A 72,089-nucleotide genomic window follows, 5' to 3' on the forward strand; every position below is an offset into this window, starting at 1 on the left:
TGAACAAACACAAACAGTGTTGTACTTCCAAAATGCGAGCGAAGCGTTCCCTCATACTTTTCACCTTGGCCACAGCACTCGTGCTGAGAGAAAGGGAAAGGAGGACAGAGGTGCACCTGGAGGGTCTGGGCTTCCCTACCAGCCTCAGAAAGGAGTTGCCAGATATAAAGAGAATGGGATGAAGAGAAGCAGGTAAGGATGTGGTTCAGGGGCCAAGGCCATCATGACCACAGCCAAGAGCTGCTGAGAGCTTTTGGCTTTGGGAGACTGCATAAACTGGGTCATGTTTCAAAGACTTGAGTGTTTCTGCAGAGGAAGACAAAGTCCTTTACAGGTCTGACTGCCCTTCTGATCTTTCTTTGGAATGAAAACTTTTTCCTATTTCATCAGTCTGGTGCAGGGGAAGGTGTGACTTTGGCTAGTGATGATCTTACAGTGGCTGAATGATGAAGATGATCTCAACAACATTCTGAGATATATAGAGTTATAAATCATTTTATTATAAAACATTTATGCACAGCAGCATCTCCAGGCACAGGCAGCAGGCACCATACAAGCGTGCCATGAGGCATTCCCTGACCCAGGAGCTCCTGCTTTAAGTAGACCTGTAGAGATAAGAAGGAAAGTAGAGACAGGCAGGTGAAGGGCCTTATTTTTCCCTGGTCTGCAGTGACCTAAGGTTCAGTGCCCTACCAGCAGAGTCCCTCTTTTTAAATAGCAACTAACATGCAGGAAGATGCTTCTCATATGTTTTTTGCAAAGAGGAAAATGCAATAAATTAAGCTTGACATTTGCATGTGCATGCAAAGCCTCAATTAAACTCCCAAACACATTTTGTTTACAAAGCTCTTTACGTACAGCATTTTCTTGGGGTTTTGTTTTCTCTGTTAATAATCAGGCAAAATCTTTTTGTCTCCTTAATGGAAAAACGTGGAGTCCCAGCACTGTCTGAGGCTCAGCAAGGAAACCTCTCTAAGCTGTGGACAGAGGCTATGGGGCAGCAGGCTGAGCTGCTCTGCAGAGGTTTGTCTAAGAGAAAACATGCAACCACCTGTGTCAGTCCCTGGGAGCTCAGAGCAGGGGCAAAAACCCCTATTTTCCAGTTAGCTCTTCAACTTTACAGCCCTGGCTAGGCCGTTGTTACCACTGTTATTTGTCCACCAGTTCCTCACTACTACAGGGAGCCAAAGAAATTAGCAGCTGATAAAAGAAGTCCCGTGAATAAAAACGTCGTCTCAACAGACATCAAATATTGCAGTGCAGTATCTTAGAAAACTCACACACACAGGAGGAGCTATTTTACATCCATTGGGTTTATCCCTGCCCCAGTTTCCCTTTGTTTGGGGCTCCAATGAAGAAAGTATTCTTGTGGAGAATACTTTCCACTGTGAGCATTGCACACGTGGTGGACGTGCCCAATTTCAGCCTCATTGCAAAGTCGGGGGAGGCCAGTCCTGTTGGTCCTGGTGGGCCCGAGGTCCTTCGCTCTTTTTGGGGTTGGTACAGCTAGACAATACAATGGGGAACTGCACATGCTTTTCATTTTGGTGTGTCCTCCAGAGATGTTTGTGCGGTGCGCAGTGAACACACGCCACCACCAAGACACAGTTCTCTGCTGATCCAAAGGCAGCTGCTGAGCAGATGGGCACTGCAGTGCCGTTTGGGTAGGCTGCACCCAGGTGAACTCACAGAAAAAAAAAAGCCAGGAGGCTTTAGGCTTGACATTAGACAGATAGGACGGGGCTTTATAAACTTCCCAGAGCCATCCTGCGTTTGCAGAAGGATGAAGCAGCAGGTTGGTGATGACAGGACGTGAGCTGGATAAGCGAGAGGGGCCTGTTTCAAAGAAGCCCATCTACTGAACGGTGGCTGCTGCCCAGAAAGTGGACCACAGCCCACGGTCTGATGGGAGCTGGCCGCAGGCACAGAGCAGCCCTTCTGTTTTGCTACGGAAATCACATTCTAAATATCAGGAGGAATGTGAGGACAACAAGAAGACAAATTAATTTACTCTGCTCAAGGGTGGATTTTTTGTAATGAAATGAGCAGGGTGTTATAAAACAGAAATGATCTGATGATGTACAGCAATGATTCATCTGCTCAGCGGAGATTACAAACAAAAGAGACCTCTGGCTTTGCTGCTGCTGCTGGCCAGGGCCAGGATAAACGGTGCTGAACGTTCCCATTGACACAAGCAGAGAAACATTTGTGTGAAGAGGGGGATTTGCAGTGCAGGCCTCATGCCTCCCCTCTGCTGAACTCTCCTGCCAGCGGCTCCAAACCCAGTGCTGTGAGCTGAGGGCTCCCTCACAGCCCCTAGTACCCCAATCTTTGCTGTGCCCCTCAGGAAGCAGGGGAATGACACCTCTGAAGTGGCCACATTTAAGTCCTAAAGACAACTTCCCCCCTATGGGGACGGTTAAGGAAAACTACCGAGCCCCTTCCCATGGTGCAGGTGTCCATCACTTCTTGGACACCGGTGTCAAAGCAGGAGCCCTCTCCCACTAGTGGGGCTGTGGCATCCCCAGGGGGACACTGGGGACTCTGGAGGACTCAAAAGCCCTGCTGGGAGCAATAGCTCTGGTGCTTGGAGGAGAGACAGTGCTGCCCTAAAGGAGGGCCCGTGGTGTGACACCAGCCCTTGAGCAGTGACACTGTGGCACAGGCTGCTGCTTGGCACTGCATGATGTTTTGTGGAGCTGTGTTTTATTCAGAAGTGTTGTGTAGGTTTCCCTTCGAAACATGGACTCAAGGACAGATGTCATATCAAAGGTACAAGTTATGAGGAGTACATATTATGAAGCTTCAAAGACTTCTTTTGGAAAAGATAGCACCTGCGAATCTTAAAAAGTTTGAGGAATAAGAGAGGCTTCTGCTTGCATTTTTAGGTAAGTGAACAAGTCAGTCACTGAACAGCTTTTCTCTTTTTAAGCAACTTCAGATCCAGACATATTTCTACCAAGGTTTTCCATTTCCACAGCATTTCCTGTTCAGCTGCACCAGCCCCATGAAGGGTTGCAAAGGCAGCCTCTGCACCTCCCAGCTGAGCTCCTGCAAGGCTTTTCCCTGGTTTTAAAATGATTTTATTTATTTATTTATTTATTTATTTATTTCATGCAAAGCTGGAGGTTCATGTGGCTCAGAGCTATGGGGGATTTTTCCTGTCTACGGGCAGGTCCCTGTCCTCTGCTGGTGCCCAAGTGCTCCCTTAACCAACCCAAGCTGTGGCAATAAATCTTGCTAGGGCCCTGAGGAACTGTGAGCTCACCTGTCTCGGGATTACGTGGGCTTAACCAGGCACTGAGCAGGGTGGAAAACAAAACCTGCTCCCAGCAACAAGCCCTTTTCCTCGAGACACCTGGGTGCAGACCTTGTCCTCTGCCACCCCGGTGGTTCCTAGAAATCCTCCTCAGGCGGTGCACAGCAGTTAGACCATAAATGCCTCTGGCAGGCGTTACCAGGACAGCAGCACCCTGCAGGACTCCTTTAATTGCCAGCAACCAGCTCTTGTTCAAATACAACAACATTTGCTGGGCTTATGTAGAGCCTGCAGCTCCAGCCGGGGTCCTCAGGCTGTGAGATGTTTCCTGAAGGGAGAGGAGACACCAGGCCGTGAGGATGGGGTCCGTGTCCCCAGGAGGTGGTGGCTGCCCCAAAATCTGCAAGCACCAGATGGGGAAGGAGCTGGTGTGACAAGGCCCAGGGCATGCACAGCAATGAACAACCCCAAACGTGTTCTGCCTGATCCTCTTTCTGGCGAGTGGAGCGTTTTTGGCAGAGGACTGACAGATGGGGACTGGAAAAAGATATTGAGGAAAAAGAGAAGGGTGTGGGCGGCCACACAAGAGCCGGTCAAATTTTTTCCAGTGGAAGACGGCTTTTTGGTCAGACAAAGCCATTCATGTCAAAACTGAAACTTTCTGTGGAAAGATGGCTATGTCAAGAGTGTTTTATTTTGGAAAAGGAAAACCCCCAAAAGCCTTTTAAGGAGGATGGAATATTTCAGTCTGTTTTTTATTTTTATTTTTAAACAAGCAATTTCAACAGCCTGTTTTTAAAATGCAACACTTTTCTTTTAGCTCGGGAAAATCTTTTTCAAAATGCATATATATTTTTTTTCCTACTGGAAATGCAAAAAGTCACTGTGAAATATTCTTATGGACTGGAAACGTTGGGTCCTCACCAGAATCATTCACTTCATGAAAATTTCAAGGTTCTTGTTCCAATTTGGAATTAGAAAAAGAAATAAATATATTCTGGTCCCACATTAGTAACCAACGTATTATATCCTGATTCCCAAAGGATTATATCCTGGTTCCCTTGGACCAGCACATCTTGGATCACATCTTCAGTGTCTCTGAGGTGCCTGCTTAGCCCTGGGACACCAGGACTCTGGGTACCTTCTCCTGATGCTGTTATTTTCTTCTGAGCTGATGGAAAAGGCAAATGTAGAGGAGCAAGTAAATGAGAAAAATTTTATCCTATTTTTCTGTATGCTCCTAAGTGTATTTTAAGTTTAGCCCCTTCTTTGACCCGTTAGCACGCTACTTTTTAAAATTTCTTTATTTTTGCTCCTTCTTGTTTCTCTTCCTATTCTATTCCTCTGGGTGAGCTCATCACCTCAAAAAAATGACACCAGCTCCTCCTGTATTCACAAACCTTTGTACCTCTGCTTCCTCTGCTTTTTTCCCTTCTCCAGCTACTTTTTTTTCTCTGCATTTCGCTCTCCAAGCTTTCTCTGCCAGCTGCAATTTGCCTGCTTCCCCTCTTGCCCTACATTCTCTGCCACAGGCATTGATTTTCTTTTCTCTCTCTCTCTCTCTTTTTTTTTTTTTTTTTCTTCCCCTGTCCTGAGCCCAGTGAATCCCCAGCTGCTTGCATACTTGCAGTGAAGAAGAAATTCCCCCTAGCACCCAGTGTTGCAGTGAGAGCAGGGAGAAGGCAAAGCCCCATGGATACATCTCCCATGCAGTGGGTATGGGGCTGATGTGGAGAAGGGCAGTCCATGCTGCAGCCAGTTCCTGACACTGTTTCTCCAGGAAAGCCCAGAAAGGGCCTGGTTTTGTCTCAAAGTGAAGTGGAAGAGTTTTGGATTGTGAAGAATATCCATGGACAGGATCACAGCTCTCTGACCCCCCAGCAGAGCACCTGACTGTGGGGTCATTGAATTTATAACAAAATGCTGTGCACTTCATGAGGCTAACTCAGACCCTGAACACCTGACCCGTGACGTTTTGTGCTCTGAACAGGAGAGCAAACCCAGGCTTTTGGACGCATCCACTGCTGTGCAAGACGAGGGATTTACAGCCAACCCATTCCCCAGTTCCCATCCACATCTTTGCTTAAAAAGGCACAAACTCTAAGAGAGCTGAAATGTTAAGAGCAACAGTTACAGAGAAGGAGAGAAAAATGATTGCTTCCTGTGCAGATTAGCTCCATCCAAGCTGAGACTTCAAAAAGATTTTGTAACTTTTAAACAAAGCAGTTCTCCTAATCACGTCTGTGATGGAGTGATGGTAGCACTTAATCCGCTTCATGTTTTGTTTCATTTACTCACTAACCGTAGCCTGTATTTGTTATACTTCACCCACTGTACTACTGAAGACATGTCCTGCTACAAGCAAAATAGATAGCAAAACCTTGCAGCTTATAGCTTTATTATTTAATGTGTGGACTGTGGAAATCTGCTTTTGCTGCAACTTGAACAGAGATAACCTTCCACTGCAAGAAGTCGGTACTGGATAGTCCGTGAGGGGATACATGTTTCTGGCAGCCAAGAGTAATGGCAATTACTCCTGGTTGCCTCTTGAACACACAGGCTGCCCAGAGAAGCTGTGGATGCCCCATCCCTGGAGGTGCTCAAGGCCAGGCTGGATGGGGCTTTGGGCAACCTGGTCTGGTGGGAGGTGTCCCTGCCCATGGCAGGGGGTTGGGACTGGGTGGGCTTTAAGGTCCCTTCCAACCTGAGCCATTCTGTAATTTTATGATTCTGTAATTTTATGATTCTATGATAATTCAAGGACAAGGCAGAACCACAGAGCTCCACCAAAAGCAGGCTACCTGCTCGGACACAAGGACTGCGCAGGAACCAGGGCCTGGCACGCCACCAGAAGCAGGGACCTCCTGCCTCCTCCTACAGCAGGAGCCCATGGGAGCACCAAGTGCTGTCTCCTCCTGCTCAGGTGACCCTTGCAGGTGTAGTCCTTCACAGGGATCCTGCTGTACCTTGATACCAGGCAAATTTCCTGTTTCACTGCTTCTCCTGGAAGGCTGTGCTACAGTTTTGCTCTTCTGAGTCATAAAAACCGTATTCTATCTTCCACACGAATGCTTTTTGTAGCTAGTTTAGATTCCCATCTTATGCCACTTTCCCTTATATAGCTATTTTTCTTCCACTGGTGTTTACTTCTTCTTGAAGTATTTATAGAAACCCTTTGTATTCCTCCTCTCTCCCCTGCTAGGCAGGCTCAGCTCCCTCCTGCAGGGCAGTGCCCATTCTCCTCATCGCTGTCTCCATCTGCTCCCACTTTAATTAATTTTTCCTCTCAGAGAGTGACCAGGGATGTCCACAGTGTTTCAGGTGAGGTCTCACCGTGTCTTGGAGACCTGTGTTCACACTGTGCTGTCTGCAGTGAAAGTTGCTTCCTCTGACACACACCGGTCACATATTTGCTTTTCTCACGGCTGTGTTGCAACAGGCTCCTGCCCACCCAGCACCGTGGTGATATGCTGCACCTTTCCTCCCACTGCTCCCATCTACTGTATCAGAAACAGCAGATTTTTTTTGTTCCCCAAGTGACAGCACCCTTTGTATCATTAATTTTTAACCCACTTCTATTACTAATTTCTCAAGGTCACCTTTTATTCCTTCGTGATACTCTCCTTCTGCACTGTACTGCCCATTACTCACTATTTTGTGTCTCTAGCAAATATCATTGGTAAAAACTACACTTCTTGCTGAAGCCCCAGAGGAAAATATTTAATTAGAAGAAACCAAGACTGATCTTTGACAAACTCTGCTGACAGTGTATTTCAGCCCAGCAATTTCTCTTTCAGCATGGCCTGGTTTTGTCTCCCTTCTGAGAAACCCCGGTATGATTTTTAATCATTTCCTGTTTGACAGATTATCAAAATATTGGCTGACATTCGGTGGGATTAGATCTCTTCTATTTATTTTTCTGGGGAAATTCAGTCAGTCTGAGATAATTAAACTTTGTAAACCCATGTCATCTTTTATCCCATTCTGCATTTATCTACATGTCTTTAATTATTCTTTCTTTTAAATAGTGCTTTTTCTTTAAAGCCATGCCCACTCCTGAAGTGAGAGTACTGGTCCTGACCTGGAACACTATTTTTTTCTTCCTGAAACAGAGGCATCATATTTGCTGTTCTCCACTCACAATTGCACTTTTTCAATGTTTTGTTTTGTTTTGTTTTGTTTTGTTTTGTTTTGTTTTATTTTATTTTATTTTATTTTATTATTATTTTTTGGGAAACAAAGGCAAGGTATGAATCAGATCTGTTAACCATCTAGTCCTTGCTCTGTTGTGAGTCAATTTCTTCTTTCCATGTTATTTTCTTCTCTATCATATTGCTTATTATTATTATTAATAATAATAATTATTTATCATTTCCCTTGAAGCATCTAAAACTGTTCTGAATTCTGGCCTGTTCTTACTTTACCTCTGCACATCCTAATGTGCAAAATAGTTTTATTCTCTCATAAGAATGTGTTTTCATTCTTTAAGGATTCTGCTTATTCCTAATACCTGCTTTTAGAGGATACTCACCTAATTAAGTGCAAAGTGCTTCTCCATAAGTTATTCTCTGTCTACAAATAGATTTTGCATCTTTGAAATAAAGAATTTCCAAGATTATTCCTCATTCAGTTCTCTGAGTTCTTCAGTTTGGTTATTTGGCTTCACTATTTTTGTTTTTGTATTTCAAAGAAGTTTGTGCTTTAGGACTTGAAAGCTTTGTTTATAGGCCTATCTTTGACAGTCTTTCCAGAAAACTTAAATTTTGAATATAATTTCTAAAATTATTTTTTATAATAATGCATTCTATAGTTTCTTCCCACTTACTGATGTCTAAAACAGTACTGCAGTACTGTTTAGTAACTTTTTGAAGGCATCTTCCAGCTAGCACATCTAGGAACATCTAGGCTCTAGCAGAGTTTGTTCTCCAAGCTGAACCGGGAGAATAAGAGTATGTTCACATGATTACACCCGTCTGAGTCTCCTTGTATCCTAAACCTTTATGTTCTGCTGCAGTCCGACGACTAAGATTGTACATGTTGTCTGCTACCAGATCTCAGCTTAACTTCTTGAGATCCTAACAAACACACAGCATTCCTCCCATGTTTGTATCATCATCGATTTGCATCATTGCTGACGGTATTTCACTCATTAACAAGAGATCATTATCCAAATCTAAACTTCATTCTGGAGACCTAAGACATGTTCCCAGCTGTAACCATGTCGTGTTTTTTTTTTTTTTTTAACCTTTCCTGAATGGCTTTCACATTAATAGATTGCTTTATCCCTTCTATCTTGTTTCAGTAGTTTCAAACTTCACTAGTGCACAATGACATACCTCTGTGTCAGTAATATGCCTTTATTTATACCTTTATTATAGGTGCGTGCCCCCCGATATCCATGATACATTGCTGTTTCACCATGCTTCTGCTTGATTCCTTACCTGGGTGGGTCAAATTCCTCCATGCTGTTGTTTGGCTCCTGAGGATCTTATACTGTCCCCATATTTTCTTGGTCAGATTAGCCAACCCTTTAGTTTTGTTTTATTTTTCTGATTTCTTTTTTTTTTAAGGCAATCCTTTTACTTTTCTTTACTGTTTGTCCACTGGTACTTCTAATTTTATCATCTATTCTCAAACCTGTCATGAAGTGTACACTTTCTCCCAAAACCTGTAGCTGCTTTTTTAGCTGAAACACTTCTATTTCAGATGCTAGTACTACTTGATACTAGCTACTGAGACAGCATCTGTAACCTTTCCACAAATGTCCGTGATTCAGAATGTCAAAACCTTTCTCATAAGCATTCATTTGTCAACGACCTGTTACCTTCTTTATCTTCTTGTATCTTTTTATCTTCCTTTATTTTTGGTGGAAATAGGTGCTCTTCTGGTAAGTGCAATGATACCCTCTTTATTACTTTATTACTCTTTATTACTTTCCTCTCTGTACTCCTGAATAATTTTGCTCTTTTTCTCTTTCTTCCTCACTGACAGTATTTCTCTCATTAGCCAAATCCAAGCTGTTATTTTCTTCTACTGCTAATGCACTTTTCTGGCTCCTTTTCTCACACCGGTGTCTGCCCTTTTGCATGTCCTGTCCACCTCCAGTGTCACCACTTGCCATCTGCACTCTGTGCCATCAACTACATCAGGAGGGGTTTCACAAGCAAGGTAACCTCAGGTATTGTCATCCTTATTGTCTCATCCATTCCTGGAGTTATCTTCACCCCTGCCCTAAAAGTGATAAGGGTATTCTCTTTAAATTGCTAACATTAAATATTTAAGGCAACAGAAGTCTTTAACTTAAAGCTCGCTTTTGGGGAACATACTATCATCTATCAAGGCAGTGAATGGGAGACCATATTCCACATTTTGGTATCTTGAAATACCCAAATGTCTTTAATGTCCAGTAATATTCCAGGATTTTATCCATAAAATTTTAGCATTAGATCTATGTATAGTGACACAATAATCAATTATTTTGCTAGAAATCTTCATGTTTCCTGAGCTCTGGGACATTTTTGTCAAGATATTCTGTCTACCTAATCAGAAGGAAGTGACAGACGTGGTATTTCTGAGCTGCATAACATCTTCCAAGGGACCACAGACATTCCTCTTCTGGATCACAGTTACGAAACTGTGCTCTTGGCTACTGCTCCAAATAGTTAAAAAATAATTAAATTCCTTGTTGACTTACATTACGGGTTCATCAAAGGCCTTTCAAGTGAGTGACCCCTCTAACTGCACGCTCCAAAGTGTGTCTGATTCAGTGTTCCAGGGAAACCTGTTTTGCTTTGGAGCAGCTGAAGCAGATGGTCACCTCCTCCCTCTGTGGCCACACAGAAACCCAGCAGAGCTCTTCTTTGTGGGGGGCAGACGCCTCTAACCACAGTTAAGGCTGTGCTATCAGAGCAGTGGGCGGCATGGTCCTTGTTCTCCTCGCTGTTTAGATTCCTGTAGCTTGCTTATCAGCCAAGTAATCAAAACAGCAAAGCAAACACCCTGTGAAGGGAAAATGCGAGTTGTGCTGTTCTGAGACCTCCCAGTTACCACGCTGAAAAAAATGTACAATTTATAGAAGTCGTTCCACTGGAATTATCCGAGTAAGACAGTTCTAGTAAAAATCCTTGCACAGATCTGTCTTACCTTGACAGACAAAAACAGCTGTCTTGGATTTAAATTAAGACTGCTTTATCATTAAAAAAGGGGAGATTTCCTTCTGCAGGTACAATTTAGGTTGGAAATACTGGAACAGTGTCAACTTCTGGCAGCCAGACATACAAACCTAAGATCTGAATATCTACTGACTCATGTTGTACCTAAGCTCACATTTGCTCCATGGAGGCCCACAGCCCTTGTTTTCTCCCAGACTGCGATGCCTTTGGCTTCAAAAACCTTCTCTGAAACACCTTGCTCACAAGACTGTACCTGGAGAACACTGTCATAACAACAGGGTGGCTCCATGCAAAGATCCTCCACTGCCCACTGCTCTTTAGAGCATCTGGTTCCCTGTGGTGTCAGTCAGAAAAACTTCAGGTTGACACATTCATTTAAGTAAATCCTTAGTCTTCTAAATATGATCTTCAATTTCATCTACACAGCTCTGTCAATTAGCCCCCTGCAATGGAAATCAGGTAACACCACTCCCCTCTCGAACTTTCACTGAAGTGATGTGGTGGGCACCTAGCCCCTGGCCACACTTGCTCTGGACGATGCCCTCCGTGCCTTCACTTTCTGGGGTGTTTCTTCATCAGCTGGGGGTTTCCTCCCTACCTGCACCCTACTCTCAGTGGACCTGGTGTACCTGTTTGAATCCCTAGGGTAGCAAAGCTGCCACCATGCCAAGACAGTTTGGCAAGAACCTCTGAACTGCTCCTCCTTGAAAGCTCCTAATTTCCCAGAGAACAGGTAAGTGTTAGACGTCCCCAAAGCACAGATGCACTCACCCATGTTACCTGAGCCCGTTTTCAGCTAAAGCAACGAGGCTCATTGTGTTTTCTTAACCAACTCCAGTCACTTCCCTTCAGTCCAGGAAGGACTGTCCTGTTTCACTGCTTATCCCTTTCTCTTTGCTCACACCTCCTCATTTCCCTCCCCCATTAGTCCATAGTCATGAAGGGTTAATAATTAAACACATCCTGATCCTCAGAAGGTCCTGTCACAAGCTCCCATTTATATGGACTCAGAAGATTTATGGCATTGTGGGCCATTTCTGGACATGAGCAGAAGACACTCCCTTCCCTGATATGATGCATGCCTCTCCCAGGAGCAAAGGGACAAGAGTGGACAGGGGGTACCTAATGCAGCTATCTCACTGCAGGGTTGAGTGCCAGAAAGTCTGGGCTCTTGAGGTTCAGCTGCCTGGATGTGACTGTGATTCTATTTCATGCACCATGCTCAAGGCTCATTGATTTTTTGAATCACGACCAGGCCCTCGACCATAGGCCTCTCCATTAGACAGACACTTCCACCCTGGTGTTGAACCCAGCCTCTTTCAATACAAACCCAAATTTCCACTTCCTTTTAATTCTGCTTTCCTCCAGTTTTAGCTGCTCCACCCTACATCCTTGGTAATGCACATCTGTTTTAACACATTTGCCTGTCTTTTCATGCCACCACCCTCTGAAGACATGGTGGTACACCCTGAGAAACAGCAATGCCCCTGGCATGTTAGTTATAGGAATTTTGCTGTGGGCATCATATAAAGACAAACAAGGGCACAAGCACAGGTGGCACAGGGAACTGCATGATGCCTGAGAATGGCTTCTTCTCCCATGCATGTCATCTGTTCTTGCAAAAGTGTTTTATGGGAACACTTTTTTAAGGCTAAGTCCAGCTAACCTTGCCACATACAAATATGTGCGGCTTAAGAGCATCTTCAGAATATATTTGTGTTGTGCTTACACCTCATTTTATTCCTCCTTACTGTGCTTTGGTGGCACACTTTTGGAGATAGATGCCCTGTTTTATACTACAGTGTGAGAAAGCAGGACTCCACGGTGGGTGTTGCCAAGGACACGATTTTCAGGCGGATATTTTGGATGGTTGCAGCGGTGAGGGTGGGTAATTTCTGAAGAGAAGCCGTAGCTCGCACTGTGGGAATTTAAAATTCTCTGACCGTGGTAAAAGGCTGGTATGCAGAGCAGGAGAAAACTAGCAGAGTTTGTTTAAGACTCTCAGTGATAGGAAAACTACTGACACTGTTTGAATAGCCACAGGCCCATCTGAGAGGCCTAGAGGCTTTCTAGCAGCAAAGCAAAACACTGCAAAAGGAAATGAATGTGCTTCGTGCGTGTGCAGGAATGCACATCAAAGGCCGGCTGGGTCTGGGTTATAGGCCCATGCGAATTAAACAAGCTCTGGGGGCTGCTGGTATCAATATCAATAATATTTAAATGTCCAGGGTATCTCGCACTCCAAATACTCTGCGAAAGTGGCTATCGTCACAGCTCTGCTGTGATAACACCTCCCTGGCCCGCGGGAAAGCAGCTTTCCCCAGCTCCCTGAACACCAAACGCCTTCTGTGTGGTCACGGAGCTGCTCAGCACCTCGTGGCTCCGGCCAAGCTCCCTCCCCAGCAGCATCGCCTCTCTGGGCAGAGCTCTTGGGTGCTCCAGGTCCTCTGCTGTGGGTTGGCCACCCCTCAGGCCACCCTCCCACCACTTCAGCTCGTTGCTGGCTGCGTATGGAGTTTGTTTGGGCCACACAGAGTTTGCATGGTTGTCAGAGCTGGGTATATCATCACGCAAACAGCGTGAGAGGAGCCTCTTGGGGGCTTCAGCCCAGAAGGTGAGGAGGAATCGGGGCCTGCAGGTGATGAAACTCCACAGATTGACTTAAAAAGCATTTCCCTTCTGGTGTTGCTCTTGTAGGTTGGGTAAAGACACCTGCCTTTGCAACTACAGCTTGCAGCTTTCAGGATGTAGGCCTTAAAAAAACACTAAGCAAGCACATGGACCAATGTGTAAGAGACCTGAGAAGGGGCATTGTGACTTGCTCCAACACGGGGGTGTGCAGAGCTCCTCTGCCCAGGGGTCACCATCGCCCACAATATCACAGACCTCAGGAAATGTAAGAGAGATGAGGCTGCCTCTGCAGGCAGCCAGGGTGCTCCTAAAACACATGGTATTTTTAACTAAATGACTTGTGGGTACAAAATGTTTTACTAGTACTTGATCCCACGTACCCATAAGCATGAGCTGTCACTGCCTAGTGTTTCCTGTGTGTCCCCTTCTCATTTCTATCTTATCGCAACTAATTAAGCATCATTCAGCTTTCTCCTGGCCTCAGCCCCTCTGATGTAAGCACGTAGGAAGTTGCCCTATCTGTTGCTCATTCACCCTGCTAGACCACACTGCCAGCCTGGATTACACAGAAATCACAAGCTGCTCCCAGCCAAGCCTCGTTTGAAAGCAGTGCGCTGTGCATCGTGGAAAAAAAAATAAAAAAAATAAAAAATAAAAAAATAAAAGAGCCCAGCAAAACACTTCATGACTGGGGCCTAAGACAATAAACGTAAGGCTCTAAAAATCAGACTTGGCAAAATGCGCAGCAGATAAAGTCAATAAGAATATATTAACACAAAATATTTCCTGGGGAAATGGAAAAAGTTTCATAAGAGTAGATTTTAACATCAACAGAGTTATCCAAAGGGCAAGAGAGAAAAAAATCCATAGCCTTTCAGACGTTGGCCAAATGTGAAAGAAAACCAGGTCCCTTCCCAGTCAGGTCTGGCAGCAGAAGGCACCAGCGAAAGGAGCTTCAGAGGGGTGGCACCTGGAAATGCCCCAGCTCCCGAAGCCACCGCACTTGCTGCCTCTAGCTCTCTGGCAGCCAGCAGACCCCGAAGGCTGTATCTGTGTCCTGAAGTTCAGCAACCTCCTGCCAGATAGGAGAGACAGTGGTGGGTCAGGAATGATGCCTTCAGGTGCTGTTACACCAGTCTGCAGCTGGGGCTCTGAGCACACCTCTGCTCTTATTTTTCAGTATACTTTTCTTGGTGCCACCTTCCTGTTTCCTCTTTTACTTGATGTTCTCCCACCATCACCTGTTCTCGTAATCCTTGGCTAGATTGAACAGAGTGGCACAACCCAGCCTCAGCTATACCAGTGCCTAGCACTTGTTGTTCTGCTCAGCTGGCTGGGAGAAGAAGGTTTTCTGCTCTTACAAACTCACTGGGAAGTTTTCTTGAGTCATAACTCAGGTTATGTGCCAGGCCTATGCTCCCCTAAAGTACTTGCCAGTTAGATGTTAGTCCCAAGGACCAATGTGTTGGAATAGGAAGTTGTGGAAATGCATTTGTTGGTCGTATTCCCTTTTCAGCATTGACATGGGTCTTATGGAATGGCTTAGGAATGGTGAGAGGAGTCCACTTAGGATACTCAGACCATAACTGAATGAGCTGGATGTACGCATACAAGCAGCTCATAGCAGTAATAGCTGTCATCTCCCCAGCTGCAAACGCATGAGATTTCATCTCCTTGCGTTCAACTATGGCATGATTTTCTTCTGCAACTGTACTCGTGGCCTATCTCTGGCCCCCAAGCTGTAAACAGAGCAGGCTCAGCTAGTTCATCTCCCTGCGCTGCACGATCTTCTGCTATCAGTGGAGGAACGTACTGTTCAGCAGGGAGTTCAAAGTTCTGCTGCTGTTCTCCTTTTAATCTTCTGTTTAGCTTTTGGAATATGTAATTAAAGATCTGGAAGTGTTTTTCCTGGCTTTGGGTCCTTGACACTATACTGTTGTCCATTTCTTTTCGGAATGTTTCTCTGTTTTTTACTGCACTGATGGATGCTCATGTACATCATTGTAACCCTTTGGGCAAAAACTGTGGTGCCTCCCTTTTCTGAGCTCTCAGAGGATGTTCCCCTGATGTGGCAGTGACCTGTACCTCTGGGACATTGTCTTGCAGTTTAAGCTGCACATTTCCTCTGTTCAAAGCACCAAGTCAACCAACAGGAAAGGAAGACATGTCTGGGAGGTGAATGGGTGAACGCCATTGGAATAATGTTTAGAGACTGTACAAGATCTCTGGTGTTTAAAAGGAGCAGTGACTGTGAATTTTGTGGTTCCTTGTTCTCACTTGCACAAGCAATTCCCTAATTTCAGCTCCCAGTTCTGGTAAATCTGGATGAAACAACACCAGGAATAAAGGCATGTTTTTTCTGTTCATGTAAAGCCTTCTCCAACTCCTAGCGAGGTGCATATCTCAGCCTACCTGCTCCACAGAGGGCATGGGAGAGCCTCCATCCTCTTTCAGCCAAAGCCAGTTCCCTTTACAGGTCAGCTTCTTAGTCCCACCCAAATGTCCTCCATGCTATCCACATGACAATTGCCTTTCTAACAGTCCAGCTCACTACAGAGCTGTTTTACAAGCCAAAATACACACTTCTCCCTGCACCTCTCATATCCTGATGCACCAGTCTCTCCACTAGCGCCAGTGGCTCACTGGGGCTGCCCTATCTTTAGCCCCACTGATAGGCACCACAGTAGCTACTTGGGGTGGATTCACCCCGGTTTGATCGTGTGAGAACTGATGAACTATTCTTCAAAGCAGGGATTTACAACAGCTTTTTTATTTTTTTTTTTCCCAAGAGCTGCTGCTGCTCTGTGGCATTTGTTCTGTAAATCCAGATAAAATTCCTCTTTGTACTTTTCAAGTTTGTGTTTACCAAAGGGTTGAAAAAAGAGGCCTAACGACAGTTTAATTAATGTATGCCATTAAGCCTAGAGATAATCAAAACCCTGATAAGTCTCTAATCTTGTAGAAAAGAATTAGAATGCATTGAAACATCTCTTCCTATCTTTGAACCCTGTAATGAGATGTTGCATACTTAAAGGAGGAGCCATGGGAAGGAACAGTGCCAGAAGACATGTTCTCAGCAGATTTCATCACTGGGCTTCTTGTGTGATATTGTTCTTGGCAGGAAGGTTGTATTTGAAATCCAAAGTGATCAAAATTTGTTCTTCTGCTATCAATGTATAAAGTTGTCCTAATAATTTGTGGGTATAAAGTAAGAGAGCTTTAGCTTCTCTACTGTTTTCTTTCAAGTATCACACATTTAAAGACCTGATCCTGTTTTGATGCTTGCAGAATTTACAAGTTTCTTTGTAGTGGAGCTTACATTTGTGCAAGTCATGCATGGATGTCATACGTATTATTCAAGCAATAAAAATAAATGTAGGCCAATATTTCAAAGTTGTTTTTAAAAACGAACATGGCCAACTTCAGAAAACTATCATTTAGAGGTTTGTCCTAAATTTTGTTTTCTGTGCTGTCTGCATCTTTACACATTTACACGTAAGGTACAGCTTATCTGTTGCTGATCCTTACCAAGAGGATTCAGTGAAACTATATTTTGGAGGATGCAGTGACCAACAGACACTGACAGGAACTTGAGGAGCTCAGAAAGAAGTTCTTGGCCCTTAGAGCTTGAGTTCAGAGCAAACTGTAATCCACAAGGGCAAAGCACCCCAGTATATGCTGCCCCTGCAGGGACCTGGGAACCAGCTGGGGCTGGTGGAGAAGCATGGTGGGAGGAACAATAACAAACATTGCTTCTCTCCCTCTCCAGAGACCTAATGAAAACTGAATTTGTCCTCTGGAAAGGAGGCCAGGGATGGCAGCCTGCTGCAGGACAAGGTTAAGGCTGGGTGAGAACTTTTGTCTGGCTCCCAAAAGAGACTGAAAAGATGGAGGAGCCAGAGAAGGAGTGGGTTAAATCAACTCTCAGAGGACTGGGAATGAAGTCCTGGCAGGAAGGCAGGGTGAAGGAAATGAGAATACTTGAGCAGGGTTGGAATTTTTTTTTCTTTCGGTTGTTTTTGTTTGTTTGAGGGTAGGGCTAGCTAACACGTGCTACAAGAAGCCCTTAGAAGTGGCCTGTACCCCCTGTCCCAGCTAGGTCCTGCAATGTATTTCTTGCCTGATTTACCTGCATTCCTTTCACCATCCCACAGTGATAAGTGTCAGTGACAGGAATGCAGGTAAATTAGGCAAGGAATTTTCTGACCATTTATTAGAAAAGAAACTGATGAAAATAGGAGATGCTGTTCAGTAAAATAAGCAAACGGGACAGGTCAGGGAGATAAAACAAAGAGGAAAGCTGCACATTTTCCCCATCTTCAGATAAAGCCGTATTGATATACACAAGTACAATGGTTCCTGAACTTCGGCTCCTTTATTTATAAAACAATATACTAATCCCAGTCTCTGGACACACTGACGTAATTGAATGTCATACTTTCCAAATATAATGGATTGCATTCCCATCATAAAATAAATACATTCCAGCAGCGAGCCCCACAGCAAATAACAGAGCTCTGACAGCTGGGGAAGCTGGGGTAAGAGATACAACAATTGGGTTGTGTCGCTGAAGCCCAAAAGCACAGTTTTTGCTGGCAGCATTCTAGGAAAACCTATTATAATGCAATGCTACCAAAAAAGCGCTCTTTTCTTTCTAGTTCTGTGCTGCATGCAAAAGTTATTAAAAAAAAAAAAAAAAACGAAAAAAAGAAAAAAAGAAAAACTCCGCATAAACAAGCATACTCTTTTCCATATGACCTTTTCTACAGTGTTTTCAAAAGTATATTGTCTTTCCAGTTTAGCACAATATTTGTCAGTTTTTATTTATAGCTTAAAAGAAAAGTCTCCCTCAAATTGTCACCAGAAATGTCCTTCTATAGGCATGCTGTCAGGAGGAAGGCTTTCCTTCGCTGAGTGTCATCCTGGGCCCAGATACATTTACTGAAACCAATATACACGTGCCTCCAGCAATCATTGCATCTGTAAAATCAGACAGCAGTATACCACTCTGGCCTGAGAGCCATTTTGCATCTCTATGACGTAAAAGCAAAGGTTAAATTTGGCTTAAAAAATTTGGTTAAAAACCAAGCAGCCAAGGTTTGCTCTCATGCACTGTCTCTTTCTTTCTTCTTAAAAATAAATAGACTCTAAAACTTTTAAAGAAGATTTTTATTCTTATCACGTATGTAGGGGGCAAGCAAAATATTGGCAGCAGTATGATAAAACAGCACATCACCCAGTGTCCACATGAGTCAATGTGTTTTTTAACCTCAAAACTGTAATGACAAGCTATGGCACTTCATGAACCAGTTATACCCTGGGTATCATAACTGAACTGTCACATTGCCAGTGAATCTTTCTAGCAAAAAAATCATCAGAAAAATGTAAGCAGGCATTACCCAGGGCAGACTACAGACTACAATGCTTGAGAGCAACTTTGCTGAGAGTCAGAGACTCCTGCTACTTCATGAGACATCTTCAAACGTAGCACAAGACTTTATTCCCTGTTCTGCTCTTCAGTTACTTACTGAGATGTAAAGAGCCATAGATATGCAATCAGTGTAGTCCTCTGGAAAGCCCATGTTTACTTTAGCTGCCGAACAAAGACTGGATCCATGCGTTTGATCCTTGCAGGAGCTCAGCATTTGGTGGTGTCATGAGTTAACACTTGTCAAAGCTGATGAGTAATGGCTGCTGCTGAAGTGTATCTTTGGTTTTGGTTATGTGAGTGAGTAGTATTACTTATGGAAGTGAGGACCAAACCCTGGGAGTCTGCTTTTGCATGCTTGCATCCTCAGTTGATGATAATACACTTCAGGGCTTTGGGAGATACAAATGCCACTTCTTCCCAACCCAAAGGGCATTTTTAGCTTGATGAAATATACAGTCATTTATTCAGTTCTACACATTCAGTCTGATCCTTTGCATCTTTCTGTTGGCTCTTCTTTTCATTTTTCTGTTTGTACTTCATGTGAAAAAATACACCCCCTATAATGGCACCTGGAAAAAAAGAGAGCACTCATCAATAAAACAAAGAGAAAACACTGTTGAGAAGGCATTTCAGCAAAGGGTCTGACACTCATACTGTGATACACAAACTGCTTTACATCTTGAATGGAACCAAATGGCTCTGGGGAATGACAACGTAGTGTTGGGTCAACAGCACATTCAGGGACCTGAGGCACTGGTGAGGAGAATGAGATGCCTCAACACTCAGGAGACTTTCCCTGGAGGAGAACTTCTCCTCTGGTACCTGACCAGATGACAAAGTGTCTCTTTTAACGCCCCTTCTTTTGAGCAGTGATTTGTTGTCATGAATTGTAGTCCCCTTTTTGTTTGTTTGTTTGTTTTCCCCAACGGAGTGGCAATTCTGTCACAGCAAAGCTAAGACTACTGACAGTGAAATTTCTCTTCTTATGGAACTCCTTTTTATCGCTTAAGAATAACTGATGGATGCCAGGGTCTGTTGACCTATGGCTGAAAATGAGTGGGATTTGCTTCTGGCCTGAATTAGAAGTGCTTATACCCTTTATCATCCTTTGTTGTATCCAATCTAAGGTGTCTGTGAATGTCTTCATTAATCATATATATATATATGCACAGAAAATATGTATATTATGTACATAACATATATATGTTTGATCCTTTTAAAATCAAAATGAGCTTGTTGCTCTGAATATAAATTTATCTCCTCTTTATCGGTGTTAGATTTTCTTTCACTTTCAACATCCTGTAGGTCCTACGCTGAATTATGGGGAAGTGCCCTGCTGCTCCCCTTCCCCTCTGCATTGCTCTGAATATCTCTTCTGTAGTTGTTCATATTTGACATTTATATTTGTAGTACCTGAGCAGTCAATCAAAGAACACACCTAGCATCTACCAAGTTGGATGTGGTCCCAGGCACAGGACCCTGTGCTGTAGGTGTCTCTGCTTGAGCAGGAGGTTGGACCAGATGGCCTCCAGAGGTTCCTTCTAACCTCAACAATTCTGCAATTCTGTCATTCTCCCACTCTTGTCAAAGGGAGAAACACCTTCCAAGAGCAAGGACTTTTGTTTTAAGGAAAGTCCCATCAGACTGGATTGGCTGAGGGTTTGTGATTCATTTTTTTTGTTTTGTTGTATCTTAATTTCCAGTGTCTATGCTTTGTGTTTCTTTACAAGAAAGTAAAACTACAGAGGATCCTTGTGCACATCACAACAGGTGCTGAGGTCTGAGACAGCCTTTAGCTCATGCAAGAATTCATCCTTGTGTCAGACAGGCCTCCAAGGTATGGTTGTTTTTACAGTCATATCTTCTGAGCTTCAAGGTCAAACTCAACATTTGTAATATCCCCAGGTTTCAAAAAGTTTTTAGATACCTCCTTCATTCTTTTCTCTTTGCCCATATCTGATCCCAGATCCCTGTTAAGTCCACCTCAGAGGCTATCATCTGATTTTACCTTTAAAGTGGAAAAAATCATGTTGAAATACAAACCCTGTATACTCATTTCAGGAATTCTTTAAAAAAACCTTTATGAGAAATATTCACTGCATTTTTCTTTCTTAAGTTACAATGCAGGAAAAAAAAAAAAAAAAAAAAAAAAAAAAAAACACCTTTTAATGTGCTCTTTAAAGCTGGCCAGATCTCTTGCAATGAAAATAACTTTAGTCAATTACCCAACATAATTTTCACTGTTATATGACTCCATGCTAAGGCTTTGGGAGAAAACAAGTTATTTGAGAAGCTTGAACAGAAATGATAAAGATGCATACTGAGGGTTTTCTCTGTCAATTGCTTGGTCTGAGCATGGCTTCTTCCATTTAGGTTCTTGGAATCATTTTTTTTCTTCTCTTTTTTATCTTCAAAAGATGAACACATATCAAATATGCATGAGCACCCTACCTAGTGTTAGGGGTTTGTGTATTACAAAAGAAAAGTTAGCACAGAGGTTTGTCTTTGTCTTTTAAAGTGTTGAATGGGAACTTGTTCTCAGGGACTTGTTCTCTTTTCTTCTCAAACTGGATTAATTATTGCTTACATAAGTTCTTTTTTTGTTGTTGTTGTTCTTTTCTTTTTCTTTTTCTTTTTTTTTTCCCCCTTTTATCCTCTAATTTCACCCTACTCTTTTGAATATGAGATCTGTAAAGTGTTTAATTTCTTTGCTTTGATTTTCTCCATGGGTCTTTCACGCTCCCTTCCCTTTCCATGGCTCATTCTCAGTCTCCCAGTCTAGTGTTTGTGATCTTCACAGTCAAAAATCACATGGCATTATGCACTGAGTTCTTTTTGCTTTTCATTTCCTAGGGAACATCAACATGTACTACTTTTGCACATATGCTCATGAAAATAATACCAAAAAAGAATTTGTCTTCTTTTGGAAAAAAGTTTTAAACCTTTTGTCAAAGTTGTATCAGCTCACGCCTATAGGAACATAATACTGTTCAGTACTGCTTAACAATATAATCATACTTAGTTAATGTAAATGCCAGTTTCCCACAGCTCAAAGCAATTTTACCACTGGCACGTGTAAACCTGCAAAGCTGAAGTAGGTGAAAGAAGTCATAATTATAAGCTATGGGTAGCAATTGATTGGAAATTTACAGGCAGTAAATAACATGACATTCTTGGATGCTTTGCTATTTTCACTATAATCTGAAAGCCCAAGATGGGGTTCCAATCCATTCTCTGACAGGAAAAAGGTGGTAGTTAGCAGTGGAGTCACAATGTACTACATTGCTGTACAAATGCTGTACTACAGTGCAGCATTTTCTTTTGTTATAACTGCTTGCTGTGACATTGTATGTGTGTGCAGAAGCACAATCCAAGGAAAGGTATCCCGATGATCAAAACATTTGAAGTTTGCACCGATCATGATCTCAGATATGAGATCTTTGCTTTTTTACTCATTCTGCAACATTCACGAAATCTGTTCACCAAAGGAGTGAATCAGTGTCAGAAATGCAGCAGCACCATCTCAGAGACCTCACTTCATACCAGCTAAGAAGTCACCTACCAATAACTAGCAGGACACCAAGAAGAATCCCAATTGCCTGGCCAACGCTTGGCTTGGAGTTCTCATGCTGTAGTTTTATATAACAAGAATTTTCACTTGAACACTGGCAGACGTTTACTGCAAAAAGAAATGCCATGATGTTAACAAGAAGTTTAGTAGTGCAGCTTGATTGTTCTTATGTATTACTGTTGTCTTGAAATAATATTTTGCATATTGAAATAATAGCAGTGCATAGCATACCTTCAAGATTCACTTTGTTTTCCAAAGATGGGTTTCCATTGTCATTAATTATCACTGGAACAATGTACACCTTCTCTTCAAAGTTACCATGTTTTGGAGAGAGGTGAGCGTATGTACCTGTAAGTAAAAAATGGGATATTTGTGTCAGCTCAAGCATAACATTTAGGTCAGCAATACAGCTGCAAGTGTTCTTTCTTAAGGCCCCTTTCCTCTTGATGGCAGTTCCTTGTTTCCCTCCTTGTCTTCTGAGATCTTACTGGTTTGCAGACTTCAAGTCAAAATGGACTGTCTGAATGCTTAGTCTAGCCTTCTGTGTCATATGCCCAAAGAATTTCCTGTTTAATTTCTAGGGTGGGCCAAATCTAATCTTGGGCAGTACTACAGTGGTATGATCACATCTAAACCAAGAGACTCATCACATACTTTTATAAGCCATAACCAATTTAAACTGTTCCCAAGATAATTTAGTAGGAGAGACCACCTTTCTAGAGCACTTATACCACATCTAAGATGCTTCAAAACTTGGAAATGTAAGAGTATAACATCCACGGGGGTCAGTCCAAATGTCCCTTTAGGCCAGCATCTTGTATTCTTTTAAGCATGCAGTACATTTTATTCTTACATCTTTTTTCTCTCCTAAGTACTAGAAAAATTTTAGCTTGCAGCATACTAAATGTTATCTCTTGAAGAAGAAAAAAAGACTTAGGTGTTCAAATAAATACATGCCAAAATGTATGGAATTTCTTAATAACTTACATTCTTTTCTACCTGAAATATTAGATATGCAAAAGTATGAATAGAAAGGAATTCAACATTTCTCTGTGTTTCCCAGATTACTTAGAGAATCCCAGATCATTACAAGAATAGCTTTATTAACTTACCATTGACTTTTGAGATTTCCCAATTATTTTTTGTATCCTTATCATCCCCGAGAGAAAAAGTAATTCTGGGAAAATATACATGTCCATCAACATCAGTAGCTTGAATTAGTGCTTTCTCTCCTCCACGAAGTGGGTAGCAAAAGAAAGTAGGATAATCCATAACTAACTGCGGAGGGTTGTCGTTCACGTCCGTTAAGTGTAGTATGAGGGGTATTTTGGATCTCTGAGCACCATTTTCTGTAGAGTTTAACAGAATGCAAAGTTAAAAGTCACAGGTTGGATTTAGAGGCTGGATTGTGGCATTTGCAGCTACCGTATATGTATCACCTCTACGATACACCATCATATCGCCTGGTATACCATCACGCAGGGGTGGGAAGTGGTATTTTTTCTGCAGGACACAAAGTAAGGTCTCAGGAGGTCCTGGGGGACTCCTGTTAGCTACTACCACTTTCTAAAAAGTATGGTTTGTTTGCCCCCATCTAACTAGAGAACAGTAGCAAGCAAAAGGAGGCAGCTAGACCATTGTGTCTGGTAAGTGGTCATATCCGAGGTCAGAGCATTCACTCTTTGGAACACTTCTTAAAGTGTGGAACTCCAAAAGTTTCCCATCCATCTTCTGTATATAGGAAATTCAAGTCAATATTCTGCCCCAGGGCCATGACAAGAGACCCAAGAGAAGCTCTCAGAGCCCTGTCATTTCTCCTGCCCATTCCTGAAGGACTGGTCCCTCGCCAGCTCAATGTCTGAGGAAGCACACCTTCTTCCTGACATACAGTAACTGCAGCTTTACCCAGGTCCCCCAAAAAAGTGGCCAGCATTATCTGTGTTAGTAAGAGAAACCAATATTTACACCATATTCAGTCAGATGTAGTCCAGACTTTTTAACCCCTATTTTACGTAAAATACACAATGAAATCTCCCCAGGTAAATGGTTTGAAATATCCAAATAGCTGGAAACAGGAGCCTGAATGTATTTCAGGCTAACTAATGTATTAGATTTATTTACAATAAAATTAAATTCTATACAAGTTTAAAAATTACTCTCCAGATATATTTTCAGGAAACCTAAACATACCTAAAAGAAAGATTAAAAACTTTATATGTGTAGAGGAAAAAAAGGTAAAAAAAAAAATATTGATGCTGAAAACACTGAAGAAATTATGGCCTTCAGTGTATGCCATGTTGTTTAAGCAAATATAATGGCATATGATAGCTAACTGCATGAAAGCTGTTTTACTCGTCATTATCTGCCAGACCAAAATGTCTTTTAAGAAAGTTAAATTCTAAAGGAATTTATCTTTTAAAGATACACCACATATTCCTGTGCTTTCCATGCACTCAGTTTTGCTGCCCTGTCCTCCTGAAGTCATGGGAAGTATAATAATCCCTCATAAAGCAGTAAGGGCAGAGGATTCCTCTGTGTATGTATGTAGCCGTTTCATTGCTTACTTGTCTCTGATGCAACAATATCAACTTTGTACAATTCTTTGTATTCTCGATCCAAAGCGGAAGCAGTGTATATATTCCCAGTGGTTGAATCAATCTTCAGCCATTTCTTCACATCACCTTCTAAGGAGTATCTTTGGAAGGAAATAGGAAAAAATCATGTATATTATACCAAATCAAGAAAAAACTTTGACAAAGCATATACTTTATTGATTATATGCAAGTAGCTAGATTGCTATTGTACTCGAAGAGAGGGTTCTTGGAAGAGTTCTAATAGTACAGCCATCCAGGAGGGACAGACAGAAGAAGGGAGGCCAAACCCATCGATTTTTGGTGGAGATTAAGTTCAGACACTAGAGAGTGAGAGCAGAACTATGGGAATGCCACGGCTCCTCCAGCTTATACTTGTATATGCTACAACTCTACCTGCCTTGTAACTGCAAAACCCATGGCATTCCTGAGCTGTCGTTCCAGAAGGATGCTCTGTCCTAACCTCGTGTCTCTCTCTCCTCATCGTGTCTGTCATGCCTTGGTTTTGATGGGGGCACAAGCCAAAGTGTGTGGAGTGGGAGGAACAGTGCAGCCAGGCACCCTTTTTTGGATAAATGAGGGACCAAGCACCCTGAGATAGACTGCAGAGGTCACCTGCTGCCAGTCTGGAGCAGGCTGTGATTACCATAGGGACTTGGGAGTGTTTTAAGCATCACCACATAATTGCCATTATTGTTTAAAATATATATGGGCACTGAGCTGGCATTGTACTGCACCCCTGACACCAGAGGTTCGGGGTTTGTGGCATTGATCACCAGGTTATGCTTTTATATATATAAAAGGCAGAAAAAGCACAGGGTCTGTGGGTATTTACTTCTACAAATTTAACCATGAACATATGACCCAGTTAAAACAAAGCCATTTATTGACTACATGTGACCTTTTTCATTCTTTTGCTCTTTCAGTGCCCATTGCATTAAAACAGCATGCTGGCATGCTTGTGAATTTTTACTTTTTGTAATTTTTATTATACTTCTTTTAATCTATTTTTTAACATAGATGTGGTTTATGTAAACATGAATTTCTGTCATCTGTCTCTGTCATCATCTCCCAGAGCTTCTGGACTATGTGGCTCACTGTTTAACCAGCTTGACAGAAGGCCAAACATGCTAAGTTCCCAAAAGTTAGGGGGAAGTAGAAAGCCAGATGAGAAACCTCTGGGAATAAAAATCCACAGGAGGCCTAATGGTCATATTCTGCAACTCCATTAACTACTTGGTGTTTTGCTCAGTTTTAGTTAAATCTCAAGGACTGTTTGTTTTGGATTGATCTGTTCAGCATTCTAGCTGGGAATCATGCAGCAAGAACCACAAACTGTTCTGCCTGACACTACTGGAGAAGATACATTTATACCATGCTGCACAGCTTTCTGCATGGCTCTGTGCTCTGGCAGAGGCTCATGGTGACTTGACTGTATGACAAAGTGAGCCACCAAATGAGCCAGTCTGAGGTTTTTTATCCCACTCACAAGCACAGGAGTTGGCTTGCACAGCGCTTTGCATCCATGGTGGAGGTAGACCTTTAGTCTTTGATAGTCAGAAAAGTAAATGAATGAATGATCAGTTATGAACTTGAGCTTCGCTATGAGTTGTGTGTTTTGGTGGATAAAAGCCCTTTGTGGTTTCCTGACTGATGTGAAAATTGGCTACTGTCCTACTGGTTCCTGAAAGCATTTCAGCACATACTTCATTCATTTCTTAAAGGCATTTTGTAAGGTGTATTTGGAAACCTTGTTATTCTCAAACTGGCTCTGACTTTTTCCTGGAGACACACATTGGCCTTTCTCACTTTTAGTTTCCTTGTTCAAGGGCCCCACTGGTGATGCTTGTCACAACACAGTCAGAAAGTTGGTTAGAAAAGCACTGCCCAGTAGTCTGCTGCAGGTAGGTCACCAGCCACCACCCAACCACACCTGAATTTCTACCAGCAGTTGAGAATAGACAAGCTTTTATATATAAAAAAAAAAAAAAAAAAAAAAAAACTTTTCCTCTATGCCAAATATTGTATGCTTTTCCTTGTACCTCTATTAGGAAAAAATTCTAAATCTTACATACAATAAATAAATCTTGGTCACTCTTTTTTTACCTTACAGTATCCCCCTCAGGATCATAGGCCTCCGCTTTCACGACCAGAGTGTTTACAGGAATGTCTTCAGATACGTTTGCTGTGTAAACTGGCTGTTGAAAGACAGGTGGCTCATCCAGGTTGGTTACAAAAACTTTGAAGAGGGTGCGGGAGCTGGCATTGTACTGCACCCCTGACACCAGAGGTTCAGGGTTTGTGGCGTTGATCACCAGGTTATGCACTTTGTCTGTTTCAAAATCAAGAGCCTGGGTAAATCAGAAAAAGAAAAAAAAAGTGCTTTAAGCAATAGTACCGCTGTCTGGTTCAGCAAGCACCAGGCAGATGTGAGGGTGTTCTCATTTCTCATCTGTAGCCCTCCTGACTGTGCCTGACCCACGATGGGGCAGCAACATGCAGGCAGAGACCCATTGCCCCTGTCGGATGGCAGAGGAGAGCATCCCTGCCTTTCCAGCCATGAGAAATGGTAAAATCCTTTTCTTCCCAAGGAAGATATAGAGGAAATAGGGGAGAGCTGTCAAGAGTAAAATGACACTGAGAACAGTCAATGTAAGTGAAACCATATGCCCATTTGGAGGCTTCCTCAGCAACTGCATGTCCTAATAATGTTGCCACCTGCCTAAGTTTAATAACTATATCCTGTTTACAGCAATAGTATTTATAGTTCTTGTACTAGAAGGCCTTGGATGACCTCTGGCTGACAGAATTGCTTGCAAGGGTTGTTACACCACGGAGTTTCTCACAATTGCATTTTCAGGAAAAAATGATGCTGAGGTTGAGCCCAAAGATAATCCACTGATCACTGCCCATGGCCAGTGGCACATGAACTTGATGCAAACTACGTGTAACTCTTTGGAAAATGAGTGATCATTTTTCCAGACCCGTTGTTCACATGCCTCCAAGAAGGCTGATTTCAAAGGGAGAACCCTTTTGATACTGAAACACATGGATGCAATGGAAAATGTACCTTGTGTTTCTGATTCCAACACTCAGAACATGGGATTTATCACCCACCTCAGCACACACTGACCTTGGTTTTGTCACAGTCAGTGTTGGCCTCAGCAGGAACAAACTGCCTCGCTGTACTGGCACTGAGACAAGTGAGTTTCACTTCCACTTGGTGGCAAAAACCACCAATGGCCCAGATCACCAGCAGGAAGGAAAATCTGCATCACTCAATTAATGTTGTTTTTTCCCCATGATGCATAAAGAGCTCCTTCATTGGCCAGAGCCCAGAGCAGGGGCCAGCAGCAGAGGGTAGGTGGAGGACAACAAAGGCAGGAGGAGAGGTGTGCCTGAGCACTGCGCCAGTGAAGTACTGAATATGACAAATGTACATGTAGAAAGAGAGAGAAGAGAAGAAACCCATCTATTCACCTTGTTAATCTTGACAAACCCTCGGTTTGTTTCAGGATCTGTCTCTATGATGAACTTGTGGTTTGGATCTCCTTCCTCCACTTGGTAAACGATGTAGGAGCTCCCTGTGCCAGGCTCATCCGTATCAGTAGCTTGAATTTCTAATATCACTGTTCCTACTGAGATACTTTCTGCAACAGTCACATTGTGATACTGAGGAGAGAGAGATCATTGAAACATAACACACCTAGCACCATCTGCAGATAAAAAGCTGAGTGCTACAAGCTCAGCAGTAGAAACGAGCTACCTCACTGCACGGGGGAACCCAGAGCTGCAAGAGGGGCACTAGAGCAAAACTATACCCCCTTTATTAGCTGTACATTTAGCAAAGGTGACAGAATCTCATTTTTGAGACCAGGTCCTGAACTGAGACCTTCTGATGAGAAAATCAACAGCCCTGAAACCAATACAGCTTCCCCAAGAGGCCACCTGCACCTGGTGGGCTGGACAGCTTTTCTGAGCTCAGTGGGAGCTTAGGCACCTAAATGTAGGCATGACGGCCACTGCGGTGAGATTTGGGCCAACAGAATAATTTATTTCTATACACATAGGGGTTTTTTTGCACAGAAAATTATCTTGCGTTTCATAATTAACTATGAATTAGGCCCACTGTTTATTGTCTAGACAGACCTCATAAGCAGGCTTTCCAGCAATACCTTGCCTTTAGTTTCACTGGTGGTTTCCTCTGTTACCTGTTCTGTAAACAGTTAGTTTTCCATTGACTTCTGTAGACAATGAGTGCATGCTCAAACATTTGTCAAAAGTTTCTTAGGAACATCAAAGACGGTGTCAAAAATACTCACATCTGATTTTTCAAAGATGGGAATCTGGTCGTTGATGTCGATGACATGTACTTGCACTTCACAGATTGTCTGGAAATCTGCATGGTAAAAGAACAAGCAATGTCACAGCAGCCCTTCTGCCAAAAATAACTTTGCTTCAGAAGGGTTCACTATGTGCAAAAGCGAACACTGTCAAATTGCTTGAGTTAAGCAGAGCCCTGCTACTGTAAGAATGACTCAATTTCCAGTATCTTGTAATCAGTGAAAGCCTCACTCGCTATATTACTTTCCCAGTTTTCTGAACATTGGCCCATCCTCTTTTGTTTCATTTCCCTTATTTTTTTTAACCACATCCTGGCTATGAACTGTGTTATCTTTCTCAACATCAGTTTTACATATAAAAACTAACACTCAGGATGTTATTCTACCATGTCCTCTTGGTGGGCCATCAGACAGCACCTTCACTTTCATTATAGCCAAACTTAAACCTCAGATCTGCATAAATCTATGCACTCCCTGAGCAGGGGCACTATAGCAAGGGATTTGTGATTTTGAAACCATACTCTCTCTGTCTGTGTGATATTCCAGTGTAGCTGGATTTTAGTGTTTTCCATGTGTGCTCCATAAGCAGAAAGTTAAAAACGTTTGGATGGAATTCAAACAAGCATCCCAAACAATTCACTGGCTTCTCCCCCAGCGAGGTTTTCATATCTAAGTGATGCTATTTCATTAAGGGATACATCACACTGCTTTATGTACTAGCAAGCTTCTCCAAGCACAAATTTTGCCTGACTGTGAGGACTCCAGCACAAAGCTTTAAGCTTTAACACAGGGTTTAATTTCCTTTCCATTCAGTGAACCACAAAGGACTCCTGGGAACTTGCCTAATGGACAAGACTGTTTTCTGAAGATAAAGTTCAGCTCTTAATCTTTTAAAATACACCATCTAGACTCTCTGGGCAGCTGCGTTTAATAACCTCAGTTTTTTCAGTGAGTCTCTTTGAGAGAATTTAGGGGGGAAAATGCAATATCTAAACAATCAATCATATGATCTCTTTATTTTTTTCCCCTGTGAAAGGAAATATCTTACCAGAGAGATTTGCTTGTTAACAAACAATCCCAGTTGAACCATGCACTGCCCTAGAGCTGGTTTCCTTCCATACTTGCATTATGAATCACAATTAACATCTCTGCACCTCAAGAACAAGGAAGGGCAATACCAGGACAAGCCAGATCCCTGTGCTGCTTCCAGTGAGTTCACAGAATCACAGAATTGTAGGGGTTGGAAGGGACCTCAAGAGATCATTGGGTCCAACCTCCCTGCCAAAGCAGGTTCCCTAGAGCAGGTTGCTGAGGTAGGCGTCCAGACAGGCCTTGAATATCTCCAGATATTAGAATTCCCTAGGACTCCTCTTGTCCCTTGGACACTGAGCGTCAGAGATGTCAACATGAACAAAACTACTTCAACATAAAACTTAGGCATTACATACCTGCATCTGTCACCATCACCTTCAAGGAATAGTTGGCTGCAATTTGCTTATTTAATGAAGAACTCCTTAACTGCAAAGTCCCGGTGTCTTGCTGAACAATGAACATATTACTTGCAGGAACAGCAGGAACCTGACTCTCGATACTGAACTTCAGGCGAGAATTGAGGGTGTCCTTCTCATCCATGTCTGTAGCATGCAGGGTGCCAATAGTACTGCCTGTGACAGAAAATCGGAAATCAGAATCAGTCGGATAATGCAGGGTTCCCATTTACTTCTCCACAGAGGTGCACAGTGATGACAGTGACACCGATGCAAGTAGGGTGGTGATAAGAACACAGCTGTGTGGAAAACACTGTGTTGGACACAATCATTTGACTTCTTAGAGGGTTTTCCTTTAACATCCCAAACAGCTGGTTTGGGATTGGGGCAGTCCAAGAGGGCTGTGCCATTGAAGAAGGCACTTTCATCTTTGAAACCAAATAACCAATGTGAAAACTTAGGGATAGGTTTCAGTAACTGCCCACTGAAGTCAAAGGCGCTACGCTGGAGGAGCACAGGCATGGGTGGAAAAGGGCTCAAGCCACTTTTAGAACAGTATTTCTTGAAATTATAGCAATTGAAATGATAATAAAAGTTTTTGTTTGTTTGTTTGTTGTTTTGTTTACATTGTAAGCATTAATCCAATTATGGGAAAATGCAAATTTATGTTTTAAATTGAACGCCATTTTTTAAATACTGGTTTGGGGTCTGTCCTCCTCAGTTTACTGATATCATTTCCACATGGATTCTCAAAACAAAAACAACAGGGCTGTTGGCACAGAAGAATGTTCCTCCAGGATAGCTGTATTTTACTCTTTGGGATGAGAAATTCTAGCTGTTTGCACCCAGCTGGAAACAGTAAGAGGGCTAGAATGATGTGTATAAATGAGTAGAAGCTGTTTTCTTACCTCCACCTTCATTTTCTTGAACTTCAAATACAGTGAGGGCATTCTCGCACACGGGGGGATTGTCATTAATGTCTTTCACAATAACTTGAATTTGCAGAGGCTTGTCCACCAGTTCTCCCACTGAATCTTTTGTGACCGCAAAGAACGAATACTGCAAGGAGGGTAGCAAGATTAGAAGTGTTGGATGTCCACAGTCACATTTTTGCATTTAAATGGATAACCATGGGTGCCTTCCATGCAAATGAAATATTCTCATTTGTCTGCTCGCTATTTTCCCTCTGTTTATGTCAGAGTTCTTCCATGATGCCTTTGTGTCCGAGGTCTGAGTTCTCAAAAGAAGTGAGTCAATGAACAATTCTCTGAACAATTCTCTGTCCTGTGAACTTACTCTCTCAAAAAAAAAATCATGAAAAGCAGGAACATTTAATTTTTGTCACTTTACAAACAAATCTGTCACATACAAAGATGCGATTCCTCCAGTATAGCTGATCCTTGGCCTTTCTGTCTCCAGATTTCTTCCAAGAAAAAAGCAACAGAGGGTTTTCTGCATAGAAACCCCCAAGATGGAGAGCTTCAGGGTAACTTAAAAATTCCAGCTGCAACTTGAACTCCTCCTCTGCTGCGGTCCCTGGGATCTGGACTAGATTTAAAATTTGCGAAGTTCCTGCCCTCTACTTATGCACCTACAACCCCGGCATGGTGTGTTCTGTGTTGCACATTATACATAACATTACAGGTGGTGATCACTACACCAGACCCATGGAGAAATATTTTAGGGTAGCAAACTAAAAACCGTTTACTGTGTAGTAGATGAATATACTTTCAAATCTGTTAAGAAACAAAACTTTTCTTTTTTTTTTTCCCTCTCCATCCTCTATAGCTTTCTTGTGTTTACTCCCCCAGCAGTAATCAGCTGGCCGCTCCCTCCCATCGGTTAGGTTGTGCATGTTTACTTACAGAATCCTTTTTTTCCCTATCCAATGGCTCAGTCACATAAATAACCCCATTCCGATCAATGGAAAATGGGAATCTGGCCAGCGCTTCTTTTTCAAAAAGCTCATAAATTACATCTGCTTCATTGGAGTGCACCTAAAAAACACAAAAATAAGTCAGGATAGGAAGTCACAAGTGTGGACTGAGATTTAACAGGGATCATTTCTGGGACACAAACAGAAAAGACTGCATTCCCGTTAGCTTCATAAACCAGAAAATTAACAGTTTGGCAGGCTTTTGGGATAAACCTCAGAAAACCAGACCAATAATCCATCCCTGCTCTCTGAACTGTTGTGGTGAAGCCATTTTATCTCAGTTTCTCCAGCTGTCAAGGATGGGCTATTATGCCTATCTTTCTGTGGAAGGGTTTTGTGAAGGTAAATGGTGGTAAAGGAGAAGGAATTACTATTTGAATGTCCTGACACTAATTCATTCCATCTCCTTACACTGCCTATCCCTCTCTTTTCTTTTTTTCTTTATCTAATTCTGTGATGTGGAACAGCAAAACAAACATCCAGAACCTATGTGCACATATGTGTGTGCAAGCTCCTTATATGCCTCAAAGTCTGTGACAGGGAAACTTTAGTGGGATATTTGAGATATAAAATTAAATGTAGTAAAGGCTGCCAAATTAACGAAGAAATCCTGCCATGCTCAGGGGATCACAGCACTGGGGGGTGCCAGTGCCAAGGTGGTTTTCAAAGTCAAACATTTCTGAAAGGCTGTTGGCCTGTTGGTTAATATTTAGTGGTACATACATCACTCCCACTCTGCAGTTACAGGCAAAATGTTTTGTGTTTGCCCAGTGAAATATCAGAGGAAGAGAAATACCATGGGAATGCAGGAAGCTGCAGGAGGCTATTCAAATCTTTCCTAGGTACTTTGGACATGGCAGGTTCACTGTGCCACACAAAACTGGCCACAGAAGATGTCTCTGAGTAAAGGAAACTACTCACAACAGGGTTGCAGTGGAGTTGGACCCCTGACAAGATCTTCTGTAGACAGAAGAAGCTAACCTCAAAATGACCTTTTCCAAAATTTCCTCTGTCCATGGAATATTATTGTACACAGGTGATGTCACCAGCCTCTCCAAACTGAAAGGCAAAGTCTAGTCACTCAGATGCTTGTATTGACCCTATCTCAATCCCTGTCAAACCATTAATTTCATCCTAAAAATATGTTAATGAGACCTGTCCTAAAGATCGTTTACCATATGGAAAATAATGGGGAGGTGCCAAAGTCCTTCTGGAGAATCCATTGTTGAGTGCCATGAGATGAGAGAAAATAACCCTGTGGCACTGAGGAGCATTGCAGGGACTGTGGCCAAGGGCCCTACCTGGCTGATGTTCACAGGGTGGGTTTCGGTCGAGTTTTCCTGAATGTAGATGGTGGGGGGAGCCTTCCACAGGCTCTCCTTCACATTGATGATCACGTCGGCGCTGCTGGTGAAAGCATTTTCTGTCATCCCTGCCATATCCTTCACGGCAACAACAAGTGTGAAGGTGTCCTGCTTCTGGGGATCTAAGTAAAAGGAGCCTAGAGACAGAACAAAGAGCTGTGAGAAAATGAAGCAGAGGCTGGGGAGATGTTTCACCTGCCCATTGCCTCCTACATGCATCTTGCTTCTACATCTGCTCCAGGATCACTGCTTAGATAGACCTCTGTGCCAAATCTCAACAACCTCCTTCCTCTGGCTTCTCTGAACAATGCAGCACAACATAGTAGGCCTTGCAGAAGAGATTTTTTTATTTATTTTTTAATTATTTAAGTTTATGTGGGATTATGTAGCTGGCTGACCTTTCTCTACATGTTTTATGTTAATGCTTCTGCTTTTCTAGATTTCAGGGAAGAGAACTAACCCCAGGATCTAACTCAGTGTAGTCCAGAGGGTCAGAGGATTTATCTGTCTTCTCAACATATTTTCAGATCCTGGTCTCCATTCCTTCTAACTGCTCTTGAATTTGGTGGGAAACATAAAGAAAAATCACCAAAACCAAGTTCTCCATAGAGTATGTCTCAGTTCATTTAGAATATAACATCAGAGTTATTGTTTCGTTTCTATGTATACCCCAAAACTCATGCTCGTTTTTTGACAGATGAGTAATTTGACATACCTGTCCTACTTGGTGAGATTGCTCCAGTTGTACTATCAATCTGGAAAAGCATTTCTGAATAAGGGTTGGGAAAATGGTGGAGAATGCTGTATGTCAGCTGTGCGTGGGGGGTTGTAGGATCATCCAGGTCAGTGGCGTGGACATACATGAAGGGCTTGCCTGTTTGGATTAGAGAAGAAACAGTTTTAAGAGATGACTGAAACCTCAACACATAGCCCATTTGAGCAGAGAAATGTTTAATGGGATCACAATAGGGGTGAAGACCAGTAGATGCAGAAGTGGCAGAGCTCACTCAGAGAGCAGCTATCTACTAGCCAGAGTGCCTGCACCTGGTATTTCTTATTACTTTAAAGATACTTCACAGTCCTTACACAACGCGGTTCAACACAGAGCACATTGAGAAAAATGCACAGTTGTGGCACACTTGTAAATAAATGAACAGTCACACAATTAAAAGAATAAATAGAGATGCATGGTAAAATAACCACATTTTTGCCTTTTGAGCACCCACGCAACATTCGAAATCTTTTCAACTTGGATGCATTTGAAGTACACGCTAAAATATTGCAGAATGATTTTCTGGCTTCGTGGAGCCTTATATGCACATTCTTTAATGAAAGTTTCTTCTTGATTCCATGGTCACAGTGATAACATCTGGCTGAGTCCTTCATTTCACTTCCAAGATGTAGGTCTCAAACTGCTTTTTGTTACTTCCTTATGTCTGGAATGGATTACTGCAATCCATAACCCAGGCCTCTCTGGTAAATACTAATGTTCACCCCAGGTTCTGAGAACCATCGGTCATAAACACATACCCCATTTATGCACTGGCTTTTTATTTCACCGATGTGCAAGGACTTACATGTTCTTGACATTGTCTGTCTGCATAATCTTTGGCAACCTTTACATTTTAGACATTTGTGGTCACCTGTTTGCACTTTCATTTCTGTTGTACATGTTTGTGCCTTTATTTAGAACAATCTTGTGGGAGGGAAAACTGGGTTTTTTTTCAGCTTGTTGAAGTATAACATCCAATTTATCGTACTTATTAACTAATCTATCTAACTTCCTATTAATTAAAGTATTTAGTTATTGCAATGATTACCTGCACGGGAGTTTTGCCTCACCACTCCAGTGTATGTTGTCTGGTCAAATTTTGGTGGGTTGTCATTGATATCCTCAACATATATTGTCACAGCATATGGACCTTTCACTACGTCTCCATTTTCATCCAGACATTCCACCTTGATTTGAAAAAAAGAAGGAACAACGAATAATTATTTTCACATAGATAAATTTGAGATGTAAAGACCTAAATAAAAATGACAATCAAATGATTGTCAAATGCGAAGTGATTTCTACTGTCATGCAGATCTGGTGAGAGCCATCACTGGGTGGCTCCATCTACAAGAACAAATTTACCACAGTAGCTCACTGACAATGATTCACCATAGTATGTAACACCAACAAAACAGAATAACCTATTCCTGCATTTACCAACATTTTTCAGAGGGCAATTTCTAACTTCCAGCCTCATCAGACTACCTGTACTCTTGCATAGCTTAGACCTGAAGATCTCCTTGAAATAGAAATAGATACTTTCTAAAGAAAAAGGAGAAAACCCAACATGATCTAGAGGACTCAGCTGTACTGTTGTTAACATCAACCAGAAGAGCAGAGTGATCCAAAGTTTGTTAATAAAACTTAATCCTTAGTTCTGATGACATTTTTGTTCCAAATAATGAGACTTCTCATTTTTTAGTTGTTTGACTTTAAAGCATCAAGTATATATTACGTCTGTTAGACTTTATTTTGTTTGCACACAATAGATCAAATCATGATAATTTATGCCTAACCAAGGATCATTTTTCAGTTCTGTCACTGTTTCTTCTTGTCTGTAAAGGACTCACAAGTTTAGAGTTAACTTCTGGGGCTAGGAAATTGTCCTCTCTAATACTTCACCAGTCCAAGTGTGCCTTAGAGCTGAGAATGTGAAACTACTAAACCTGAAGTGCTAGACATCTTGTTCTTTAGAAAGATAACTAAGGCTAACTAAAACATCATCGTGTCCTCTGTCTGTTCAGACATTGATCCTCTCATGACCATTTCCTTCTTAGTTGCTAGTGCCTCAGAAAAAAGGCAATGCCATTCTTGACATAGAAGAAGAGCACAAGGCTGTACTGAGGCAAAAAGACTGCATACCTGCTGTCCCACTCCCGGCAGCATTCATGCTAAGATCTTCATGGAAAGAAGATAACAGGACAAACACATAGTCCCTGATATCTCCAAACAACTTTCTGCTGCTATCTAATAGAGGTGAGGTCTATGCTTCTGTGTCTAAATGTCATCTGGTTGCATCATTGTCACTAAATAGATTATAACCTCTCTAAATAGATGGCAATAGTTTATTTTCACAATCTAGCCATGGAATTTACCCTGCCATTCTTCATGAATAACTAGCAAGATGAATATGAAAAACCTTTCCTTTTTATTTTTTGTTGAGTTTTTACCTGCAGCCTGTGCACCGCTTTAGTCTCCCAGTCCAGAGACCCATTGAGATACAGCATTCCTGTCTTTGGCACAATGTCAATTATTCCATCTTTTTCACCAGTTGCTCTGAAAATCACAGGTGTCTCAGATATGAACTAGTATAGGGAAACATCAGAGGGAAAAATCATTATTTTTTTTTCAGCATTATTACCATCATTTAAAGAATTTTTTGCTTTTGTGTCTTTTAAAGCCTGTTGCCAACAGTGCATTTGGCTGGAGGAATGATATTGCAAGAGCCTGCTGAAACAATTCTGCTGTCTTCTGATCTGCAACAGAGAACTTTTCACATTATTTCCTGAATGCTGCAGGAAATCCCAACTGTGGTTTCTTTCCAAAGAAAACGTCTGCTTAGGACAGGACTTTGTCTGAGCATGGGAATGGAAAAAAAAAATGACACACATCCTCCATTTGCCTAGGAGCTGGATCTGTCCATCTGTGGTTAAGGTTTTGGGAAGAAAACCTCAGAGACTAAGGAAAATGATGACACAAGTTGCATGGAAACCCATTCTCAAGGAATGCTGATTTTATTAATCTCTGTTTTACAATATGCCCCTAAACTGTGTTTGAGAGAAGGGCTTGTCTCCTGTTTTTCACATGTAGAGACTTCAATTTGAAAGGAATGGGTACCAAGAGATGCTGATTACCTGGTAAATGGGTCGTACTCCTGCACCTTCTGGAATAGTGAAATTCATGTCTTTTAGAGGACCAGCCAAATTCAGGTCCCCGAGATTCTGGCACATAGCCTGTGAGAGAGAAAGAGAAAGAATGGTAGAGGAGAGCAGCTGAGGAATGTTTGTTGTAATCACACACACACAGCAACTCTCCATCACTGAGCCTCTTGCAAGTTATTTTGCTCCAGTACAAGGGAAGAGACACCAGCACTGAACATCTCATGGTTCTTTAGCATGCATCCATTTTAAAGGCAGTGTTATTTTTAGGTTAATTTAAAAACAAACATTTGTGTCCTGCCCTTTTCTAACCACTACATAACAAAATGAGATTTGATCTACCTTCAAGAGCAGACAGACACACCAAAGAGCTGAAGATAGACTAAGAGCAAGAGAAAATTCACAGAAGCATTTCTGGACCACTCCCACGTCCCATCCAGGAGCTGTGCAATCCTGTGGCCATCAGTGTGTTGGGACACCCAGCACCCCACCTGGAGAAGGGGAAGACTTGCAGATGCACCCCTTGTAATTTCTACTACTGTCCTACTGGCAGTGCCTTCACAGGCTGTTTTTTTCTGGTAAATTTGTGATGAGATTTATAGCCAACTCCTCCCAAGTGCCCAAAGACCTCCAGACAGACTCTTAAAAGCCCTGGTGTTTCAGGGCAGTCCTTGCTTCCAAAAGAAAAAAAGCAAAGCAAAAGTAAGTTTCTTAGAGCAGCTCTTGCATACAAGACAATTCAGCCTACAGTTCAAATAATCTTCCTGCTTCTGAAATGGCAAAACCAAAATCCCTTAAACATCTACAGTTCTCTCCTGGTCTCTGAGGTCTTGGCAGTGTTGAGGAGCCACCTGCCAGAATTAGGGCTCTGTCCTTAGGCAGTGCAGATAAAACTCCCTGCTGAGAGTCTTACAGAGTTTACCTCCCTTTCTTCCAGAGGAAAAAAAGAGTTTATTCTGCTGTATGGACCCTGAGAGCCATTGTCACACTGTCCACTACGCTATGGAGTCAGGCTCTGGAAGTGCCCCTTCTCTGCTGCATGACTTTTCCCCTGGATTTGGTCCTGCTGCTGCTGGGACAGTTATTTGGCCTCTCGCAGAAAAGCACGGCTTACATATCACCAAGGGAAAACTTAATTCCAGCTATGACAAAAACATAGCTAAGTTCAGCACAATTTACCCTAAAGCACTGCTCTCCGTGTGTGTGTGTGTCACAAGTTGCGTTTGAATAATGCCAGATTTTGCTTATTAATAGCCAGAGATTTTGTCCTCTTCGCCTGCAAGCATTTGTGACTCTTTTTGCAAACGGGAAAACTAGAACATTGTGAGAACTGGGGAAAGAGCTGCGAGGGGAGGGGGAAGGATGCTAGTAATGCTAATGACAGTAGAAGCATACCCCAAAAAGCCCTGTAATGGCTAAGGATACCAGAAAATAGTACTTTATGGCTACCCTTTGCTTTTTCACTAAATGTTGACAGTTTGTCTCTGCCAGGGTCAAGATACGAGGTTAGCAGGACCTTGGATCTGACCTGGTGGGTACAGCCTGGCTCCTGGAGGAGGACAAATCTCCTGGAGTTTTTTCCCAGGGCCATTTTGTGGGGAGGTTTTCTTCTTGGTCATGTTTGACAGGGGAAGTTGCCCCGCCATGGAGGAACAAAGGCTGACACCATAAAACCAGGTTCAAAGTGCAGGCACTGAAGCAAGTAAAAGATATCTCTTCCTGTCAATTAAAATTACTTTATGTGGACCATAAATATTTCCAAACGTATGTCTACAGCATGAATCACTCCTCAGGGGCCTGAAGGGGAATGAAGGTTTACTCCTTGGCCTGTATCTGGCTGACAGCTCAGTTGAAGACAGCTGTAATGGCTGTGGTGTGGCTTCATGGGGACTGGCACTGCCAGGCACAGAGGTGCTCGCTGCTGCACATCAGCCCCAGTCCCAGGGCATCCGTATTTTAAGGCATTCTTTTTATAGAATTGAATTTGACTCATTTTTTATCATTGTTGTTGAATTCAATTATAAAGCTGGAGCTGTCTCTGAAGCCTTTACAAACATCTGTAAATCTACAGAATTTAATAGACGAGGCCCATGAATAGCGTAATTAATACATTTCAGTTTGAGAAAATCCTCTGAGAAGGGATCCACATACATGGAATAATGAGGTTAAATAATTAATAGGCATGGTTTAAACCATATGCCATTATATGTTCTAGAATGTATTTAATATGGCAGCAGGCATATGGATCATAAAGCAGAACAAGGCACTAGGATGATGCAGATGTCCTCATTTTTTTGGTGATTTGTTGCAGTATTTTAAAATTTTAACTAGCATGAAACATATCTATTGAAAAAAATAGTATCTAAGGAGGGACTACAAGAGTCAAAATACATAAATTGGTTTCTTCTAACTTTTTTTTTTTTTTTTTCCCTAATGATTGACACGGCTGCCTAACTTTTGGCCATGGGACCACACTCACAGCTGGGATGTCCTCTCGCACCCAGGGTTACAGCTGCTTTGCCGGGCACCTTCAAGGTAGGAACTCAGAGGCTCCTGGGCAACCTTTGCTGTTTGCTCCCAGATAAATGAAGGAAAAACTGCAACTCACCCACTGAATGACAAGAAGAAACTGAAGTCCACACAGCTTAAACATACTGGAATATGCTTTGCTTTAGCACCTGCAAAGAAGATGTGAAAGTCAAGTTAACCCTTATAGAGTTGGCCAACTCTGTGCCTAGAGGTTACAGCTAAATTTTCCCAAAATTGGAGAACCAGCTGCCGTTTGCCAGGGCAGCAAGAGTGGGCACAGAGCTGGTGTCCCGAGTGGCCATAACCCATCAGGTCTGTCCCCTAGGCTGCCGGAGGTCCCGTGAGAGCCTCAGCTGCTGTCAAAAAGAAGTTAAAGCCGGCATGAAACTTCAAGTCATGCGGCCTCGCGGCTTAGCTGACCAGTGTCACACAAGCCCTGCTTTCATTTCTGCTTTACTGAAAGCAATGACACTTTCACAGGGAAGATTATAACCACAGGAAGCTGAAGGTCTTGTGGAAGCCATCCCGAGGCCCCCGTCTTCTGATTATGAAAAATATCCCTTCAGTGAGGCCTGCAGAGGCAGAGGGAGTAGGCCTCTGCACCCCTTACAACAACCCAGCTACTGTAAATGAAATTTCCAAGTCCAAGGGGCACTGACTACCTCATGGCAACCTGATTTAAAAAAAAAAAAAAAAAAAAAAAGGCTGAGCACACAGTGCAGTGACTGATATTGCATCCTCCTGCAAACAAAATGGGTTCCTCAGAAGTTAAGTCTTGCTTTCTCATTACTTCTAGATTTTAACAAAAAGGTTGGGGTGAGTTCTGGAGAGACATGAGGTTGGTGTAAAATGCTGTCGTCTTCCATGGTGCTCTGTGCTAGTTGGCTCACACCTACAGGTATCCTTCAGCCACCACAGCCCATGGAGGCACTCACAGATATAAAAAAAAAAAAAAAAAAAAAAAAAAACAGTGTGGAGGCACAGCTCCCTCCAGATGCCCTCCTGCTTGGGATTTCCATCATATCTTTTTTAATTTTTTTTTAACTTTTCTCTCCTCAATGGCTGACAAAAATAGGACCTGCAAATATAGAAAATGTCCACATTGCTGTTTTCTTTAGCACTCATTTTAGTATGTGACATGGGACTTTGTCTTGCAAATCCCATTCTGAGCAGGGCTTCGTCAAGGGCAATTAAGCCCTTTGAAATTACTGTTTTGTTTTGTTTTGTTTTGTTTTGTTTTCCCATGGACTACAGCTACCTGAGTGGGTACCGGAAGAAAATAAAATGGCACTCCTTTGAAACCAGTGGTGATGAGGAAGATAATTATATTTGTGTGGACAGTAGGGCTGAAGGGGAAATCCTTGCATTTGCCTGGATGTGCTGCTGTTGATCAGGTCCCTCACCACCCTCCCTGCAGCCAGAGGAACTGGGATCAGGCAGAAACAGGACAGAGGTAGAGGAGACATTTTGAACCGCCCGAGATGATACTTTGAACCGCTGCTGATATTGCAGTTAGACAGTGTATGGAGATTTGTTCTCTTCCTGTCTGTCTCATAACCTCTCCTCTCCTCCTGGCACCTTCTGAATACATTGGCCAGTTTCAACTGCATTTGATAGCAGGCAGAAACCTTGAAAAACTAATTCTTTGTTGATCTGGGGTGGCAGGTGGAACAGAAGACCAAAGCCATGCCCTCCCTGGGTAATGCTACAGTATGCACCCAGAGGTTAGCTGTGTGGTTTCATCTGACCCTCTGGGAGATATGTGTCCATATGTGCCCCTTGGCCATCTGGCAGTGGGGGGACACTTGGGAATTGAGAGTACTGCGGGAAGGAGGGCAAGAGGCCAGCAAAAAGAATATGAGGAGGTCTGGGGATACCATAGTTCAGATTTAGAAAGAAGAGAGGCAGCGAGACCTACTATCATGAGGAAAAAATTTATGGATGGGACACGTCCAGCCTTAGTGAAGGGGACAGAAAATGTTGGAAAATGCACTCCTTTGTGTTGCTGTCCATCTGTGCTGTGTCTTGACCAGGAGTTTCTGCCCAAAACTGACTACAAAGTGCAGCAGTGGAAATACAGACATTTCCTGGGTTGCGGGGAAAGTGCCTTTACAGTTCCACTTTGAATATAAATATCATGCCCTAATGTTTTGCCTTTTACATTACATGTATGGCCATGATGAGTGGCTTGATCAGCTCTTGAACTGAACCGTGAATGTCTGGGGTGTTTTCAGTGCCCACTGTTGTATGGCTGGAAGCTTCCACAGAGTCATGGCACTGCCAAGGACCAGAGCCCTGAACTGCATACTCCTCTGTCACTCAGAATAGAGTTTCAGTATATATAAACTCATACAAAAGTTTTCAACAATAGACAGTTTCAGGATTAGAATAGGATCAACTTAACTAAAAGCAGCCTGAGATCTGGGTGAGGACGGGACCCGTATTTCCCCCTTCATCTCTCTGTTTCATTTCACTGCTATATCCCTAATAGAATCAGAATCCCTTCTGATTCTGCTGCCTGAACAGAAATCTCTAGTATAGCCAGCATACACATATCCCAGCGACTTTCAGTAATAAACTTTCAGAGAACAAAGAATATTCCCAGAGGTTAAAGATCAGGAACAATCAAAACTATTTGGTTCCATGGGAAAAAAGAAGAAAAAAAAGATTAAAAAAAAAAAAAAGTTGATTTTCTTTAAATGATTGATTTCAGATGTTAAAATTCAGTAAAGCAAAAACAGAGGAAATTGATCCAAATGAAATACAAAGCCTTACAAAGACTAAGCCTTAGCACAGCAGTCATCCATTTTACAAGGACAGCTGAGTTTCTAACATTGCCAGCAAAAACCTTCAGTAAGCCCCTTGCTTCAGCTTTTACAATTTTGCAGTGAAATGACAGCTAGATCATCCCTTACCTGTAACACGAAAAGCTTGTTTTGGACTAAAAAATACTTCTTTCTTTCATCTGTGGGGTTCACCTTTGTGCAGGTTGGCAGTGTCTGTCTGTGCTTCTCCACACAGTTTATAGTTTCTGAGACTCGCCCTAGAGGTTCAGTGGCTCAAACATTAACAGCATGGAGAATTATTGATTCTTAATGACTAGGTGTGGTATGAAATGGCTGCCACGGAAGGAAGCAGTATAGCTCTGAGATAATTTACAGCCTTCAGTATTTTTATGTCCTTTGGGGTTTTCTCTCTGAATCCAGTTTTTCAGTGAGGTTGCAAGGAACTAACACGCAGGGTGCGGGTTGGAGCTACAGGGTGAAAGTTGTCCTTTTGGACAGGAGGTGGCAAGGAGACGGCATGGGCCTCGGGTGGAGATGTCCGCTGCTTGCCAGTCACAGGAATAGTTCACATGTGGAAGACAAGTTTTTGGAGATAAAGGTGACTTGTCTTCACAGCAGACCTGTGCGTGGGGAGGACTCGGCCTGTTTGTAAGAACAATTCCTCAGTCGTGGTCTCAGAGAGCTCAAATTCTGCCTAAGCTCTGCAGCAAATTTACTTCGGGTAACTTTGGGGAAATCACTCTATTTGCCCATTTCCAGATGCTCTTCTCATTATGGATGTAATAATACCTTTCCCTCGTGTGTTATCTTTCATGTCTGTTTAGGTTTTCAGGCCGTCAGGGCAACTAATGCCTGCTACTCTGTGCATTACAGTACCTATAATAAGGGGAACTGAAATCAATTGGATTGTAAAGGGCTATGGTAAAAATAAAATAAAATAAAATAAAATAAAATAAAATAAAATAAAATAAAATAAAATAAAATAAAATAAAATAAAATACTGAAATCATATTTGGAAATAAATAGTTTTTAAAAAATAGTAATCCTTACGATGTTTTGCTTTCTGCTAACTCACTTTGTAATATCATGTTTATTTCAGATGTTTTGAACAGACTTATTCTCTCATCAAATGTTAATTTTTATCCAGGTTCTGACTTCTGGCTGCAATTTCCTAAGTATGTTAAATTACTCTTGAACATTGTTTAATTATCTGTGCAGTGCATTAAGAGTTTTCTGGATTATGCATCCAAAGAAAGAAGGGGTTAGAGTCAATTACAGCTGGAAGGTGTAAATTCTGGGAAGGGTGAACTTTCTGTTTCTACTCCAGATCACACTTTTCTCTTGAAAACAGCATTTGTTTCTGTAGGAAAAAAACATCTAGACAGTGCTTTCAGCATGCTTTCAAACGCAACTGTTCTCCATTTGCTCACGTACTCAGAGTGATTCAGACATTCTCAAAAGCTGCCTGCAAGCAGTGAGTTATCTTTGGAGCACAGCTCGAAAACAACAGTTTCCCTTAAAGCATTAGAACTCATTGTTAATGATTTCAAAGCAAATATAATAAGTGGGAGGGAATTGGACATTCTTGAAAATATGTTGACTTTAAGTGACTTACATGCAGATCAATTGTATATTATTTGAACACGAATGACCAATCATTTCAAAATTAAGCCTAAACTAAAAAAAAATAATAATCATATAAACAAGTTCTGAACATCATCTTTAGCCTTCTTTTTCATTAAAAAATGCTGAATAAGTCAAGTCACATATATTAAGTCAGTCACATAAACAAGTTTAACGTTTGTCTTTAAAGTGTTAGAGTCTACTTGGATGTGCTGTTATTGAGAAGTGCAGTGAGGTACTTTAAATACAGATTTAAGATACCTAATACGCTTAATTGAATGCACACATTTTTTAAAGCTCCTGGAAGAGGTGAGCCTGCTCTCCCTGAGCATCTTTCTCCGGGCGAAATAATTTCCCAGCAGCAGAGCAACTGCTTACAGGTTGTAGCCACACAGAAAAGAAAAATCTCCTATGTCAAAAGCATTACAAAGTCCAGAAGCACTTAAGGCTTTACAGCAGTCATAACATGGTGCCACAGATAAAATCACAAGAAGAAACTGAGCACTGAGATTGGTTCCTTGAGCCAGTTGCTTCTCTGAGTAAATCTGATGAAAAGAAGGCAAGTGTCCAGGTGTTTATTGTGTGAATCATTGTTCAACGAGTCAGTTTTTCCAGAAACAACTCTTCCCATTTCATTAGTCACATCCTTTTTACTCTTCTCATTTATCAGTGTTGACATCCCTCCCTCTTTCCTTTTTCTTTTTGCCTTGTCTTTTTACTTTTTGTTTTGATTCACCTCATGTCTCTCCATGTACTTCAATTTCCAAAACTAACGAGAACTCTCTGACCTCAGCTGCTTTCCCTTCCTGCTTGTTTAGAAAATGTGTGGGTTTTTTTATTAATCTTCTGGGGCATGATAATTTCACAACATCATCAATATGTGTCAAAATGCACTAGTGTAGGAAAAAGAAGTGTAGAAAAATAATGCTTGAAAGGATCTCAAGTTTCTAGTCATCTGGTTCCTTCACTTCTCCAGAAGCAGAATCAGCTACACCCAGAACCTCCCTGATTGTAAAAATGCAAATAATGGCCACGCCTGGTCTATAGGTAATCCACTGTGGCACTTCCAGATACCTGCTCATGCATATCATTGTCATATGCTCAGTCACTCTCCACCCTTCCTGATGAGCTGTGCCCCAGATTCTCCAGGCAATACTTCCTGATGCTGCTGAGGACAGGCTCCTACAAACAATATTCCCTGAGCAATGCAACTCTCACCAAAGCACTTATGCTTTGCTTATAACACTTTTAATAGTATCTTCGCTGCACTGGTAGTTGCACCTCAGTAATTCCAATTTTGCCTGCATTTGCTTGTGCTATCATTTTTAGTAGTGTAACCTTCTTATGACTCTCTTTATGCTTCTTTATGTGATCTTGAGGTCACTGAAGGTCTCTGGTTTAACCAAGTATTCCCTTCCTAATACTATTTCTTCTTTGGAACATATTATGCCCTTTATTTCATTTATACAGAGACATAGTCATTCCTACTAATGCTCTCGTTGTCTTGTTTCCTATGAAATCCTTCTTATCAATAGTCTTATTTTATAAAATCTTCTTTTTTCAAGTTAATTGTCATTTTTTCCTATTCCCTCTCTCCATTTACAAGGATTGTGGAATCTCATTGTGTTATAATTACCAGACACATCACCCCTATCTTCTGTACTCCGGACTTCAAAATAAATATATTCATCCCCATCAACATTTCACTTCTTTTCCTAACAATTCTTTCTGAAGCACTTTACCCTTCTATACAAACAGTCCAGTCTCATATTACTCAGCCAAGTCTCCATACTTCTCATAATCCTCAGAGTTCCGGGGCTGCGCATTACTTAAATTTAAGATGCTCTTCAGGCCTTCCTTTTATATCTCTCACTCTGTTTGCATAGCCTTGCCCTTTCTACTGTTTAGATTTCTGTCCACATTGTGATAATTTATGTTTATAAAATGGTACAAGATATCATGTTGTGGAAAGGGAACTTGAACAAAAAACACTAACTGGGAAGATCAGAAGGACACAGTATTGTAAGCAATGAGCTAAGTCATCCACAGATTCACACAGCAGCACAGAATAATTTGGGTTGGAAAGGACCCTAAAGACCACCTAATTCCACCCCTCTGCCATGGGCAGGGACACCTCCCACCAGCCCAGGTTGCCCAAAGCCCCATCCAGCCTGGCCTTGAGCACCTCCAGGGATGGGGCATCCACAGCTTCTCTGGGCAACCTGGGCCAGTGCCACACCACCTTCTGAATGGGGCTTCTTTCTAATGTCTAATCCCTAACAAGAGGCAACATGGTAAAGGAAATAAGGGGGGCTAACTATGTAGGCACATGTTGGGATGGGAACAAAGGACAGAACTGAACTATTCAGCAAGTTTTCGGTGTAATTCTTGTACTGTGAGGTTTCACCATCACCTCCCTTTCATCCTAGTTTAAACTCTTCTTGCTAGCTTAGCCAACAAAAACACAAAAATATGTATTTATTGAGACTTTCAACTACAGTTTGATTAATTTGATCTAATGTACTAGTAAAAGGGTCAGTATACACTGTGAAAAATGTCACATGACATTCACAGTTACAAAGTACTTGATAACTGAGGAAGACACTGCTGACTTAAGTGATAAAGTATGTCTTTCAGAAAACTGCAAATTACTGAATAAACAATATAAAAAAAGAAACCTGCAGTGTTCTCATCAGTTGAGGATGCTTTCCATAAACTTTTTCAATTTAGAATTTCAGAGATTATGTAGTAACCACTTTTCACTGAAATGAATGAAAAGAACCAAAATGACAGTCCTTGTAGATATATCCTTCTGACTAGCCCTTGAATGCATGTGCCTTGGATGATGAAAACCTCACTTGAATCATCCCTACTCCCTGAACTCAGCAGCCAGTTCTGAACTGCTCCCCTGAGCTCTTGGCCAGAACCACAGTTCAGAATCATGCCTGTTTGGGGCAGCTGGTAACAGACCACCTGGAGCTCAGGTGAGATGTCTGAAAGGGTCATTTCCCCACCCCTCCAAGCCCTCCCATCTCAGAAACAGAGATATCTTCTGCTTTCTTTCTTCTTTGGAGCTGTCTTTGTGAATTGCCTATCTGCTGGAAAATGTAGCCTTTGTCCTTCCTTCATCAGGGAGCTGGCAGCCTCTTTCTACCACACTGAAGGGCCTGTTCTGTCCTCGCTGATGCTGCTGTATGTCTCCAGCACCTTCATTTGGCTGTCCTTGGAGGACTCCATCACTGTTACTTTGATGAAATTCTCCTGGCCACCATTGCATCTCAGCCTAACCGCCTCCTCCTGCAGCCCTTCACCCACGCAGTGTCTTGTTCCCAGCTCACACTGATACTGATGATACACTGCAATTGAGTAAATCCCAGCCATGACACAGGTGGAGATATCTGAGGCTGATTTCATTTGTAAGTACATGTGGCCGCCAATAAAGTAGGTGCAAGCTGAATCAGCAGCATGCCAGTCTCTGATGAGGCAGCACATCCCCACCTTTGTTCCTGGAGTGTCTCCTTGAAGGTATCAGTCAGCCCAAGCTCTGCAGCTGTTGTGCTCCCAGCTACATCCCCACCTCACCAGACACAGATGTCTGACCTCTCCCTCAGCACACAGAGCGAGCACATGAGCTTGACTTCTTCATCGCTAACAGGAGACCCATTGTGAAATTCTGTTTGTTGCTGTCAGGCCCTGGCCCCTGTTAGTTGCTGAGCTAATGCTGTTAAACTCCTGGGCTATTAAACTTGCCCAGGTCAAGATGATAGATTTTAGTTTCCCTTTTTCTTCATGCAAGCAATGACATAATGGAACCAAATAGCTCTTCTGGAATAAACAATGCATATTCTAGAGATTACTTGTGTTTACACTACTTATTGTAAGACCTCCAAAGGAGTTTAAAACTTGCACTCCATATTGAAGCACAGGGAAATCCATGTTTTTTCAGAATGATGGTGTCCTCTTTCAAGGGGACTTGGAGTGTCATACGCATTAGAAGTTATGACCTGCATTTTTCATAATTAGATTTTTTTGCTATAAATGTTGAAGAAAGAATTAAAAAAAAATCTTTCGGTCAGTACTCAATACATACAAAGACACATCCACAATTCGCAAGGCTCAAAATAATACAGAGCATAACATTGTGTCAAAACAAAATAGGAAACCAGAGACCTTTCTCAGCTATACTCTGTTTAGAAAACAGCAAGACAATATTATGACAAGAAACAACCAGTGAGCTGGCAGGCTGACACAAATTTTTGCTTATTCACACACATATGTGAATGCAGGTGGCCTTAGGACCCATGAAGCAGATGGTCCAAGAGCATTCAGTCACCTGGATGAATGTGCCCACCTGTAGGACATTGAAATGAGCACAGTAAAACAATCTAGTCTCTAGGGCTGTGTTTATCACTGTGATCACGTACACTGCTGTCTGGATGTTAGAGATAGCAACCACTTCATAAAACCCAGAAATAAATCTGTGAGCAGAACCCAGATGTCAAGACTCCCTTCTGCAAACTGAAGCAGGACCTAGGTGCTCTTCAGCTCTAGGTGCTCTTCTGAGGAGGTCCTCAGAAATGTTATGTCTGGTTCTCAACCTCTTGAAAAAACCACTATGACCACATCCTGTGCTGACTGATGTAAAAAGCTAAACCAAACCAAAAAAACACTCTACTACACACAGACGCGTCTGCAGTGGCCAGACAGCCACAGGTTCCAGAGCTCAGCTGGAAGCCTGAAAACCTGTCCTTCTAATGAAAACATCTTTCAAGCACCAGCACAAGCAGCTGGGCCCTGGTTCTGCAGCTGGTAGCTGATGTTGTTTTTCTCTCTCTCTCCCCTACCTGCACACCCTTGAATACAAAATGAGTTTCTGCCTCTCAGACTTGAGGGATTCTCACCTTGCCCAGGCTGTATAAGCAGAAAGGGGATCAGTCCAACACCCTCACCTCAAGTTTGATGGGTCATCTAACGGGTGAGTTTTATTGTTCGCATTCTAATACAAAAGTAAAGAACAGTAAGAAACTGACTGTTTGACCGGTGAAGACAAAACTGCTCCTGCTTTATTCATTATAACCAGCTTTGTTCTGCTGGGATGGGTTAAAAAAAAGTCACACTCTTTCCCTAAGCAGGGATCAAGTAATCCTGCCTCATTTTCCCTTGTTTTTAGCCCTTCTTTCCTCTGTGTACACAGTATTCGGGATGACACTGCTTTACATTACTGGGTGGGACTTTCACAGCCTGATAAGATACTAATTGGTACCTTGAGTATGGTATCTCTCATACATATTAGTACCAGCAACTGTAACAGGGAGAAAAGCAGCAAACTTCAGCTCAAGAGCTAGTGATGTTGAGTTCCCAGAGTACGTTCCTCTAAATAATATCAGCATTTCTAATGCTAAATTGGCTTCCATAAAGACTTTGAAAAGGGCAAGAGTTTGTAGGTAGGGATTGAATATTTGCATTGATTTTGGCTAGAAGTGAAGGTATGTTATGTCTAAATTCAAGGTTCATTTTAGTGCACACCTCTCAGTAGGTACTGCCAGATGGGCAGAAATGTAATTCCTGCTGGAAAAATTGCCACAGAGAAGTTCTATTACTCTCATTTCAGCAGGACCACAAGGTCTAGTCACATCAGTGCCTTCCAATGCAAGTATTATGAACTCCCTAAGAGGTGCTAGAAGGAGGCTTGAGAGTTCTAGGGATCTGAAAATTTCATTTCAGAGTCAAACTATATGGCACAGATCACCAACCTGAATCAATGTTGAAACTGAGTGGTATCCATTAGAAGAAATTTTGCATGTGTTACAGGCCAAGCCAAACATACATAATCTCATTTGCTTCAATTCCATAGTTTTGTGATCAAGGCCTAGTCACATCGAAGAGCCACCAGAAGATAAGGCCTACTCTGCAAGAGAGGACCGTGCATATTTTATGTTGCAGCCACCTACGATGAACATTATTTAAAGTACTAATTCCTCTGCTTAGAATAGAAAATGCCATAAATACCACATAATTTTAACTTCTGCCAGCAGTGGATAACCAGCTTTCCTTGGCACGCCATACACAAGCTGGGACCCCAGGGGACTACTGCTGTGACTAAATAGCTGTGGTATTGGGCTATCAGTTTATGTACTTCATGTTCAGTTCTTCCATAATTTCGAAGATTGCAGTGCAACCATTTTAGCTCTTTCCCTGCCTCATTTGTGACTTATATGGAAATGCCTCCCTGAATATACACCTCTGCTTGCTTGACTCTTCTACAAAACTATGACTTAATGCTCTTCCCGGTCTCAAACTTGCACGTCCCATTAACTTTCAAGTTAAAAGGGCAGTCAGTAGGATAAATCCATGAGTTTAGAGCTATATCTGGCTTTATTGCATCTCAAGCTTAGCACAGCCACAGAATAAACTATACTTTTAGCATTGCAATGCCTGTGAGCAGAATTTAAATGGTGAAGGCCAAGGTTGCCAGTGTCAACATACAACATAGACCAGAGCAATACAGGACCACCAAGGCTGCAAAGATTGAAATGTTCTGCATTCAGGGGTTAATTTTGTGGTCAAAGACAACAGAAAGGCAACTCAGACTTCTTTCAAAGGAGCCCAACCACAGGGTTAAAGGTTTCAGTGAAGAAACAAAAATGCAAAGCTTTTCCTTTAACCCAAAGGCTCCAGCAAAGTGTTGCAATTGGCTCAGGTCACAGCATCATCTATTGTCTGCTTCAGATTTGTATTTCCTTTCTATACAGCTACTTCCCACAGCACAGGTACAGGAGGGTAGGGCTGAACAAACAAGTGCCCGGCGCCTAGTGAACTCACTGCTGTGGCGTGTAGACTCCTCCCAGTCCAAAGGGAGACCAGCACACTTCAGCAGCACTTCGATAAAACAAAAAAGTTGCTGAGGAATAGTTTGCCTGAGAGGAATAATTTGCCACTTTGAACTTCTTGTTTTCTACGTGTCTCCTGTAAATGCTGAGTGGACGCAACAGTTCTTGGAAAATTGGTGAAATTATATCAGTTGATGGTTAGTAGTACATTCACATTTAGATTATGCATTTTAGGAGTTCCAAACACGTTGCATATTTGGATTAATCCATTGTTAAGAAAAGTTATCTCCCTTTCACAAATTTCAGGAATTCGAAAAACATAATTCAGGTCCAAAATAAAATGATAGGTTGAAAAAGGTCTTAATAAGAACATTACGAATGAGTGTCTTTGTATTCTCATTTTGCTGTGTGACTCATAAAGTGTCTTTATAGTTATGAAGTTCAACCTTTTTTGAACAAAAGGAAACTTCACATATTCATAGAATTGTAGGAACTATAAAACAAAAAGTAAGATTGTTTCAACACAATGTGCTGAAAGAAAAAACACAACTTTGTCTGAACTATGTATTCTTCAAATGAATTAGCATGTTGTTTGGAACTACAGAGATATTTAGCTGCTATCTTTAGCTAGCTTAAAGGATAAAAAAAATGTTATCAGTCTAAGGACTTTGAGTTGCATCCATGAAACAGTAGTACTGGTAGTAAATTTTTATGAATCACTTTTGCTGCTAAATTAAAGAGCAGAGTGAACATCTAATGTAGAAAGAGAAGCAATGCATGTCTAACTTTGATGCTTGTGCAATCTACTGTGACAAGATCACAGAGAGGAGAGGTGGGAGGAGTATAGGGCATTGCTCTTCGTGGTAGCTGGTTGTTTCTTTTTTTAAAAAAAAAGTTGGGAGTGGTGGTTCTTTGTTGCCCAAACTATGTTTATTCCTGAAACAGAAATATATTTCTATTTATTTTGGAAACATTTTATTTGTTTGTTCATTACTTGTGCAAATGTGTCTAACAAATATTTTACTTCCCATATTTAGAAATTGAGAAAAGCTGACTAGGAGGAATGCCCCATCATGTCTGGGTAGTCTTTTAGGGAGACACTCCCAGGTGAGTGCTTGTGTGCACCCTCCTCATCTCAGCTAGCTGGGCAGGAGGAAGGGTGTTCCCTTTAAGCCTCAGCTGCTTTAAGGGCAAACACTGTCATTTTATGTTCATGTCAACTTCATTTACAGCACTATGCAGCATTTTGTGTAACACAGTCTGAGACATTTGGATATGTTCCCTGTACTCTGCTGTGAAGACAGCAATTGCCAGTTGAGTGGGCAGCTGAGGAGGAATCCTTTCTGAAACTGCAACAGCATCAACTGTGAGACCACCTTTGTCAGACACTGATACTTTTATTAATTCTATCTTGATTTATAACTCTATTTTTTTTTAATTTTTAAAATAAAAATGGAAATATCTTTACTTTAAAAATGCAGATTAGGTTATTATAAATGCCCATTAAGTAAGAGCCCTTTTGCTTCCAGAAACATCTTAACTTGAAAAGCAATATGCAAACATGAGACATTCATAGTATTTTATATTCTGGTTATGTATTGAAAACAGGCATACCAAAAGAAGCAGTTTTTGACAAAGCTATAGCATTTTAGGTGAATATAAAAGCTAGACTTCTGAGTTATATGCAAGTTTGACTATAACAGATTTTTTGTAGTTAATTCCTGCAAAGTACTATTTATTCTTACCTCATATCACTGCAATTTTTTACTAAATTAACCTTAATGAGTATGAGACAAGCAAATTTATTTTCCATATTAATTTTTGTTCTTTATTTTTTGTCTGATAATGGAATCCAGCTTGAAATATGCCACATTTGCAGACTTTCTGCCGTACTCCAAGAATGAAGGTCAACTTTTGATGTCTTTAGGTTTGTTTTTCTTTGCTTTTCGTATTTAGCTACTATGGAAGTTATGTGTGTATATTTTTATGTAGACATTCTCCAAGTTATTTGCAGAATAGAGAGCAGTTTGTTGAGCAATCACAAGTATTTGACATAATAGAAATGCTGTGATTGACACATAAGAGGGAGTGCTACAGAATGTTAAATAACTTCTATTTTAATAGCATACCTTTATTGTCATTGTTATAAATAGTCAAGGTCTTCGTATAATGTGTAAGTGCAAGGGATCTTCATCTGTTTGTAAATGTTAGCTCTCTATATGGTTAATATCAACACTTCTTATCTTTAGCAAAATTCAATACATATAGAGTAGTGTTCTAAATTTTTGTTTTTAATTTTTACCCAGTCTAAGAAAGAGCACAACAAAGCTTTTATCATAGGTCCCTCAGAAATATATTTTCATGGCATTGGGAATTTCGGCTGACTTTTGCTTCTGTGTTTAGACAACAGTGACTATTATGTGAGGATCTATGCAAAAGCATGAATTACCATTCAGCCTAAGCAGATTACAACTGCTATCAAGACTTATGGTGGTTTCTTCTGATTGTTGAAAGCTGGAGTTTAGTTGATCACTGGGGATGTTCTCTTGGTTGGTTCAATCAAAAACATGGCAGGGTTTTTTGAATAATAAAGCTATTTAAGAGGAGGAACAAACTTTCTGGATACATGCCTAATATATTATTTTAAGAGAAAGAGAATTTAGCTTTGAGAACAAGAGGGCTTTGAGGAGGAACATGAGAGACCAGCCATACAAGTGACATCCTGGGCACTGCTGTAGCCCAGAGGAGCCAGCATGGCTGAGATAAGCGGGTTTCTGGCATGGAGCAAGTCTGCTGTCCTCTTCATCTGCTGCTGCTGCCACATAATTTCTGAGCCACATGCTGGCCCTGTGTGTTGCTACTAATTCAAATAATTTATATCACTTCTATCATTGTGTTACTATTGTTATAGGCATAAAGGAAAATTTCTGACCGGCTATGTTAGGGTTCCAAGACACATCTAACTGTCATTTACATGCGCTCAGAAAGGAAAGACACAAGAGAAAGGCAAGAAAAGGCAAAAACAAAAGAAAAGAAAAGAAAATACAATGTTCTCAAGGGCTTTAATTATACTGGCTTGGGAGAATTCAAAGCCAACAGGTCGCTGGCTCACTCCTTTATTTTTCTTTCCAAACACAGCAGTACTTCTTGTATGCCCTCAAGATCCTTGCTTGCTTGCCAATTTGACAAGGAGCCTGTAGTCATTTACTTATATGCCCTGCTCACTGAGCAGGCAGGGACCAGCAGGGATTATCTTCCGGCTGACCATTAGAGTTGTCATTAGACCATTGGGGCTGGCATTAGACCACCTAGGTGGTGGCCTGGCAGTTGGGCAGCACCTTTGGTTGCATGTTCTTTGCCGATATCTTGATGCAAAGTCCTGCTGCAAAATAGCAAAGACCACAACAGAAGGAGAAGCAATAGGAAGGGAGAAGCATAGGTGTTACTTACACACCTCAGGGTGGCAAGAGCTCAGCAGGCAGAGCTGGGTGGTGGCTGTGGGTTGTGTCTTCAGGGATTGTCAAAGGTGCTGTGCAGGGATGCTTCTGCTGGTGGATCCTATGCTAAAACCCTTGCAGATCTATGAACAGTCCTATTAAAACACGGTATTTTTTTTCCTCTTTAGATTTGAAGTTGTTTCACTTTCTATAGATGGACTGTTTTTTATGATTGACATTAACTCATGCGTCAATAGCTGACAATAATATTCTACTTCTGTAAATGTGGTTAATATTTTTGTAACTGCTTTAAATACACATTGCATGCAATCAATGATGTGGCTTCTGTAGACATGCAACTTCAGGGGTCAAAATGTCAGTTCTATATATGTATGTATCTTAAATACAGTGGCCTGCAGTCATGCAAACTTTTTTTAGTTAAAAAAGGAAGAGATTGTTTGTTAGTTTACTTGTATGTCAGTAAATTATGGCAAAGATTTTGCTAAACATAGCCAAAATCATTGTGGTAAATGCACAATGATGGAGCCTGAACAGTGTCTGGGGCTACAATTCTGCCCAAGTGTTTCCTTTAGAATATAGCATACATCAGTCTAGACTGTTGTAGCAAAAATCTTCTGATTCCCACAGCAGGCCTTGGAACTTGCATCTTTCCTCTCCAGGTTACCACTCTAGAAACCTAAAAAATGTCATTACTAGCTTGTACTTTAGCAGTCCTGCAGCAGGTGCCATCTACCAGGGATGCAGATGTTCCACACAGTCTGTATTGCACTCCCAGCAAATCCTACCTTCCAGAGCCAAGTATTTATAGCCAGCAAGAGTCCCTTTATGCATTTGAAGCAGTCTGGCCGTTTCTTTCTTCTACTTAAATAGAAATGCTCAATCACCATGCTGATGAAATATCACAGAATCACAGAATCACAGAATTTCTAGGTTGGAGGAGACCTCAAGATCATCGAGTCCAACCTCTGACCTAACACTAGCAGTCCCCACTAAACCATATCCCTAAGCTCCACATCTAAACGTCTTTTAAAGACTTCCAGGGATGGTGACTCCACCACTTCCCTGGGCAGCCTGTTCCAATGTCTAACAACCCTTTCAGTGAAGAAGTTCTTCCTAACATCCAGCCTAAAACTCCCCTGGTGCAACTTAAGCCCATTCCCCCTCGTCCTGTCACCAGGCACGTGGGAGAACAGACCAACCCCCACCTCACTACAGCCTCCTTTGAGGTACCTGTAAAGAGCAATAAGGTCACCCCTGAGCCTCCTTTTCTCCAGGCTGAACAAGCCCAGCTCCCTCAGCCGCTCCTCGTAGGATTTGTTCTCCAGGCCCCTCACCAGCTTCGTCGCCCTTCTCTGGACAATAAAAAATACTGCAGGTAGGAACTATTAAAGTAGTGCCCTTCGGATATGGAGCTGGACCACGGGCAAGCTTTGTTTGGACCTCTCCCAGCTGGCAGACCCAGAAGTCCTCAGCCTCCCCGTCACAGAGCCCATGTTTTTATCATCCTTCAGTTCCTGGGGAGCAGGGGAGCTATGTTGCTTGGGGGGCAGGCTGGCAGGGTCGGAGGCCACCTACTCTTCTGCCAAAAGGCAGCAGGTAGAACCAAGTCCTGCAAAGACATTCAGAATGACATCTTTCAACCATATAAGTTAGAAACTGAAGCAATATTTCCCTAAGGATGCAGAGAGCAAACTTAGATACATGTTTGTGTGGCCTGGCTATAACTGGATCTGAAGGAAAGGCTAGGATCAGGAATAAAATTAAGATGTCATCCTTAACCCTGAGATCACTGTAGCCTCAGAGAGGCCTCTCTCCAACCAAACTCTGTGCATGAAATTACTCTTTCAAAGCAAAGTGAGTCAGCTGGTGTATCTGCATGCTATTTCATGGCTTCTAGGCATTTTAGATAGCTTTCGGTAATCTGGACAGCAAGCCATGGAAGAGATTGCCCATACAACTTGCATGGAAAATTATACTTGCACATGTAATTTTTTCTCCATCCAACGTGTTTACAGCTATGAGCCATTTAGAGAGAAGTCTGTGTTTCATTTCAATACAATATCTTGTTTCATTGCGCGCCAAAGTACTGAGCATTTCCAGGTCCCACCCAGCAGAGATAAGAGCACACATAATGAAAGTATCTGATGAACCATGTGAAGCCATGACATATTTCCTATTCCTGTGGGAGAATGACATAACTTTGTACTCACATGTGTGAAACAACAGATCCAGTCCCTGAAAGGACACAGTCTAGTTCTTGGGATACCACTGGTGTGATTTACATCAGCTGGACTACTTGCTTAAGCAAACATTGCAAACACTAGCTGCAGGCATCCCTCTTTATGCTCCGTGTATGACATAATGCCAGACACTAGTAGGATTGAAAGAGCTGCCATTTACCAACTGGACACTTCTTTTCAGGTTTCCACACAAGATTTTTATCTGCAAGGTTTTGATCCAATAATCCTTATGAACATGAGTTTTATTGTACCTAGAATATAGGACTTGTATCCTGCAACCAAACATATATATTTAGGCCTCTATTTAAGACAAGAACAGTACAGTACAAATTGCCTAGTTGTTTTCAAAGTAATGCATGAAAGAACTGAACAGTACATTTAAATGGAGCATAATTTACATGAAAAACTATTTTTGGTGATGAAGGATTTTGTAAAATCTAAGTGAGCATGCAAAAGATGTTAGGTGACACATCATCATTGACTGAAATCATTGTCTTTATAAAACGGCAGCCAAAAGTGACAAAAACAAAGAAGAAAAAAAAACACCCTTGGGATCTAATCAGAAAGGGTACTGAAAGCAGCAAATAAAAAGATGTTTTGTCACTATCTAAAACCTAGCATCTTGAGTAGTACATACTGCTGTGGTCTTTGCCTCTAAGGTGGGATACTGTTAAAGAAGGAACAGAGAAAGTCAACAAACATGGGCAAGGGGTTGGAGCAGCTTCCATAGGGAAGACATTAAAAGTTTGGGACACTGGTACCATTGGTGGCAAAAATGCTGCCATGAGCACTAAGGAAGCATCTCAGCCCCAGTAGCAAGTGGAGAGAAGCAGATGCAGTTGTTCATGCTACAAGATTGCATCAAAGGGAGGAGGAAAATCTGATAGCACAGAAGACCAAAAATAGAACTAAAAAGTGACTAAAACGATATTATGGTGTCAAGGCTTGCAAACATCCAACTAGGCATCACTCAGTGATGCAACAGTGTTTAGGGAGGGAATATATCCTGAGCACCTTCAGAGCAAAACTGTGAATCAGAAAAATATGCACACTGCATTGAAAGTCACATTGGATGTGAGGAATTTAGACACAAAAATATCGTCCTGGCCATGTGAAAACTATTGGGAGGTCAATTATGACTTCAGTGGAAGTTAAGCTATTAAGTAATTCAGCAAAAATCATACAGTGTCAGAGGGAGCTCGGTGCAGCTGGAGGTCCTACCTCCACAGAGGCAGCTGCTGAGCTCCCCTCACCCTGCACTGGAGCACAGCAGAAACGAGAAAATCATTTGATTGTAAAATTACTCAGGCATAATTTTCAAAACATAGAGGAAGTGTGCTACACCAACCATTTTCTCAGCAAATTATTAACCAGGTGACGAGACAGTGCTGGCGCAGCAAAGCAAGCTACACAGTATCGGTGTGCTGTGTCATATGGGTGCATTGTCCTGCAGCTGTCTGACAGCTAAAATCACAATTAATTCACCGAATCTCAATGTCTCTAGGCTTTCTGGAACATAGTGAAGAACCTAATATGCCTGTTTTAACTGGAGGAGGCCACATTTACAGGCCTAAAGGTCAGCGTATAAATATCCCACAGAGTCTGCCACTTTTAAAAGTGCTTCTGGAGTATGGCCAGCACTGTGATATTTAGCATAACTTTAACACAGGATGCCACATGCACCTTGGGTGCTACCACACACTTGATACCGCATGGGTCCAACAAGTAGACAACCACCAAGGAAACCATGTTATGTCCCGTCCTGTGCTATCCCACTAACTAGAACAGAAGGGGACTGCGGGTGAGGTGGACTATTACTAAATATTATTTAATATTAAATAATTATTTAATATTAAATATTGTTTTGTGCATGTGGAAGGCCTACCTGTTGAGCTCCAGCAGCGTGCTGAACGCCACCCAACCTGCAGCTCCTACCTGAGCAATGATCTCTGGTGAGTCCAGAAAAGACCCAGAGAAGAAGCAGCTGTGCAGCTCTCGCTGCCTCTTATCTCCTGTGTAAGTGAAAACATTTGTGGGTCAGACATGGGAATGGTTTATGTCATATGTTCAGCTATGCAGTCTTCAGAGATGTTGCAAGAAATGAGTGCAGGGTGCACTTCTGGAGATCCAAGAATTTATTCATCTGGGGATCTTGCCAGTAAGACAATATTAGTACTCATAGAATCACAGAATCATTTAAGCTGGAAAAGACCAACCACCAACTTGACCTACCGAGACCCACTTGACCATGTCCCTCAGTGTCACATCCACACATTTCTTAAATACCTCCTGAGATGGGGACTCCACCACTTCCCTGGGCAGCCCATTCCAGTGCTTGACCACCCTCTCTGTGAAGAAATCATTCCTGATAACCAATATAAACCTCCCCTGGCACAATTTAGTAACTTCTTCTCATGCCCTATTGCTTGTCAGCTGCGAAAAGAGACCAACTCCCTCCTCACTGCTCAGGTGGTTGCAGAGAGTGCTGAGGTCTCTCCTCAGCCTCCTCTTCTCCAAAATGAACAGTCCCAGTTCTGTCAACCACTCCTCATATGTCTTGTTTCTAGTTCCTTCACCAGCTTTGTTGCTCTCCTCTGGACACGCTCAAGCAGCTCAATATCCTTTTTGTAGTGAGGGGCCCAAAACCGAACATGGTGCTCAAGGTACGGTCTCACTGGTGCTGCACACAAAGTCACAATCACTTCCCTGGTCCTGCTGGCCATGCTCTTTCTGATACAAGCCAGGATTCTGTTGACCTTGTTGGCTATGTGGGCATGCTGCTGGCTCATGTCCAGCTGGCCATCGCCCAGCACTCCCAGGTCCTTTTTTGCTGGGCAACTTTCCAGCCACTTTCCCAAGCCTGTACCACTGCACAGGGCTGTTGTGACTCAAGAACAGCACCCATCACTTACCCTCCTTACCATCTGACCTTCTCCCTGAGTGCTTTCTCTAAGTTCTTTCAGAGAGAACGAAGGCCTGTAGCTGATCCTAGAGGCAATACTGCATAGAAATAACCTGCTTCCTTCCTCTGCTTCAGCCCTCTGTAGATTCCATCATCATCATTAGGAACGCTCCTGTTAGGAGCCCTTTCTCCAAATTATATCTATGCTCCAACAAGTTAGCTAACTCTGGTTAATGCTTTCCAAGGAACCAATGTTGAAAAACTTGTATATGTGAAGGTTAAATTCACACTGTATCTGTTGATTTTATTCAAAACATCATTCTTTTACTTGACTACATTTTGTCAATAGTTCTCCCAAACCTGAATGCATATAGCACCCTACAAATACATATAGTGTTGTAATAATAATAGTTCCTTAGTGTAGTTTTGCACCAAAGCACAAGTAAACCTTTTTTCTTGCAGTAACTTTGTCATGATTAAATTAATTAAAGCTGAACATGCTCCTTGCTTCCTCTTGCAGGTCCGTCTTCCTAAAAAGAGCTTTTTATAAGAGCTATTACACTATAATTGGTATTTTGCATGCTCTTAGACTTTTTTTTTCTCTCTCTCTGTTTGTTTTATGCTGTCTGGACTCTCTGAGTTTTGCCATTTTGGCCCTGGTGCGCTCACTGCTGTGACTCACGTATTCCACAGCTACTGCCAGATCTCTGAGGCCGACGTTGTAATTATCGCGTTAGGACCTGTCACTGCAGCTCTGACTTAATAAATAGAGCGGTGATTAGAATCACTGATTGATCCATTCCATGGTTTTGGACACTCACATCTGAGATGAACAGATGGCCTGTGGATATTTAGGGTTTGAAGTGTCAGCATTACAGATTAAATTAGTATTAATTAGCCATTCCATGTACACTGGCTATTATATACAGTGAGTATTTCTGTATGCGATAATCTGGTGATTATCAGCTAAAACTGTAAATCAAATTCATCTCCTACACTGCAAAAGAAAGCCCTGGTCCTACCCCTGTGTGCAGCTCACAGGTGACAGGGGTCCCTTTCAGGTGAAACACAGGGTGCCTTTCAGGAGTGCAACTACTGCAACTACATTGCAGTCCCAGGTGGAAATTTGGTCCACAGGACCAGACTAGGCCTGATCCACAGCAAGAAAAGTCCTGAAGCATTCAGGGTGTGGATGCCCAGCACCATCTCTCTCACTCCACATCCAGAGGTCAGGCACTAACACACCCTGATGGTGTCTGAGCAAGCTGAAGCAACAGCTCCCTGGAGGGGATGCTGCTGCTGGTGGTTCTTCACCCCACAGCTTCCCCCATGCTCAGCCCCAAAATTTAGGACAATCCAGGAGCCTACAGGTTTTAAAAAGAAATTTCATTGTTGTGGGTCAGAGACAAGTAAAGGCCGTGAAAACTTATTAGGTAACTCCAAATTTTTATGGATACCTGCTATGCATGAAGCAATGCTGTGAATATGAATGGCTATATGATCAACATGGACACTTTACATTTCTTCAAAACCTGCTTGGTTTAGAACTGTAGGGTCCATAGGTTGACAGATACAGAACAGGCTAAGGAATTGCCCCCCTTGTGTTCAGCTACACTTTCAGTTCTTGAAAATAAACACCTGTTTAATTTGTGCCATTTTATTTCTGTTCATGAACAGAAAACAAGTTCTGATAGCTAAAAAGTTCTGAAATCTTGTACTGGAGAGCTCTGTATTCTCTAGAGTGCTCTGGATTGAACTGAAGTTGCATCCTGACAGCTCAGAAGTTCTCAGTCAACATCCAATGACAGGAAACTTGTCAATGCAGTATTCAAAATATTGTCTTCTGTTATTTATTCTAGATAAGGAATTCCCTTCCAGGGAGATCTGAATGCTGCACATGCATAGAGCCACCCTGCAATGTGATATTTTACCCCTAGATAAATCCCCAAACTCTTTTTTCTATCCCTAAAACTCTTTTCCTGCCCCTTTAATCATCCACTTAGCAGAGGCAGTTTTGGGCAAACACTCAGCAAGTTCATTCCTTTCCAGAGTGTTTGGTGGAAAAAAGCTGCAGTATGAGATGTGGAAGGCAGTTCTTATCTTAAGGTGTCTCCTGTTCTCACAAGGAAGACAAGCTGTCAGGCTAGAAGTTTGTTTTTCCTGAGCTATCTGTTGGCAAAGTGAAATGGCTCTACATCTACCTGGAACTCAGAGATGTGCCCACATAACCCAGTATAGTCAGGAGGAAAATCTATGCTAACATCATTATTTCCAACATAAGTTAAGGTTTAGGGCATGCCATGCCAGATGATGTTTTCTATCCTTGAACGTAACATTTCACTTAATTTTGTCTCCAAAATAGGGACAATGGTACTTATCTACATTTCTGACGTGTTTTCAGACTCGGGGCCAGATACCTTTTTTAAGAATGACTTATTTTTATCTCTGACACCACAACTCCAATTGCTCATAAGGGACACCGTACACAAATAGCTTTCAGGCTGTGGGTGATTCTTGCTTTGTGATTTAGGTTGCTAAGTAGCCTCTGTGTTCAGAGACACAAGGAATCCTCCCGGTAGTTGTGGTGCAGCAATCTTCATGAGCATCCAAAATATTTTCTCAAGTTGAAAGAATTCTTAGGGATTTCCTGCTGAGGCTCAAAGGCAGTCATATATTTTATTTATTTTATTACAAGGCATGTAAGTAAAAACTTGCATATCTGAAAAAAAAAAAAAAAAGATATCAGATAGAAAACAGTAATAAAATTAACATTATTGTTTTAAGAAACTTGGTAATAAATACATTTCCCCTCAACATTAAAATGCTTGTTATTTTGCATGACAATAAATACAGCATAGCTCTAGCATAGAGAAAAGCCAAGACTAGATACAAGAAGTCCATGTGGTTTCTTAAAAAAGCTCAGGTGATTTATAAAGGTTTGGCATCTTGCACTTGATGTACTTTGATACAACTTGTGCTTTAATTTTATATTTACCGTGGTTTTTAAACAGTCCCATAAAATGGAAAGATGAGAGGAAAATTTGATTGATTACAGGATCTTGCCTTTAAATATTTTCAAAGTAAGAGATGTGTAAACTCATTGAAACCAATCCTTGAAATAATAAAAACAAGTGGCTTGGTGGCTATTCTACAGAAATGCAAATTTTTTAGCTGCGGGTGCTCAAACCTGACCAGCCAACTGGCAGAGGACCAATCCCTGGCAATCCCTGGTCAGTTCCTCAATTCTTTACACAATTTAAAAAAAAAAAAAAAAAAAAGAGAGAGAGAAAAAGAAAGGAAAGAATAATGACAGTGAGAAAGAGTAAAGAAAGCAGTATTTACTTCCCAAGTGATGACAGTTTGAGGTTCTTAAGCTATTATCCAAAGCTGAGAGGAGAAGCAATAGGTATATCCCAGAACACTTCCCAGCATAACTTTGGGTCATTCTGGTCTATACTTTTAAAACTACCAACATAAAAAGAAAGAGATATTTCTATGCACTGTGCTGTTCTTATGCCAGCACGTATCATCACAATCACAACTGTGAATCTAAGTCATTTTCATAACCCAATCTAATATAGATTGATTATTTCCCACAACATCGTTAGGTAATGTCCACAAAATGCCACAAGCTCTGGCAGAGTCCAATGTTCTTAAAGTACTGATAAGTCGTGGCAAGACTTGGACTTGAGTTTGAAGGCCATGTTCTTGTTGTTCTTGGCAACTATTTTGCCCCAGAACCGCCTGGCTTTCTTCGGGATGCTCTCCCTCCGCTTCTGGTAAGCCAGCCTCTTCTCGTTCTTTTCCTTGCTGTCCCTCCGGAGCCGGACTTGCCGCACGATGCCTTCAAAGAGCTCCTTCACGTTGTGCTGCACGGCTGCCGAGGTCTCGATGAACTTGCAGTCGAACACAACGGCGCATGCTCGGCCCTCTGCAAAATGGCAACAGGGACATGTCATGAGATGTCACGAGCCTGGGAGGGAGAGAGCACAGCTGCGGGCTGCCACGTGCAGGGAGCCAGCACCACCGGGGGAATTCCTTGAGCCTAATATAGCCAGGGATAAGTCTTTAATCATCTAATGCTGCCTGGTAGGCCATGATTCATCTGGTCTGTGTCACACTCCCTTCGCAGCGAGGGGGGTCAGTCTCCCTGTGGAGAAGCCCGGTTCTTGTCATCAGCTGTGAAGGAAGGGAGCCAGGGCTGGCTGACGTGCTGAGACATCAAGGGGGGAGAGCTCAGCCATGACTCAAAATCACCTGGTCACCTCGTGTGCAGACTCCCCCAGGTCACCTTAAAGGACGGTGGTAGTGCCACCCATGTGTACAGCACATCTCTTGTTACCACAGCAGGCAGGACCCTATCCCCTCCATAGCTTGTGTGTATAAACCAGGGTCTTCAGATGGTATCAGTTTTGGTGTGAAATTGTACAAAAGTCCTTAAATAAAGGCAGAACTATGCCTATAAATTCAGAGGTACATGTGAAATCACTGTCCTTATCCTTAACTGCCCGAACATACACTAACCCTAGCAGCCTTCTTTCACATGCAAGCCAATTTATGCTGTCTCCTGTCTTGGTGTGAACTCATCTCCAGGATGACTAAAATGACACTAACCAATCTGCCATCTTTCAAAGGATTTTTCAAGTGGGCCAGAGAGGCATGAGAAGGAAAATAGTCATCTCTGGGCTCCTGAAGACCTACTTCAGTTCAAACTCTTCACTTAGAGCAATTGTGAGAGGGGCTAGAGGGACTGTGCATATGCCCAGTGAAACAAAAGCCTAGTTCAACTGGGAAGTAAAAAAGCAGAACACCTACAGAGAGAGGAATGCTGAGCTGAGGAACCCATGTATCTTGTTGGCTTTGGCCAAGATGAGATTATCTAATACACCGCTGTGTGTTGTGTTAAGCCACCTAAACCTCAGGGAGGACTGTCTAAGAAGAGATTTTACTGACTGAAGAGCTTGAGGATTGGCAGCAGCTTTCCTGGTGGTCTCTCTGTTCCTTTTTATAGGCTTAGGACTCCCTGTGCTATGGGTGCAGGGCACAGGCTGTTTATTTATCCCTCTACATGTAGCAGAGGGAGGACTGCTGTAGAATCCCAGAGCAAGGCACCAAGGAGAGCTGTCCTGGAAGGCTGCGAAGTGCTTGCCCGGGTTAGTGAAATGAAAAGTGAGAGGGAATTTTAACTCATCAAGTAGTAAAATGTCTGAGAGGATAAGGAACTCATTAAACAAGGAGAAAATCTTTGGCATCAGAAAAAAAAAGGGGGTTTCCATAAATGTATTGGAAACCCAAGGGGTTTCCAGCTACCAGAGTAATCTCATTTTGCAGTGGTCTTATGCTAGGAGCTGGAGGGGAAACAATTCAAACTGCTTTTATGATGGAACTTAAATTTGGGAAAAGGATTGCTGAAAAAAATGGTAGACCCTCCCCAGTCCTCTGTCAGCTGTTCCTCTGTTGCTTTATTGCTCTCTTACTGCCTGGTCCCAATCACAGTGTGCTCCCTCAGCCAGAGCTTCCTATGTTGCTCAAAAGCTATTATACGACTCAAATTTTGTGTAGTTTTTATCCTCATCGTTCTCCTTACCTGCCACTGAAACTTCGCGGCACCTGACAAGGTCGCTTTTGTTGCCAACCAAAATAATGGGAATATCTTCTTTCTGGCGAGCTCTGCGGAGCTCTATTCTGAGTTCGGAGGCCTTCTCAAAGCTTGCTCGGTCTGTGATGGAGTAGACAATCAGGTATGCATCTCCCACTTTCATGCAGTGGTCTCGAATCCATTCTCCTTCACGCTGTTCAAACAAAATGGTCAGACAATGTTATGCCCCGAACAGGTTTTACTCAGAAAATATAACATTAGCGAATCCAAATACATTCCTGCTGTAGCTGCACTGGGTATGGTTTGAATCACAGTTGTACTAAAAGCCATTCCAAAGTGGTGACCATATGAATACTTCATCACAAAGCAGGGTAAAACTTGCCCCGAATAATTCATTGTGTTGGATTTAGGCTGGAATGAACATGGTCTGGAAAATGGCTTGAATGTTCTGTTTTATCATTAAAAAAATAAAGGCTTGCTCTTCTCAGGCTCACACTACAGAGCTTGGCTTGCTTGGCTTGGTGCGGGGAGGGGATTGATCCTGTATCTTCTCTTATGCTGAATTATGGAAAACACTTTCTTTCTTTCTGAAAGGATACCTACTTTTTCTATTAACACTCATCTATATGCACTTTTCTTTTGGCATGTGATTGGCGTACGTAAATAAAAGTACCTTATTGTCCCACATGTCCAGCAGTATAATGGTCGCACTCTCCCCATCCACCATCAGGGTTCTTTCATATGTGTCTTCTGGAAAGAAAATCAGAAATGTCGGTAATACATTATTTTGTGGCATCATGTACATTACAAAAAAAACAAATAGTTGACTATGTATAATTTGTTCACAGTTCAAGTTATTGAGCCAAGTTTTGTGCTGGCTCACATTCAGTTCTTTCCTCATTTCCATCAGCACTAAACCTGCCCTCTGCTCATTACTGGTTGTCTAACTTTCCATGATATATGAAGGAGACAGAGAGATCAGGAAACGAAATGTTCATTATTTAGGTCGATATTCTCTTTATCTTATGTGGGAGAGAGAAAATAGAACCAGTGGAAGAAATAACCAAAGGCTGAACATTTGCCCCATGGGAGCAGCGGAGTCCAGCGAGGCTGAGTAATGGAAAATATTTGCTTTCTCTTTAGCAGGGACAGTTTACGGGTGAACAGTCACTGCTGCAGAGAGAGCAATACAGTTAACAGCCTACCAAGCAAAGAGGACAGGGGGTTGTGAGACGGGAGCTGTTGAGTTTTAGGGAGACCAAAACGCCTGCTGCATCCCATTTCTTTCCCATTTCACAGCTTCCCACATTACCTTTGATGTCAAAAAGCAAAGGAGTCAACAAACCACAGAAGATAATTATTTTGTGCCGAAACCACAAAAACTCATATCTAGACTATAAACACCACATGACTAAGTTCTGCTTAGATCAGTGTTTGTGTGTGTGTGTGTGGCTGTTTCCACTCAATCACAATCAATCCGTGATGTTAAATCTCAATCTAGCTTCCACTTCAAATACTGTCTTCCTTCTTCTCCCCCAAATCCAGGGACATTTTGATGAGCAATATGGGGTTCGGACCTATCCTGAGTCCTGTGTTGCTGGTCGGTGAAGATGTTGGGTTTAGGGTTTCTGAGTGTACCACACCTTTCATGGCACCATGTCAGGGATCTGTCCCAATCACGCTTGTAGATAGAGCCATGTCTTAACTCTTGAGTCATAAAACTTCTGCTGGGTATTAGCAGAGTGAACTTTCCCCTACATTGTAATCACAGGCTTTCCTCAAAGCCAGGAATCTACATCCATGCAGAAGAATCAGCCAAAAGTATTCCACATTTAAAATAAAATCAAACTTTGTAAACAAGAGCTCAGGTTTGGCACAGCTTAAAGTAGAGGGGTTCAAAATACAAAGCTAATCAAGGGGAGCCCTTTCCATTGTAGGCGCAAGAGCATGACATTTGTGATTGTGAGTTTGATTAATCTCGCTGCCAGTAGCAAAACTACTCCAACAAAGCAGCTGTATTCCCTCTGTGAATTGGCTGTCCTGAAACCATCCACTCTTGTAATAATATTTCCACTTTGCAAGCTAAAGTTTGGAGTTTCTTCAACTGATCAAGCATCTGCATGGGAACAAGCTCCATAGGCACCAGAGGACAACATTTAGAGGACTACTTTCTTCTCTGTGGCACAGGGAGGGGCTACAAATACATAACCACACTCCTTGAAAATGTTGTGCCCCAAATGGTCATACTCAGCAATGATTTGCACCTCGGACAATCCTAAGGAACTTCTATAGGGTATAAAAGACACCGAAAGTGAGCAATTAGTTCATCTCATGCTTATTTTGAAGCTGACACTAAAAAAAATAAAAATAAAGGAGAAATACAACAACAGCAAATTTTCTGATACCTCCAATGAGCTGACCTTGAAAATCTGTCATGGCTACACTCCAAGCAATAGTTCTGGGAGTGCACGTGAAGGAAGAAACCACACTGCTTTGCATGGAGGAGAAGAAAACCATCTGACAAGTGTGCGAAGTAAATCAGCTGTGTTTTCTGAATGATTGCCCAGGGGTCCTAACCAGGTTGCTGGAGCAGCAATAGGAAAGGTTTTATCAGAGATATTGCAGGTGGTGAAGCTGATGGAATTTCAGGAAAAGCCAGTGGAAGGTGAAGGCAAAGCCTGCCTGAATTACTGACCCAGGGTCACAGCACTGTGGGGAACATCAGATTCCCCAAAGGCACAAAGAGCTGTACCTCCAGTCTGGGAGAAGCAAGAAGGTGGCTCCCACCTTCCTAGCCCTGGGCTATATTAAATCCAAACTGTGTTAAATCCTGGCATAAAGACAAAAAACAAAACAAAACAAAACAACAAAAAAAAAACAGCTGTGTGCCATGCATTAGCTGGTCTTTGGGACTAAGGAAGGTTTCACAATCCTCAGAAATTCAGACGAAAATAGCAAAGGGAAAGCACTGAAGAAAACCCTACAGCTTCTGACTTTTCCCCCAGTTTGGGCACTGGAAATTTCCCTACAGTGCTGAAGCATCTTTATCTATTTTTTTCCTGGGGGAACCCAACCTGTGCAAGGAGCATGAAGGAGGGGTAGGAATATTTACTCAAACTCCATACAGCCTACACTGAGGCAACACCGTTATATATAAGACTGAGATGACTTCTAATGGCAAAAGTTTTTGAGGTGATTGAAGGACTGGGCAGGGTTTTATTTTATTTTATTTTATTTTATTTTATTTTATTTTATTTTATTTTATTTTATTTTATTTTATTTTATTTTATTTTATTTTATTTTTCATTATGTTTTATTTCTAAGCACTGCACTCTCATAGACCGTGAGGACTTCCAGTGGCTTTCCGTGCCTTATAGAAAGCTGGAGGTGACCCCACGGAGCCTGCAATGACACAAGTGCTGGACCAGCATGAAATCTGAACAGCTTCAAACAGGTATTTTGAAATGAAAGAGCATGAGAATCTGTATTGTCCTCTTTCAGAGGCTTTAGGCTGTTGTTGGAGAGCATTTTACTCTATGGAGCTTGTTCTGCTTAGTTTTGACAATCAGATTCAAACATTTGCTGCATCAATTTTAGTTTAAATGGCCTCTCTGATTTTCTGTGCCAGTTTCTGCTGACAGGGCCCATTGCAAGCAAGCACAAACACCCCAGAGCACAAGGACCTACCTCCCAGCACCTCACAGTCGCTGTCGATGCTGTCGTGTACCCCCGCGAAGATGTTGGCCAGCGACGACTTGCCCACGCCGTGCTCCCCAATCAGCACCACCCGGTAGCAATTGCTGCCGGACTCAGAGGAGATGACGGAGTCGGACGACTCCGAGGACCAGCTCCTTCTGTAGTACTCATCGGGGCTGATGGTGTATCGCTTCTGTGCGTTGTACTCGTTGGAGTCCTTCTGGACCAGCAGGTTCTTGCCATCAGCGGGGATGCTCCACCGCTGCTGCTGCTGCTGCAGGCTGCTGGTGTGGGTGCGACGCATGGTAACGTTGTTGAGGGTCATTTTTTACCCCTGGTGAGAAATACGGAAATCACACTTGTTACCCACAAAACAAATGCACTAGCACCCTCGTGTTAACTCAAGGCAGCACGTCCTGCTCTTGTATCCAGTATACAACGGAAGAAAACTGAGGCTTTGCACTCTTTCGCAGTCGCTGGTATGCAAAGAAATATTTCTAGTTAGTGAGTCAGAGGCTTCTTCCTAAGGATGATGCCACCCTCACATGCTAAATCCCATCCTTTACAAGCTCACTGCGGTGCTAGGTGCAGCCCAGCCTGGGGGAGGCATGGGGAGGACCAGAGCACACACACTGCTGCATCCCTGCCGGGACAGCCCTGCAGGCACCGCTCCCTACCCTTCGTGGCTGCCTGGGGGCAAACAGAGGAACCAGTCCCAGCTGCCTCCAGCTAACAAACTCAGAAAACCCTCATAAGAGAAGAAAGCCAAGCAAGCAAGCCTTGCTGTGGGAGGGTGGAGTTGGGTCTCCCCTGTGGCAGGACAATGACTGCTCCAGGTGGTGGCTTTCGGGCTGCTAAAAGGAGGGACACAGCCAAGCCCGATGGCTTTTCTGAGGAGGTACAGGTTTGAGCTACTACAGGAGGTAGCACTGGGAGAAGAAGCTCATAAATTTAAAGATATTAAATCAACAACTTCATTTACTGCACAATTGGCTAAATAGGTTAGCTCTTCCTGTCCAAGCATGGCTCTTAATTACATTTTATTTAGCAAACTCTATTTTGCCTTGGTTGGAGTCAGAGGACAGTGATGTCATTCCCACTGGCCAACAGCTACCATTTTTAGGAAAGTTACTTTGATGCATTCCAGTTCCCAAAGTGACAGTTATTTAGACATTTTGCTTTTTCTTTCCATTTTTTTTTTTTTAATTTATATATATATGAGAATTCTCAGCTCTCTTCTCCATATTAGTAGGCAGGATAAATGCCCATAAAATTCATCGGATCACTTCCAAACTTGAATAATAAATGGTGAATGAAAAAAAAAGTACAGCAACACATCAAAACAACACATACAAGTCGCTAGTCCGCATCACACAACACTCTCTGAAAACTTCTTAGAAAAAGCACACGGCAGGTCAGAGAACAAACCAACAAACAGCACACTGTCTGAGCTTAGTACAACATATGCAATATATCTCTGTGATGCACAGTGCTGAGAGGCAAAATTAGATCTAACTGGAGACCAGGCAGCAAGCAGACTGCTTCACAAATGAAGTGAATTATTAACCACAATTTAATTTAAAAATTTTTTTTGGAGTTTCCCTGCTTAAAAGATCAGATGAGAAAAGCCAGCTCTAATTCAGCCACACAACAACACCTAAAGATAAGTTTCAATAAACAATCCCCGAGCAGCCTCACTCACGATCATCTAATGATTTCTTCTCCAGCAAACTACCATCCCTTGCTAAGCAAATCCTAGCGAGACCAAGGCTTATAAGGCACGATTGCACATCGTGGTCCGAGTGCAGGCTGGTTTTGGTGCCACAAGCTGCCCGTAGCTTGTTGAGATCTAGCAAATTAGGCACTACACACCGCACACGACCCAGGGCACCTCGTCCAGCAGTGTCTTACTTGTGCCTGGCTCCTGCTCGCAGTCGGCTCGCGCTGCCCTCCTCTCCCTGTGGACCGTGCTACACCGCGCTGCTCTGCCCAAGTAAATCCTCTCCCGCTTACGGGCTGCCTCTTTAATTCCCTCTCGGCAAACCTGGTTTATATTAAGCCCATCTGATCAGAGACAGGGCTTTTCCGTGACGTGGTCGGCCTTTCCATACAACAGCCAGCCCCCAGCTGGGAGGAAGCAGACATGCAGAAGAGCAAAAACTTACAAACAGGCTCAAAAGACTTACTTGAAATCATATGATTGGCTTAGTACTGCCAGCAAAACAAACACATTTAGGTCTTACACGATGAAAACAGGAAAGTGGAAAAACACATAATAATACGTGCCCGTCCACCTCAGTTTTTCAAGCAAACGCTATTAAAATCGATGATGTTTTAAAAATGACACATCTCATTAATGCATAAAATGCTGTAAATGTAGGATGTTCTCTGTCTGCAAAATGCAGCTGACTCCTTGCTGGACAAAATGATTCTTTGGAATAAGGTATCTGAATGTTATTTCACAATTGCATCACAAGTAAGAATATTACCCTGTTGTTTTTTAAATCGAATTTATACAATCCTATTTTTCTCCATTAACTTCCAAGTCACTGCACCCAGTTTTCTGACCTGCATAACCAGCTCCTAGTTCTGCTCCTATTGCTTTCCACTAGCAAGGGCTTGCCAAAACACCTGGCCTCACACTGAGCGTTGCTCCAGCAGGATGCTGGCACTGGAAAAGATGTATGAGCACTAGCGGGCACAAAGTC

General features: G+C 42.2%; 2 protein-coding genes across 2 annotated transcripts; both read right to left on the reverse strand.

Moving 5' to 3' along the window:
* Window positions 1-18,949: 18,949 nt before the first annotated feature.
* On the reverse strand, window positions 18,950-40,371 carry CDH17 (cadherin 17; the record flags this gene model as incomplete). The annotated part of the gene is made up of 17 exons (XM_084281687.1): window positions 18,950-19,062; window positions 22,056-22,172; window positions 22,296-22,412; window positions 23,177-23,413; window positions 24,629-24,759; window positions 26,762-27,006; window positions 28,136-28,327; window positions 28,978-29,054; window positions 30,447-30,662; window positions 31,394-31,544; window positions 32,351-32,482; window positions 33,723-33,922; window positions 34,501-34,659; window positions 35,606-35,744; window positions 37,011-37,145; window positions 37,695-37,793; window positions 40,327-40,371. 17 exons carry the CDS (start codon window positions 40,369-40,371, stop codon window positions 18,950-18,952), a joined length of 2,505 nt encoding a protein of 834 aa, XP_084137813.1.
* A 22,419-nt stretch (window positions 40,372-62,790) lies between these two features.
* On the reverse strand, window positions 62,791-71,396 carry GEM (GTP binding protein overexpressed in skeletal muscle). Its single transcript, XM_084281593.1, has 5 exons — window positions 71,293-71,396; window positions 69,373-69,715; window positions 66,359-66,435; window positions 65,674-65,878; window positions 62,791-64,017 (listed from the first exon to the last, which is right to left on the reverse strand). Exons 2-5 carry the CDS (start codon window positions 69,704-69,706, stop codon window positions 63,740-63,742), a joined length of 894 nt encoding a protein of 297 aa, XP_084137719.1. The 5' UTR covers window positions 69,707-69,715; window positions 71,293-71,396; the 3' UTR covers window positions 62,791-63,739.
* Between the last annotated feature and the right edge of the window lie 693 nt (window positions 71,397-72,089).

The sequence above is a fragment of the Netta rufina genome, assembly GCF_964035555.1.
Source record: "Netta rufina genome assembly, chromosome: 2".
NCBI lineage: Eukaryota > Metazoa > Chordata > Aves > Anseriformes > Anatidae > Netta > Netta rufina.

Coding starts and splice junctions, on each gene's coding strand:
- GEM (XM_084281593.1), bottom strand. CDS start 69,706: ATGACCCTCAACAACGTTACCATGCGTCGCACCCACACCAGCAGCCTG. Junction 65,879..66,358: donor TGGACATGTGGGACAATAAG/GTACTTTTATTT, acceptor TTGTTTGAACAG/CGTGAAGGAGAATGGATTCG. Junction 64,018..65,673: donor CCGCGAAGTTTCAGTGGCAG/GTAAGGAGAACG, acceptor GCCATTTTGCAG/AGGGCCGAGCATGCGCCGTT.